Consider the following 72,089-nt stretch of genomic DNA (forward strand, 5'->3'; position numbering starts at 1 on the left):
GCAGTATGAGATAATGGGGAATAAATACGGCAGTGTATTTCCTGCTAACTGCAATGCAGGAGCGCGGTGAGGATGCTGAAGGGGACACGCATCACGAGTCCCCTCGTTGATCCTTTTCGCTCCCAATTTACGCCTATGTACCGAACATCTCCAAGTGCTAACGGAGCGCAGTGGACTCTCTGTGACAATAAAACCGCTTCGGCTGTAATTCCTGCGCAATGGGCATTCACTGAGTGTCCCTTCCCATAACAAACCGATCGCATCTCACCTCTTCCCTGGCAGTCCCGGCCAGAATGGGCTCCTCTCCGTCCGCCGTGTCCTGCATTATTCCCGCTCAGAGTTCCGGCTGTAGCGGAGCAGCCCGCTTCTGGAGCGCTCCGCTCCGGCCAGACTCACCCCATCCGCCGCCTCAGCATCCGCTTCAGCACCTGCGCAGCTGCGAGACAAACCGCACTAATCGCCAGGCTATTTTTAAATATACTGTCTTTCACACGATCTGTACATGCAACTTCTCGAATCGGACCATTTCACCCAGTCTCTAGCCTGCATCCCTTTAGTTTAACGGCGCGTAAGAACTAGGATGCGGATGTGAAGCTGTTTACGTCTGCTAAAGGGAGGCAAGGGGGGAGACTGGAGTAATTAATTAAATAAATTAATGTATTAATCTTCGAAATTAAAAGAAAAATAATAAATCCCAACGCAGACTGGCTATTGCATTTCTCAAATCGAATACGTTAAAATTAGTCTACAAAAGAGATAACGCGCTGTATTATTATTATTATTATTTTTCCTTTTGCTGTTCTTTTTTTTTTTGTATGATGCTGTTCTCCTTGAGCACGTCATCAGAGGTCTCCCTTCGCTCTCCTCCTGGCCTACAAAGGAACAATACATACACACGGGCTACGTCCAAAACCACACACTACCCTACTAAGGAGGGTATCGCCGGTAAGGTATTCTGACACACTAATTAATACAATAGTAGGCAGTTTGGGACGAAGCCATGGAGACTTCCCTATAAATCATATCCTTCTGACGTCATCTACCTGTCTAGCGTTTACTCACTACGACCATGATTTCCTTACAATGCACCTGCTCGGCTAATGTCAAAAGCTGTTTTTCATCCCCAACACGTTGTGCTTCAGTGAGTAACAGCATCTCCACTCAGCAAGTTTCTATGCAATGCCACGGGTAAACAAAAAAGTGCAAATATAATGAAAACTGTAAAACACTGAAGCAGCAAAATGAAGTCACCGTACTCCACATTAATTTAACCAAGCCATTTTCATCCCCAGTAATACAATGATATGTGTGAAATGCAAATCTTTATTCAACTCATATTTTACAAAATCTAAAAAAAAAAAAATAGGTTAAAGTGCAGCAGCCCGGCACAGTGCACTGCACTGCAGTTTGATGAAGAATGGTAATGTAAAACGGTGTGGTTATGACAGCGGTCCACCTGTACAGTAAAGCTGGTATACAGTCCGGCTAAGAGCTGGCCCAATGTTTCTGGGAAAAAAAAAGAGAAAAGAAAATCCATGAAGGGTCACATTATTTTACAACTGTGAAACCTACACACTTTACACATTAAAGCATAAAGGTAAAACCACACACAGAGTAAATATTAATATTATTATTAATATTATTAGTAAGGTGAAAACAAAGTCTCTAGAGTTATCCTTCAACTGAATACTGTTTAGAGTTTAATAACAGGAATCCAACTACAAAATCTGTAAACATGTAAAACCAGCAAAAGTATGTAGAAAGTGTTTAAGGCAGTGGTTCTCAAACTGGGGGACATATAGAAATTATTTTTTAAATTAATTTGACATCTACGCAAGTTGGGATTGTCACCCTGTGAACTATGATGTACGTATAAATTAGGAATATTAATAAATTAAATCAATTATACACACACACTAAGCTGAAACATCACCAAACCGAGACATCCGGTGATATAGAAGTGAACAGTACTGTTAGCCACATGCTGATAAAATTTAAGACTATTTAAAATGGATAGGTTTTTAGATAGACGACGCAGTCTCTTAGCTGAGAAAGTGAATACAGAAGAGCCTAGCATGAAAAAAACTAAATTGTGAAAATTTGACAACTCTGTGGGGCTGCAAAGGGATGCACCCTACACAAGGGGGGCCTCACGCTGAAAAAATTTGAGAATCACTGGTTTAAGGAATTTGTGGAATGCAGTGACATATGGAGTTGGTGGTAGACAAGTCTTACCCCGTCAGTGTAGGCCTATTCACTTACTGACTTGTCACTGTGTAAACTAAATCTACAGCAGACAGCTATCGTCAGCCTCGTTTCCTCGGTTTAACACAAACCCGTCTGGTGATCCAGTGTGTATGAGACACGATATATACAATCAGGTGCACAAATGCTTTTACATTGGACAGTTAGTTATTTTAGCGATCTACAAAAGTATAATGAAGTTGAAATTAAATAATGAATATGACCTCAAAGTGCAGACTTTTAGCTTTAATTTGAGGGTTGGAACCACTCATGATTCAAAACATACCACCTCTTCTTATGGTGTGGGCATGTATGGATGTACAGTTGCCAGTGGAACAGGTTCTCTTGTATTTATTCATAATGTGACCGCTGACAAAAGCAGGAGGATGAATTCTGAAGTGGATAGGGCTATATTGTATTATTTCCATAACAGGTAAAATAATAGCTAAGAGACAGATTTATTTCAGCTTTGATATACAATATCAGATTTTCAGTGGGTCAAAAGTTTACATACATTCTGTATTTATATTTGGTGGCATTGCCTAACTTGAATTTAATTGATTAAACTGGTGTTTAATTTGAATCAATTTGTTTGGGTAGTCTTCCATAAGCAAATTATTTGCTAGATTTTTTGCTCATTTCTCCTGACCGAACTGGTGTTCCTCAGCCAGGTTTGTGGACCTCCTTGTTCAGACATGCTTATTCAGCTCACTCCATAAATTTTCTCTGGGATTGAAGTTAGGGCGTTGTGATGTGCACTCCAAAACCTTCACTTTCTTGTCTTTAAGCCTTTTTGTTACAACTTAGGAGGTATGCTTAGGACCACTGTACTGTTGAACAGCTGAGATGGTGTTCTTTGAATTAAAAGCCTTACTCTTACATTTACATCCAGTTACATTTTTACTTCATCTGACCAGAGAACACTCCTCCAAAATGCTGGTGATCACTACCAAATTTCTGATGGGTTTCTTCCTTGCACGTCAGCCTTATAGGCCATGGTGAGGTAGGAATCTCTTAATGATGGATGTACATACATTGGTATCTGATGCCTCCAAATCCTTCACAGGTTCCTTTGCTGTTGTCTTGTGGTTCAGTTTCATAATTTCATATCAAAGTTTGTTTATCCTTGGGAGTTAATTTGTGCCTCTTTCCTGAACGATGCAGTGTTAACAAGAGTTTTTATATTTGCATACAATTGTTTGTACAGATGCTTGTGGTACCGGCAGTTGTTTGGAAAATGCTCCTAAGGAGGAACCGGAACTTTTGTCATGGTGTCAAGGACCTTTTACAGCCACAGGTGCACTCCTATTAACCCCTAATTATGACAAGTGGCCAATCAGGAGCTTCTAAAAGTCATTAAATCAATTTCTGCAATCTATCAGATTATTGCATAATAATAATAATAATAATAATAATAAAAATAATAATAATAATACTAATAATTACTTAGATTTATATAGCATTTGTCTAGGCACTCAAAGCACTTCACATTGTATGGGGTGGAAATCTCCTCAACCACCACCAGTGTGTAGCATCCACCTGGATGATGTGATGGCAGCCATAGTGCGGCAGAACTCCCAGCACACACCAGCTATTGGTGGAGAGGAGAGGAGAGTGATGTAGCCAATTCAGGGATGGAGATTATTAGCGGGCCATGATAGATAAGGGTCAATGGGGGATTTTTAATGACCACAGAGTCAGGACCTCGGTTTAACGTTTCATCTGAAAGACAGTGCTGTTTTTACAGTATAGTGTCACTATACTGGGGCATTAGGCCCCGAGGCCCCACACAGACCACTGGGTGAACACCTCCTGCTGGCCTCACTAATACCACTTCTAGCAGCAACCTTAGTATTCCCCAGTAGTTTTCTCTCATCCAGGTACTGGACAGGATCAACTCTGCTTAGGTTCAATGGGAAACCAGGCGAGAGCTGCAGGGTGATATGGCTCTGGCAAATGTATAGTGATTTAAAGCTCTAATAAATCTGTCTCTAATCAAGTGTTTCACCCCTTATATGAAAAAAGTAGATGCCCTAATTGACTTTGCAAAAGAAATGTATGGGAACATGAAATGTGTGGAGTTGTGGAAAAACTGAGATTGAAAATCTTTTGCCTCAATGTATATAAATTTCTAGCCTCAACTCGATGAGGTTGCACACATGTAAAATCTCTTCCTGAACCATTAACATGGAATATACATAAGTTTTTCCCTCCATTTGTATCTCAAATGCATAGAGATTGAAAATGATGTCATTCTGAGCTCTGACTCACCACTTTCAAGGCAAGTCGAATGCAGCATGAAGTGCAATTAGGATCATAACGAAGTTTCACGCCTGACTGAGCAATTTTTCCCCAACACAGTGGGGAACATGATGGAGGGAAAGAGAGCCCATAGATCACAGTTTCAGAATTGCAGTTTAGTTGATTCATGTAGAGCTCAAGTTTCAAGGTCAACTGTTAAATGCTACTTTAAACAAGCATTGGAAGCATTGCAAGTAGGAAGCCCTTCCTAAGAGCATCTCACAAAATGCAGAACCTGAACTTCAACAAGAGTCATTAGAACTACAATGGACATTGTGTTTAGTGTGCAGAACAGGATAAATATGTTGGTCAAACACCACCAGCAAAGGGGCCTGCATCCAAGGTAAAGCACCTCATACTGTATAATTTGGAGGTGCATCATTGATATTTGTGGCTGGTGGTTCTATTTCACCCCTCCTAACCACCAAAAGTCATTCTTTAAAGCTGGTGATAGACGCTAATCATCTATTATCATCAGCTTTTGATATGGCCACAAATATGACACCGAAATATCCATACTGTTATGGAATGTGAAAGGCAGTGAGTGGTAAGAGACTTTACAGACAACAGATATATAGTGAAATGAAGACTGAGGAAGAAATGCAAAAGACAAACCTTTTAAGTCTGCCATATTTGATGGATGAGAGGAGCTTTTCTCTCTCTGTGTCAGTGGAACACTGGTTGTATGCGTTCAATAAACTGTGAAAGGGAAGCAATGCTGTTATATCATATTGACAATATAAAATTAGGCAGTGAAATGCTTTCATTGGTTTATACTGCTCATACCTGCTTACTGTACTGTAGTGCTCCAATATGGCTGCTGCTTTGTCACCAGAGATTCCACTGATTTGCATCAGCTGTCGGGCAAAAACTTCTTTGACTGTCTGACACTGGAAGTGTGTGTACACGGAAAATTCAGCAAAGACCGGGTCAGTGTGATGGCAGAGGGTATAACAGATTCTATAAGTTCTATAAAACATGAATTCTACAGGTCACATTTTAACAGAATTGCATGCTACCTTGTTTTTCAAGGCTCCATAGTTGAATTCTGTGAAGGAGATAAGCGAGCAGCAGGGGTTTTCTCTTTCGCTGCCTCCATTCTCCACATCACACTCTCCATCTCCTTCCAGTTCTCTGGAGCGGTAGTATAATGTACAATTCTGGAAGAGAAACTATACAGTTAAGATAAATTATACCTGACAATAAAGCATCATGGCACTTCAACTGGGACTGACCTGATAAAGTTTCTGCAGGTATCTGGTCATGACTGTGAGGTAGGCAGCTGATTCCTTAATATCCTGAACTCTCTTCACAAAGAATTTATCTACCACCTGGAACATACCAACCTGATGTGAGGTATTCAAAAGTATACAGAAACAAGAATATGACATGCTGATGCTCAATTTAACCTTATTTATAATCATTATACTCACACACACACACACACACACACACACACACACACACACACACACTCTCTCTCTCTATAAATCAGCCACATACTTATAGTCACTTACACGTTCCCAATCCTATTCCTAAATTCACCCACTAGCTTATCATCAACTCTATACTCCCCCACTCAATAATATATCACACAGTCACCATCCACTTTAATAGGAACACTTGTACACCTGCACAGTTATCCAATCGGCCAATCATGTGGCGGAGGAAGCACAATGCATAAACTCATGTAGATACAGGTCAAGAGCTTCAGTTAATGGTCAAGTCAAACAGCAGAATGGGGGAAAAGTGTAATCTCTGTGACTTTAACCGTGGCATGGTGGTTGGTGCCAGATGGGCTGGTTTGGACAAACTGGTTGAAGACTGGAAAATGACCAGGTTATTTTTTTTTTCTTCTAATCTTCAACTGTGAAGACAACGGTGAATCTTCAACAGAAGACATGGTCTTCTGAGGTTTTAGCCCACTGAAAGGCTGGATGCTTTTCTGCTCACCACGGTTAGAAATATTGATTATATGAGTTACTATAACCCTTCCTAGCAGCTTGAACCAATCTGACCAACAAGGTGTTTCCACCCACAGAACTGTGCCTTGCTCAATGTTTTTTGTTTGTCACACCATTCTGCGTAAACTATAGAGGCTCGTGTGTGAAAATCCCAGAAGATCAGCATTTTCTGAAATACTCAAACCAGCCCATCTGGTACCATGGTATCCATGCCACAATCAAAAACACAGAGAACACGTTTTTATTCATTCTGATGTTTAATGTGAACATTAACTGAAGCTCTTGAGCATGTCATATGAAAAGCACTATGAAGAACTATGTTCATTAAACCAACAATTACAAATATGTTCAAGAATATATTTTGATAATACCTCTATATTCAAACTCCATGTTTGTATCCTATATCCGTTTTTATGTTTTACTATGATTTAATCAATATTTGTCATTATCAGAGTCTTGACGTGTGTGTGTGTGTGCACATACCTGTGTATTAACTATAGCTTGCTGCAAAGTGCTCTCTGGTAGACTGAGGTGTGCTGCTGCTGAACCACACTGCTCCACCAGGTAGATTGGCTTATTCAGACCACACCTCTTCAGACGGAACTGAGACAGAGAAATAAAACCAAATTAATAAAAAAAATCCGGTTGCTGCTGTATAAACTAGGCTATTTGAAGCGTTTGAATGTCATACCTTCTGTTCTCTGAAACGTCCATCCATTATACTTCCACACAGGTCATCTATCCGCTTCCTCTCAATGATGTAATCAAGGACCAGCTCTTTTGCCGCAGGTGGACGCAACTGACCTTAATTTAAAACCAGCCATGAATAAACTTATGTATAAAACCTATGCTGATGCCATACACGTGACTACATGGTCGATATATCAATACTATAAATGAGAAATTAAACAAACCATGAAAAATATTACATAATAAGTAATTAGGAATGTAAGCTTCCTACATATTTATAAATCCAGATTTTTAAAAGAAATCACTTGATTGACCCAGCCTATTTGTAGTAAATAGGTTTATTTTAATATAAATTTAAAGTACATTTATTTATTTACTGTATTTCGCAGTAACTGTTGTATATTGTTTTATTATAATGCTTTATCACAATAAGATATATAACGATTACTCTTATGGTTATAATATTAGCAGAGAAAGTAGCATTTAGTAAACTCAGGGACTAAAGTAGTAGATGCACTGACCCCCACAAAAATAATAGCGCCACCTGCTGAAACAATATATCTGCTTCAGTTGTGAGAAAAATAATTGTAGAACCTAAAGCTTTTAACTTTTTTGGAGTAAAAATGGTGATGACACCTACTTCAGTGACTCCACTTCCCTCTGAAGCTCTTGTTAAGCTGACCTAACTGCATTTCTCCAACGTTTTGTACTTCGACCTTCAGTAAGTATTAAAGAATATCTGAGAAAATGGCTAATGGGTCTGTCACTACAGCTCAAAGTTAATATGGTAGTTAGGGGAACAAAAAGGAAATATCCTTCAGGTTTTATATTTTTATACCTAGTAGTTAGTCCTGAACCTATAACCTACACAATAAAGAGACAGGAATTTTATTATATTTTTTTTAAAGTGTTCATATGTGTTTAAAATCGAGTGAGCATCAACGTGAGACACAAAGATAGCTAGTCAAGAGTGAGATTACCAGGCACAGGTGCCACTTTCTCACGAGCGACCCACAGGAAGTCTCCCACATTTAGTTTCCTGATGTCAAATGCCACACCGTTTCTCTGTAGCTCCTTGACCAATTCTTGTTTGCGTGCCGTGTTTCCTCTGCCGAGTTAAAACCACCTCATAAGCAATGAAATTAAACATATTCAAAACACTGATAGAAAACTGAACATCATGCACTCACCCAGTGGTCTCAATAAAGTCAACACACAGCACAATGTCATAGGCTCCCGGGAGAAGATATGCAGCTCTTCCTGTCTCTGAGCTGTGACACTTTTCTGAGAGATCAGAGTCAGGTGCAGCACTCCCTACATGTGTAACTGAGACAGCTGTGCTAGGCCCGCCTCTTGGGATGCTGAAATTGAATAAATTGGAATTTCTAAAGCTAATTTCAACTTTAAAACACTTGATACTAATACAAGAACTGTCACACTGATATAACAGTATGTCTTATTATAATGTTTTGCTGTGCAGTGAGTACCACATGAATACACTCTAAACCCTTTAAGCTTATTTCTTCAATTGATTAATTTCATTCTCACCAGCTGTCTTCATCTTCACGTTCTTCTTTGTCTTCATCCAGAGTCAGGTCTACAGTAACCAGTCCATCTCCTGAGTCTTCAGCCTCACTCTTCTTCGCTTCCTCCTCTTGTCTATCTTCTCCCCATCTCTCTCCAGACTCCAGTCTTTCTGCTAGAGCCAGACCAAGCTCTGTCAATGAGTACCTAACAAATGAAGGTGAGAAAACTCAAAAGGATTGAGTAGACAAGAGCAGCTAAACCAGCTTCTTAGCACAATAAGGAAAAGCTCCTTAACTACAGATAGATTGCTGCAGAGTATTGCTTTAAATTCAGTTTATAGCATATAAAAAGTGTGAGTGTGTGATCTGAATGAATCTCTTTAAAGTTTATACTTCACTCATACAAAAGAGGGGGGGAAAGCATAATATAAAAAGGAGCATTAAAACATTGCATACACAGATGTTCCTAATAAACAATGGTTAAAACAGTATTGTGTTTTGGGACAGTTCTAATATCATTCTGTGATTTTGTATATTACAAGAGCTTGCTCTGTATGTCTAAGACAGAAATTGAAATTTGACATTAGAATAAAATATGCACAATCCACAACATCAAGTGAGGGTTTACCTGGCAGGGTTGTGAGTCTTCAAAAGCAGGTTTTTCTGAATGAGGGTGCTTACTGAAGACCACGCTGTGTATTTACTACCTAGATCAGGCTGCACAAACACACATAGTAAAAATGGGCTGCACTAAAGAGCCACAGTAGACACGAGGCATTTCTATGACATTACATGAAACTTTACACATTTTCTAAGCTGGGCTTACTACAGTGAAGGATTTGTCACAAAGGGACTGTGCCTCGGTCTGCAGTTCATTTTTAAACATGAAACCTTTACTGCTAGGTATCTGAAAAACAAAGTAGACAACAATATTTTACTTGGGTAAAAACAGTCACATATCTATTTACTTCTACTCAATGTTAATTCGGTGAATTCATAGTTATATTTGTTGCTTGTGACATTCATAGAAAGCTGCACAATGTCCACAACAGTGTGTTATACCTGTGAATGTCTGTACAATGCAAGCAGAACAGCATAGCCTCCTGATCTCTTCTGAGGCACATACTCCCTTTTCTTCTTTCCACCTTTCTCATGTCCTACATCACCCTCAGGCTTGTTCTGCAATAATAATAAAAAAAATAACTAGAATGTTTATGAGACTATGACACACATGTTTAAGAGACACAATGAAAGAGGTATGGTGTGCATTTATGTGAAAGTCACCATTTTTCTTCCACCCTTTGCAGCAGGAAGGTTGGAGCAGTGCGATGATGGTTTGGTGGAAGGCAGGTTGTTGCCACAGGGTTCAGTACTATGTGGGAAGCAATGGACAGGAGCATTGGCACCTATGAAGAAAAAAAAAAAAGGAGAGGATGATCAAATTTCATTCTTTGCTTATGTTGCAAACCTTACTTGTTCATGCAGGTTTCACCTGTAGACCATCAGGAGGATTCAACCAGTTTTGTCAGAGGTAAATCGGGTGCTTGTCAGTTTCTCATAATCTGAAGATCGGACTATTGTGTCTTACTCCTGGCTGGGCTTTGTGCATGTACAAGTCTTTACATCTTATCCAGAATGCAGCATCCCAATTTGAACTCAACCTGACCACATTCAACCATCAATCCACTGCTGCTTTCTCAGCACTGTTTTTCATGAAGCTGCCAGCATGTAATTCATATAATGCTTGCTTACTATGTGACAGCAAGAGACAAATTCTACACTGGCTCCTACAATGTACCCCAAGCTCTTCAAGATACAAGCACAGCTTAGCTTGACCCATGCCATACAAAGAAGACAATCCGCAAGACTTCTCTCTACTGGAATGAAATTTGCCTTCTCTGTACAAACAGCTGACTTTAAATGTCCCTCGCTGTCTTCAAATGCAGAACGAAGACCCAACTCTTCTATACAGGTTATGAAAATCCAGCCGTGACTACTGCACCTCTACTTATTATATGTTTTAAGTCTATTCAGAATGCTGCTGCTCAACTGGTTTATAACCTCACAAAATTCTCTCATAAGACACCATTACTGAGGTCACTCCACTGACATCCTGTTATTGCAATAATTATATCTATATATACATAAAACTTGGATTTCAGGTGCTAAAGGGTTCTACACCATGTTATGTATGGCATTCTTCTCTAAAATTCAGGCACATTTCTAAGGCTTTCCTGTCCTGCCTAAAGATTTCAGGTGCTAAAGGGTTCTACACCATGTTATGTATGGCATTCTTCTCTAAAATTCAGGCACATTTCTAAGGCTTTCCTGTCCTGCCTAAAGATGTCTCCAAATGGCTACAGACACTCCTCTTCAGTTCGGATATTATCAAGTTTATAATTTTCAGGGTTTTTTCTGCACTTACCTTTTGTATTTGTTCTTTCTTTTTTTACTCCTTGGATTTGCAACCCTCTTTGTATTTATTGTTCTATTTCTCTCTCTTTGTATTTACACGTCTACTTCTCTCTTGCCTTAAGGTTCAAACTGTGCTTTTGGTTACAAACTAGGACAACGCCGCACTTTCAGATTATAAATCTTCTCCAAGAACTCTGTACTGCTGCATCTTTTATAAATTGTACTGGACAAGTACAATTGTGCACTGAAAACACAGTATGTAATAGCTACTAAATTATGATTTTTTTTAAATGTATCAGCACTGACTCCTGTTTTTGAGTCTCTTAAGCTTGTTGGTATCTACAGTATAGACCTGGTCCATCTGCACAACCATAAGGATTTATACTGTATTATTAATTTTGAAGTAGACAGCCAAGCACTTCTATAAGTCTCTCATCTGGATATGAAACTCTGTGAAATGTAAATGTAAACTTCAATGTAATGTTTGAGAAGAAGCATTAGGACACTTCCCCGTGTTCGTTGGATGCATTTTGGAAATACAAAAAGTGATCCTGTTCATTAATCAAATCATACTACGTTTGTGAAACAGCTTCTGGGTGGCGTTCACGTCATTCTTACCGTTTTCTCGGTAATGTTTCTCAAGCCTCTCGTCCAGGATCTTACAGATTCCGTCTCCAAAGTTCTGCAGGATTTTGGCCTCTTTACCGTTTCTCAGTGGCAGGGGATACTTTTTTAAAGAGTTTATGGCCTTCAAGGGAACACAACAGGACGCACTATATCACGACCAGCAACGATGAGTTTATTAATGAAATGCTAGGAACAAGACATTGCAGTTTACCTTCTGATAGACGTACTGGGTCTTGAGGCCTTTCTCTTTGGCGTGATCGCGCATCTCAGTGAGCCACTGGAGGAAGAGCGGGTTGGGGCAGGAGGGCACAGGCCGCTTCCTACCCAGACGCACTGCTTCCGATGGCATGTGGAGACACAGCGACTTCAGCTGTCGGCTAAAATCATCCAACCAAAAGACTCCTGCTGCTTCAAAGTTACACAAACTAACACTGTACCTGCCGTTAAATACGCCAGTAACGTTATCCGCAAGCTAATTCAGCTAGTAAGCAACAGACCGAGTGTTTCTTCATAACTTAAACAAGCTACCTAACTTTGTAGCTAAGAATATGAGGGTAACACTACAATTATTTCTCAACATTTGTGTGGTTTAGTTCGCGTTTTTTTCGGCGTAACTATATACATGTCTTTGTATTACGACACACAAATGTAATATATCTACAGCTACCCAGTACAATGGTTGTGTATGTCCTGAGCTCCGCGCCTGGGTTTTCGAAAACATTGTACGTATAAGGGTTGCCAGATCTGCACGACAAAACCATCATCACAACACCGAAACATTGCACTCAGCCCTTCACAAACCCGTTTCATTTCCAATATCATGATTGTCATGGCGAAATCTATTATAATATTAAATGCAACGTCATATAGTACGCTATAAACAAAGCATTATTCAATAGTACTATTTCCGTAACGGAAATAGTAATTGTGTAATTCATGCAGTAACATACATAGGTATTCTGAGAACGGGATCAAGAACGGGATTGTTACATATTTGGTCATATAACTAATCTAAACCATACGCGCTATGGCAGCCGGACAGAAATATGTATTTCCGCGATAAATCCGCGGACATGGCAAGTGACGCTTGGCGTAGTGACGTTTTTGTTTCGCGACGCGGTCCTGTGTTCAGTAAACAATAAACATAAAACACTGGATTTTGAATTAAAGAAAGTGGGCATTTCGTACAAACTTTCATGTTAATGAACTAAAAAATAGCACTAATCGTTCAACAATTACGAAATGTTGCTTATTGTACATGGATATATATATATATATATATATATATATATATATATATATATATATATATATATATATATATAATTTATATTAATATATATAACTATTTGTTTGTCATATTGTGGAAATTGTGTGCTTAGTTATACTTCTGTTAAACCTGTGATACTGTTGTTGTTTTGATAATATATTTCTTTATTTGTTTACCTTAACTATTAAAAAAAGTGCAGTAGCCTCTGCGCCCCCTAGAATAACACCATCTGTATAAAATGAGTTTGTGCAGAGGGGTGGAGCTCAGGTAAGTGTCTTCGTGATAAAGGAAGGAGGATAGCTCCTTGGCACTCAATATTAGCAACACCAAAGGAAGTGTGTTGTGGTACTGACAAGGCACACACACTTTTTAAAGCCTTTGTTACGTAATGGAGATGAAGTAGAGCAGGTTAGGTCCTTTAAATATCTTGAAACAGAGATTGACTCCAATTTTACCTTTGATAAACACTCAGACAGTATATTTTCTAAAGGCTTACCAACGCTTATGTTTATTGAGAAAATTGAGATGCTTTAATGGTGAAAAGGACATTTTAGGAGTTGTGTACATATCACTGATGGAATCTGCACATTGTGTCTTGGCTTATCTCTTTAACTGTCAAAAACAAGAACAAACTGTCAAGAGTTATAAAGCTAGCTGGTAATATTATTGGAAAGCAACAAATACCACTCTCTGATCTTTACATCATGACAGTTAAAAGGAAAGCTTCACCTATTACATTGGACATTTTCCACCCCCTTCATGACTCGTTTCAGGTACTTCCATCTGGCAGACGATATAAGGTACCTTTAGTGAAAAAGGCTAAATATAAGAAGACTTTTATCCCTACTGCTATTGAAATAGGATCTTAAGATAAATGTAATGCAAAAGGTCTCTTACAACAGCTGTGTTTTTATTTTATTTATATTGTTTTTGTTGTTTGTTTGAGCCTCTTTCTAAAGACAATTTTCTACCCCCCGGGGATGGACAATGAAGATTTTTGAATTTGAAGATTTAGTACTGCAGATCTACTGCAGATTACACAATCTACATTCTGTATTAAAATTAACCACTAAATATCTGTTTTGAGTGATATAATGGTTAAGCAACATAACGGGCACAACGACAGCACCCCTGAACCGTTAACACCTAGAAACTCAATAATAAGGCTGCTAGTGAATTCCAGCAACAAGACCAAACACAGACCTGGAATCTGTTGTATGCTCACACAGCATCCGCCCCCTGACACACACACACACACACACACACACACACACACACACACACACCCCTTTTCCTGTCCAAAACTAATTTCAGCCCAGGCATACACAGATTTCACTTGTTGTTCAGTATTTGTAACATAAAATAAAAGTTTATTGTTTATTTTATATAGAAAGCACATACACTTAAAAAAAAGTTATGTAGTAAAAGTCCATACAGTACTTCAGTGCCTCTAGTTAAACTATTAGGCCTGAAGACAAATCAGCATTGTTAATGTTAGGCTGTTAGACAGTAACAGCAGTGAACACATCTCATATGTTACTCTTGAGGATACTAATGAATATGAAAATCTGAATCTATGTTCATATTATGTACAAAGATTTATATGTTATTATAAATGTATAAAATCTGGAATAAGTGATAAACTCCACCAAAAGAACATTACACACTACCTTGATAAATACACATTTCTTCACACATTTGACAGTATAGAACATCAATAATTACTGACCAAACACCATTCCCTCTTCAATAATTCCTTGCAGCAAAATAAGACATAACAGTTTTTAATATAACAATATTTAGGAAAAAAAAAGGTTCTCCCCTGAGCAAAAATGGAGTACTATTTACATCAAATAGCATTTTCTTTTTAAAGTTTTCCAAAATCAGCTTTAACGTAAACTAAACTAGTGCATAATCATTATTTAGCTGTTTATTGATTTCAAAGCGAAGAACCAGCCCTCATCTATAGTGGATGTGTAAACTCAATCTATGATTACTGCTTGAAACTCATTCATCAGTTCATCTAGACTGTCAAAGTCACTGTATCGTTAAGCTTCCAGTTTTACTTTCTCACTTGTCTTAGTTTAAATAACATTGCATATGCTCCAATTGACATAATGTGATAGATGTGTATATTATAACAATATTATTTTATGTCTCAATCGATCTAAACTCTTTCTACCTTCCTCCTGATCCTGTTGTATCATCACTGTTCAGAGATAAAGGAGAGCCAGGCAGGGAGTTTTCCTCCCGTGCAATTACACCTGCTGCCCCCGAATGTCTACGTGCCCCCTTGGCCCGCAAGAAGGCACTGTTTGGATGTTGATTATGGATATGGCGCAGCAATGAATCCTGGGTTGAAGCAGTGTGGCCACAATCCTCGCAGACATAGAGCTTGGTGCGGCGTTCCTTGTAGGCATACTGCTGTGTCACACCATGAATCTTCTTCATGTGGGATTCCAGAGAGCAGCGCTGGGTAAAGGCCTTCTCACACAAATTACATTTATATGGACGAACACCTGGGACATAACAGATTAGAGGCATATATATTTAAGTGTCTGTGTGTAGTGTGTTGTCACAGAGTTTTGTCCTAAAGCCTCGCAGTAGGAGCGGAGGCAATTTGAAACTGGAACTGTATATTTATATACAATATTACACACCCAGGTAAATAAATCTGATACCCGTTTTGTCAACCTCTTTTCTCTGACAGTAAAAAAAGTAACTTGACTAACAAAATATTTTATGCTTACATACCTGTATGTGTGCGCACATGCCTCTTGAGATCGAAGGTGTCATTAAAGCCCTTGCCGCAGAAACTGCACAGATGCCGTTTCTGATCATTGTGACACTTTAGGTGTCTGTTGAGCATGCGTTGGTACTGAAACATTTTCTGGCACACCTGACATGCATAGGTTCCCCCTGCTGCAGGTGCAGATGATGTCCCACTGCTGGTTGTGGGACATGGGTTTGCCACAGTGACAGCAGGATCAGCAGTTGTGCTCAGAATGTTAAGTGGAGCTTCGACAGAGAGTTCGCCTGTAGTCACCTGTAAATATAAAACATAAAGGAAAATATATTGAAAAAGGTGGGACATCGTCACAATTTATTCAGCACAATTTGTTCTCAAGTCACCTAAATTCCAAGAAGATTCCTTGGGTTTCTCAGTTTCTCAGTTAAATAACAAATTAGCTTGCACATAAATGACTGGTATGATGCCACATACCACAGTTAATTCCTGAACCAAAATAGGTGGGTAACTAACACTGAAACCATACAAGCCAAACCTGTTTTTAGCCAGATACTAAAATAGAAACTTAATGAAAGGTACATTTCTGAGAGAACCCCACCTTGATCTTGGAGCGGACGTATGTGCTGCTCTGTGTACTTCGGATGCGCTCTGTTTCAGGACTGGGCTGCTGTCCCAGAGTGGTACAGGAAGGTAGTTCAGCTGTAGAAACCACTGTGTAGGGCTCTAGCATATAGTTCTGTGTACATCTGTTGCGTTCTTTATGAGTGGACAGGCATAGGGCCACTTCAGCTGTACTTGCTTCCGTCTCCTCACACAGAGCTGGAGGCGACACAAAGACTGGAGGGGAAATCATGGAGAAAATGTGAAATGAGTGTAAATAGTAGTAATATTACATTATATTGCCAAAAGTATGTGGACACCTGACCATCACACGAATCTGTGGTTCCCCAACTGTTGACACAAAATTGGAACCACACAATTGTATAGAATGTCTTCGTATGCTGTAGTATTATAATTTCCCTTCAGTAGAACTAATAGGCCTAAACCTGTTCCCCTGCTCCTGTACACAAATTGAGCTCCATGAAAACATGGTTTGCCAAGGCTGGGGTGGAAAAAATTGAGTGACCACTAATGCTCTTTTGGCTGAATGGGCAAATCCCCACAGCCATACTCCAAAATTTTGTGGAAATCCTTTCCAGAAGAGTGGTAGTTATTGTAACAGCAAAGGGGGACTAAATCTAGAATGGAATGTTCAAAAAGCACATATGGGTGTGATGGTCAGGTGTCCACAAACCTTTGGCCATATAGTTAGCCTGCAGTTTGAGTTTGTGTGTTTTAGAACTACAATATGTCTAAGATTATTTCTAAAATTCTGTCAACAAAACAAACTTCCCTAAAATGGTTCCAAATCACTCAAATATGCTCTAGGTTTTAATAACAAATCTTTAGATTATCTGAAACTGGATGTTGTGTGTGGCTCTCAAAAAACTGGGGACAGTTGTGCCTTTAGGGAAGGTGTGCATGTGTGTATTTGTGGTTGGGTGGGAGGCAGGTGTGTGTGCAACTGTATTGTCCTATGCTGAAGTCAGCCACTCCTGTTACGGCATTACCAGTCTGACTGGCCAAGCTAGAGACACAGGCTTATCATCTCACGTTATACAAACCTACATACAACACAATGCATAAGCAAAAACAGAACCCTAGTAATGTATCACATACTCATATTCTAACTATTAGTGGCACCATAAAAAAAATCTTGACATCGGTTTCAGCTAACTGGCATTACACTACCATTTTCATACATTAAGGAGATTAAGTAAAAATAAATAAATATAATGCAAATGTGTGTCATATGCACTGTAACTGTATAAGCAGAATGCAACAGTGTGATATAGCTCAATTAAGATCCTTCCTGGATTAAAAAAAAAAAAGTATTCTTTTTTTATATAAAATTATTTTGTCTATTTTTTCTACTGAGCTACAATTTGAATTAAATCTAAGAATCTGAATTAAAAATGTAATTGACAAATGCAAAAAGTGAATCAAAAACTCCTGAGAAAACAAGGCATTTCATTACACTTGGAGCACCGATTTTTTTTTTTTCCATTTACTGTACCACGTAGGATTTATCTCTCTTCAGGTGTATGCCAACCCCTCCCATCTCATATATGTATATATGTGTGTGTATATATGTGTGTGTGTGTGTGTGTGTGTGTGTGTGTGGGCGGACGGTGTGTGTGTGTGTTTGTAAACGTGGAACAACACAGGCAGTGAATATGAAAGTGTCCGTTTTATAGGCTATTATTAAAAGTACAATGTATGTGCTATCTGAGATAAAGTACGAAATGAACTTTATCAACTAAAACAGACCATGTTGTTGGGCCTTCATTTGCTAAATTGGGTGGCACAGACTGCATTATTAAAGTTTTTCAGGGATCCAGTTCACTTTCGATAATATTTGCCTTTCTTTTTCATTACAAGGCCGACTCCAAAACAGTAGACCTGCTCTGAAAAAAAAAAACGCACTGAAACCGATACGACTAAATAACAAAGCAAAACGGAGCATAATGACTCTGCACAACTCCTGGCCCGGTTTATTGTCCTGCTCTACGCACCAATCCAAATCCACTTTTCATGTCTTATCTCGCAACAGTGACACCGCACTGGTGACGTCACACCCCACGGGTTCAGACTCTCCTAGTGTAAAACGAGAGGGAAATCTGTGCAGTCGGATAGAAACATTCAAAATAAAACTGAATTAAGAGCTCAGTATCTACTGATTGTGCGTGCCGTGGGGGGTGGGGGTGGGGGGTGGGGGTGGGGGGGGGGGGTGTAATAGGACGACTATCAGTAGAGAAAGGTGGGAAAGGTGGAGAGTAGGCCTATCCCACTGGAGGTGAGTTTACTTTGGGCCATGTTTGCTAAGGGTGTATCGAGAAACAGCAGCGGCACCTCGGCCAGTCCGTTATTTCCTTCACTGTTCATTAACTCAGCTGTGCACAACAAAGCCACTGCAAGGATAAACAAGCCAGATCATTTTCTTACCGAACAAATAAATGATCAGGCTAATTAGAAACACTGTCTTTCCAAATTCAATATTATAAGAGAGAAAAAAAGATAAATTATATATTATATATTTATAGTAATTATATATCAGCTTTTTGGAAAGCGAGTGTTGAGAAATTAGGATGAATTTATCTTCAATTATCAGCACTGGTTTCTGACACATTTCCAGTAACTTCATTTCTCTACGTACAGGCCTTGGCTGTTAAACTTGAAATGAAACTACACAATTGTCTGTTATGGCAATTAGGCCCATCATAAGAACGAGTCTAACAGCATTAACAACATACCACGTTATGCTGTTAAGAGCTACAGTAAATCAGTTCAAACTTTTTCTTCAACATCAACTCCAAATGTTTTGAGCAAATAATGTAAAATAAAAAGAGAAATAACGTATACATTATTAAAAAAAACAAAAAACAACATTAAATTACGAGCCTAATTCACAATAATTAATTCACAAGATGATATATATATATATATATATATATATATATATATATATATATATATATATATATATATATATATATATTTCAGTCTAAAGTAAAGGAGAGAGAAAAAAATATCCTATCAGAAATTACACCCCTATACATCCTGTTCGGAAATGATCTTCTAAAAGCGAGTGTAAATCCATCAGCATTTGGTAAATTATTAGCCTAATAGTTTATTCTGATGTAAGAAATGAGCATGGGGAAGGGGCTCACAAAGAGAGGATTGTATTTCTCGTATTCCGTTAGGTGAATCAGCAAGTCATCTGATACTCAAAACCTCTGCCTGCTTTTTTCTAAAACGTTGTCAAGATCACACATGAATCTGTTGGTTATGGCCACGCGTGGGTAAAACGCCGTTTCCTTAAATCCACTCCACCCCTGCTACCACTGAATTACCTCCTAAATTAAAGTGGATTTAAAAGCTTTTCCAAATGTTATGTTCTGGTTTATAGGCGAGACGGAACTGTGCGCAATGCAGTGTGTTGCAATGGATTTTTCGTCGTCTACAAGGAAGGCAGCTGGGGCTGAAGGTCAGCTAAACGGGCTGGAAAGGCTCCTTGATTGTTTTAGCACACACACAATTTCAAATCAGCAAAAAGTGTCAAATTCGATGTCCCCAAACTGTAATTTAATTGGGTACAAATGGGAATTACATGTTTTGAAATATAATCTGAGGTGTATGATAAACCGTCTAAGAACTGAACCTGTTTGAGGTTTTGTATTATTATTATTATTATTATTATTATTATTATTATTAATAAGATATATATATATATATATATATATATATATATATATATATATATATATATATATATATATAAAGGCCTATATAGGCTATAATTGAAAGTAACGAATAGCTTTGTAAATGCTTGTTAACAAAACAATACAATGTTGTAGTCATGCCCAAAAGAGTGAACATGAGAAATTGTGTAGTTCCCGTTTACCGTTATTCGGCCTGTGTTTTTTAGGCTCTGTTAGGTTAAATGCGATGTAATTTAATGTAATGAGTGTGTGCCCCTCACCTGGTATGTAGATGTCCCCTCGTTCATGGTCAGGTAGATCACTCCAGCTCCTCTTGCCGGGTGAAACACTGGGCTTTTTCACCAGGAATGCTCGTGGCATGCTGAGTTCTCCAGGTGGCTCTCCGCTATCTCTCTCTACGACACCCTGTTGTAGTTACTACAGCGCTGTAGTCTCTACTCTACTAAAATGAACCACACAGGTGATACAACTAATACAATATTTACTAGTAGGACGATGACCGGTGTGTAGCCGATTTTAATGGAGACTCGGACGATTTTGTTTCGTTCTCCTCCCTCCTCACTGCCTCTACAAACTTTTGTACCTATAGGCTACAGGTTCCTGTGGCGTCTCCCACCATTTGTCCACTTTTGCGCGCCCTGCCTTCTCTTCCGTAATTTCCACGCTCGTCCAGAGCTTGTTCCTTTAACAAAATGTGCGTATATAGGCCGTCCAAGCGCCAGCCAATGCAGAAAACGATGGAGGAACTGTTTCGATCCGCTCACTCGAGTCACAGCACAACGAATTTCAAAGGTTGATTGAAGCGCAGGTACACATTCATGAGGAAACAGGTGGCAGCGCGCATGCGCCTGGAAATAACGGTGACAACAAACCCGACCCAACCTCTACGCTCTACCTGTTCAACCGGTTTCTTCCCCCACCACACACACACACACACACACGCGCGCGCACACACTCTCCAGTCACCATTCCGCTTCAAGGCGGGAGCGACTAAATGCAGTAGGCCAAGAAGCAGGACTACAGCGATGGATAGTGAAAGCTAAACGTTCAGGCATTTAACGTTTATAACTTTTAAACGTAGGTCTACAAGCACACTGGTCATTTATTTATTTACTATGGTTACAGCTGGTTACAACTTTATGACGATGATCATTATCATGATAGTTTTCGTGGTGAACAGTCAGATCATCATTATCATCACACAAAATTCTCATATTTACACTATCTTAGTGGTTGTCGTTGCCTAGGCCTATAGAAATGACATTGCCCATTACTAATTCAGTCTCTGAATAAAACAGTGTATAATAATCTAAGATTATGGATGGCTTCACCATGCACACCCCATTTATCAGTAGGCTAGTACCCCTCCTTACTCCTCTGATTGCTCCGAACAAAAACCCTATATGCATTAAAATCACCCCAAAACCTCCCCTTTCTTCCATTCACACCTTTCCTGGAATCATTACCAATAGTTAGTCAAGACTGTCTAACCTGTTCTATACATTTTTTTATTTGTTGATTTTCTACATGATTATGATTCATTATCAATGATAAGGTCATATATAATAATTAAAATGTGGGTCAGTGAATATTAAAATATAGTGAGTAAGTAAGTAAGTGAGTAAGGATTGTAATGAGAAGAACAAGAGAGATGGAGATAAATGAAGAAAGAGGGAGAGTGTAGGTGTGTAGAATGAGTGGTATGTTGCCCGGGCTGTCCAAGCGGTTGAGGCAGAACATTTACCCCATTTTCTTCCTGCTCATCCCCTTCCCCTTGTTGCCTTTATTATAACACATTGCACCTGTTATTTCTTCTTGTTACTGATAACTCGGTCTTTTTAAATAAAACATCTCACTAATTATTCTTGTCTACCTCTATCTCAGCATCTATTTAAGAAGGTAAATGCTCAAATTACTGACTTACAGGTGGCAATTTGGGCATTTGTGAAGCTTTTGTTTTGGTGTGGATATATACTTTTGAATTGATTGTTGCATTGCATCTATATTATTGTATATTGTATAAGCATAAGGAGAGTGTTTAAAGTTATATTAACAGGTTTAAAGTTATATTGTGCTGTGACATAAAATGTAAAACAACAAAAAAAAAGTGCATTATTCTGTACAGATGTGGTGATTTGCTCGAGCATGAACAGCATCCTCCATCCCTCTTTGGAAGCCATTATGAGAAAACAAATGGCATACAGTTCAGTGTCATTTATTTCTTGTGCATCTGTCATGTCCAGACAGAGGATAAATTAAACCCAAGTCCCCCAGAGCCCTGCTTTCTATTACACAGGAATTAACTGCATCCTTTAATATTGAAATTTATCCACCAAGATTGCAAACACTCACATATACAAGCACATAGGCTGCTTAATGTACACATCTTTAAACTCTACATTCTGCCTTTCTTTAATGCTTTTTCTTTTTTACTTTCTATAATGTGGGATGTTAAACTGATACTTGTGGTTTAGAACAATGCTATATGATCTGACAAAAAATAAATGTCAGTCTGATCAAGCATAACCTGATTGGTGACCTGTTGCCCCTTTTCTTTCTAACATTACCTTCCATCCCCCAAGGCCTGCTTTACTCCATTTTTCTTTCAGCAATGAAAACAAACCAAAGACTTTCCATCACTGTAAAGAGTCATACAAGGCGGTGCCATTCTACATCACTTTTCTACTGTCTCTTATTGACATGGAAATCTGCCACCTGTGATGACTGAAGTGTCATTATATTTTTCGATGACTGCCCACATTCTTAACTGTATTAGAAGGCAAAGGAATGCAGCGTGTCTGCATCTGCCACTGTTCATGCATTTCTCATACACGGTATGATTTTACTGTACAGAGATGCATGGTTCATTCCTGCTTGGTGCCACACCTTTCATGCATTATCTAAAGGAATTTTGACTAACCATCTAATTACGGTTGTTGTTAAAATACATTTTGATACTGAGATTATAACAGTGCCAATGTAAATGAAGCTGGATGGTCTCTCTCCTCTTTAGTCCTCTTTATTTTAGAGGACGCGGTGTCCATGGTTTCCAAAAAGAATTTAAAATTTCGATTCGTCTGACCACAGAACAGTTTTCCACTTTGCCTCAGTCCATTTTAAATGAGATTTGGCCCAGAGAAGACAGCAGAGTTTCACATATGGCTTCTTCTTTGCATGATAGAGCTTTAACCAGCATTTGTGGATGGCACGGCAAACTGTGTTCACAGACAATGAGTTCTGAGGGTGTTTCTGAGCTGATGCAGTGTTTTACATTACAGAATCATGCCTGTTTTTAATGCAGTGCTGCCTGAGGGCCTGAAGATCACGGGCATGTAATATTGATTTTCACCCTTGTCCCTTGCACACAGAGATTTCTCCAGATTCTCAGAATCATTTGATGATATTATATACTGTAGATGACTAGATATTCATAGTTTTTGCAATTTTATGTTGAGGAACATTATTCTGAAATTGTTCCACAAATTGTAGATGCACTTTTTCGATGGATTGGTGAACCTCTGCCAATTTTTACTTCTGAAAGACTCTACCTCTCTAAGATACTCTTTTTATACTCAATCATGTTGCTGACCTGTTGCCAATTAACCTCCAGCTGTTTCTTTTTAGTAACACTGACTTTTCCAGCCTTTTGTTGCCCCCGTCCCAACTTTTCTGAGATGTGTTGTGACCAATTCAAAATGACCTTATTTTATTTCTTAAAATGTTACATTTACCCAATTTAAACATTTGATATGTTTTCTATGTTCTATTTTGAATGACATATGGGTTTATGAGATTTGAAAATCATTGCATTCTGGTTTTATTTACATTTTACACAGCATCCCAACTTTTTGGGGTTGAATTGGGGTTGTCTATTTTATATTTGGTGTGATAGTTAGATTGTTTTCCATTACATGCAGAAAGATAGTAGGCAGGCAGGTGCACACAGAATGACTGTAGGGTATTATTTTGTATAGGCCTATTAACATGTAATTTGCAAATCTTTATTTTGAAAACACCACTGACAATATGAATGACTCTTAACTTTTTTTAAAACATGATTTAATTAATGAGTTAACATGAGTTTTTAAAGCGTGAGACAGGGGCTCTGATAACAGCTCTGTGTCTTCTCCTATAATGCCTGATGAGGTTGGAGAATACATGGCAAGGGATCTGAGACCATTCCTCCATGCAGAATCGCTCCAGATCCTTCAAATTTCGAGGTCCACGCTGGTGGACTCTCCTCTTCAGTTCACCCCACAGGTTTTCTATGGGTTTCAAGTCAGGGGACTGGAAGGGCTGCCATGTATCCTAACAAAATGTCCAGGTCTTCTGGCAGAAAAACAGCCCCAATACATTAAAGAGCCGCCACCATATTTAACTGTGGGCATGAGGTACTTTTCCATATGGCTACCTCTCTGTGTGCGCCAAAACCAGCTCTGGTCTTTATTGCCAAAAAGCTCTATTTTGGTTTCATCTGACCATAGAACCGATCCCATTTGAAGTTCCAGTAGTGTCTGGCAAACTGAAGACGCTTGAGTTTGTTTTTGGATGAGAGTAGAGGGTTTTTTTCTTGAAACCCTTCCAAACAACTTGTGGTGATGTAGGTGACTTCGGATTGTAGTTTTGGAGACTTTCTGACCACAAGACGTAACCAACTTCTGCAATTCTCCAGCTGTGATCCTTGGAGATTTTTTGGCCACTTGAACCATCCTCTTCACAGTGTGTTGACAATATAGACACACGTCCAATTCCAGGTTGATTCATAACATTTCCAGTTGACTGGAACTTCTTAATTATTGCCCTGATGGTGGAAATGGGCATTTTCAATGGGTCTTAACCATTGTTATGAATGACTAAGGGAATTTGGCCTGTGTTACCTAATTTGTATATCCATGTAAAACATGAAGTCATGGGTGAACAATTTCCTGTTTCTAGTCACCCAGGTGTACTAAAAAAATTTAAAATATCAATGGGGATACACTTCAAATATATTTTTCTCATATGAATTCATAGGGGTGCCAATAATTGCACACCTATATTTAACAAAGATTGTTTTTGATAAACCTGTATTTTGTTTGCAATTGTTTGATATCCATGAGAGCAAAGTAGTTTTGGGGGATTTTTTTTTTTAACAAAAGATCAAAAGATTAAACAATAATGACAATTTTTCACAGCCTTCTTTGCTCATATTTGCCAAGGGTGCGAATATTAGTGGAGGGCACTGTATGTATGTATATGTATGTATGTATGGATTAAAAACATGAATTTATATGCTTGACACCAACAGGAAAGAGAAGAGTGTATGAAGATTTGCCACCGTGTGGCCGAGTAAGTTACAGTCTCTGCAGTGTTTTATCACCCCGGGGCCTGTCTGACTGTTACTTACGACATGCTTCAACAAGCCTGGCGTGCAAAGTGAAAAATACCGTTAGGATTTGCTTTGGGAGGGACAGCTGTGAAAAGAGCGGTCTACCAAACCCCGAAACATATAAGCAGCATGTCTAATAGCCTATTGTACTATTATTGTGTACTACAATCTCCTGCACTAATCAAATATGGCAAAACATTCCTAAGAGCAAAGATAATTAAAAATAGTTCTTTAAATGTGGTTTTGTGCTAGGCTTGACTTTTTTTTTTTAATCAGTCAGTAGTTTGATTTCTATTCTAACCTATCATAATTAAAAAGTTTTGGGTTGATCTGGGATCTGTAACGAAAACAAACAAACAAATAAATAAATAAACTGGACCTCAGAGTGCACCTTTTTCAGTATCCTTCTGAGGTTTCCATTAACTTGTGTTTTACTGTAACTAAATAATGCCAGGCCTTAATAATCCTGCTAAAAAGAAAATCCAGCTTAGTGTGACTAACTACTATCTGCACAACACAAGCAAAGCCAGTCAAACTGGTAGACCATCTTTTTCAACTGGTTATTTTCCAGCTTTTTTTGTTGAGATTTGTGATTTTCTAACTACCTGTGTTGTATTTTTCCCCTTTAAAACAACCTGTTTACAATGTAGCATTAATAGCGGTAAACATTCTAATTTAGTCTTCACATACCTGTATGGTCCTGTATTTTCTTTATCTCTGCAAACAGTGAAATTTAAATGGTGTTAAAATGAATTAAATTCAAATGTTAAATACAAATTAACAGTGAAAAAGGTTGCAACTGCAAACAAAACACAGGTAAATCAGAAATGGTTTTCTTTCTAGCATCATTTACTTGGCAAAAATGATTTATCAGCTCAGCCTGTTTTGGCATTGGGTATAGCTGCTCAGGCTAAGTTGCTTTTTTCACCAGAGAACCATTACTTTAACTTCAGTATATGTCATTCTGGCTCTGCTTTCACAAGTAAAATGATCAGTTAAGCTGCAGCCAACCCTTATAGCTGGTTAAAAAAAACATTAGTAGAACTAGTATAATACAACTAGTGTTGTCAGCTGGAACCTACATCTTGGGCCCTGTGAAAGCCACATTTTTAGTCTGGGCCCCTTAGGCACCCTCCACTCAGGAGCTCTGAGTAGTCAGTTCCACTATTCCCTCCATAGTGTCACCCCTGAGCAGGGGCTTTCAGTATGAATTGTACTTGTTGGTTTAGTATAATAGTATAAAACTGGAACAGTATAAATGAAACCTTCATTGGAAAAGCAGGGACTTTTAAAAGATTACCTTCATAGTATAGAAATTACATTACAACATTGCTGTTATAAAGATTTTTTTTTTTTTTGTATAAAGATAGAACTATATTGCACAGAAAATAAGATATAGAACCTACTATAAATCATGTAAATATCCTTTTGGTAAGTTAAATCCTGTACTGAAGAAAACTGTACAAGTTTTTTTGTTGATGACATCATGTTTAAACTCAAATGCCTCACTACATTTTTTTTTATTTACAGTGCTTGTTCAAAACAGTTTTCAGCCACCATATCTGTCAGACAGGAAGCAAAACAGGTATAATGATGAGAGCTACATTGCCCAACTTGTTAGTGCAGGGGTTAGTGAAGAACAAGTAGTCCCAATCCTGGTCTGTCTTGCCTACCACCTCCATTTCCCTCAGTGCCGACCATGGGTGGAGGCCTCTCAGCCCAGCACACACACCATACAATCAAAGTGCTCTGGGTTGTTGGGAAGAGTTTGTACCTGTCACCACACCTCACCTTCTTTCTGTCTTGTGACAGGATGAGACGAGGATGGGCTGTACTGGGATCCAAGATCACGTCCACTGATTGGAAGGATTGGAAAGTAATAAAATAGTATTCGAATAACATAAATATGTGGCTTGATCTTCGGTACAAGATTAAGATGATTATTCTTTGCCTTCAGTGGCTGTAATTTGACTAAAGATTAATCATTACTTTAACCTAATAATATTTTCAAAGACAAGATAAAAACTGAAAAATACCACACTTTTAAAGTACACTCAGTAAGATCACTAAACAAAGTTGTTTTCATAAATACCACAGTTTTATGGTGATTGTAGATTATCTAGTTGCTAGTATGTCAAAAGTTATATAAAAGCTCAGTTTATGTTTTTATTGCACTAGAGGCACTACTTCTAATTTAGTCTTCACATACCTGCATATGCCTGTATTTTCTTTATCTCTGCAAACAGTGCAATTGAAAGGGTGTTAAAATGAATTAAATTCAAATATTAAATATAAATTAACATTGAAAAGGGTGGCATTTTGCTAACTTTTCTGATGCATACTTGGCTGTGCATTCAGCGATGAGAGATCAGTTAATGCTTAAGGCCTGGTGTCTGCTGGTCTAACAGTTTATGTTTTGCAACATTTTTTATGGATGCAGTGGTTTAGTTCTTTAATGACAATTCTGGTTACCAATCTTAAAAACGTATGTACATTTCCTGGAGTGAAATGTCTTAACTGCATGAATAAAAGTGTAACAGTTACTTCACTCGTTCACTAGATGGCAGTGACATCCCTTCAATGCCTTTCCCTGCCTGAAAGACAACTAAATAAACCCCCAAATGTAAAATGCCCATGTGCTGCATTCCAATCAAGCAAAAATTTACAAAGTGCACACAGTGAACTTTAGACTGTCTTTACTCCAAGGTCAAAGATCACTGACACTCCAGCCCACTCTTTGACTGGCATGAGAGTGTTGAGATGAATTGTAGCTCTTTGGACAGAATGACACAGATTAAATGAATTTGAAGCTAGATTGCCCCTCACAATCATTACAATTAAAGACTGAATTAGTCAAACTCTGATTACTGAGTGGGATTGTAAAGCGTTAGTCTCACATACAGATGGGTGACATATTAAAGGAAAACAACATTGTTATTGTCATTGCTCCTTGGTATGAATATCTTTTATTCCAAAAGGTATTCCTTCAGTTGGTGTTTAGATGATGGTGCTGTAGAGACTGTCTAACACATCACTCTGGTGGTGATCTGGTGACCATGAAGACCACAGCATGTGATTTATATCATTTTTATTTTCCTGAAGCCATTCAGTGAGCCCTGTGGGACATCCTGGTAGAGACTATTCCCATCAGGAAAGAAATGTTTCATCATAAGATAAAGGTGGTCATTCAGGTTGCCTATATAATTTTAAATCAAATATATACCTGCCAGCTTGAAAAAGATTTTTTCTACTTTTAATGGAATTCTATGCTTAGTGTAATTCTACACTTTACACTACTAGTGAGCAAAATTAGGGCAATAAACATGATTGCAAAAGTTTGCATCAGTCATCATTCATAGGTGAAAAAAAAGAAATACGCTTCTTTCCTACAAAAAAAAAACTTTTTACTTGTAACTTGTTACTTGTAAAACCTAAATGTTCACTAAATATCTTAGGTAAATATTTATTTATTTATTTATTGGGGACATACCAAGCTGGGACTATTCAAAGCATGGGTGCTTGGTAAGGCATGGCACTTGCCCATTTTAGGAGAGACCACTTTGCGCTGCCTTAATCAAACACCAAATTTATTTATTTACTTATTTATTTTTAAAAAACATGCACACACTTTTGATAGCCTAGTGCTCAGCTTTATACAGATAAAAAAAAAGAAAAAATGAACAAAAGAGTGCTTACTTTTATTTCCTCCAGTGATAATTAAATCTCCTCTGCTTTCCTCTGCCTTTGTCCAATCATTTCCTGTATTTTTGTTTCTGTGATGTTAATCTGAGTCTGCATTGAATTTGGCTCACAAAACATGAAAAATAACAGAACAGGAAAGACAACAGTCCACACCACATTTGTTATGCATGGAAGGTTGTTCAGCACAGCGTAAGCATAGTTCTTCACATAATTACATTGTTATTTGTAATTATTCATTTGATAATCTTTGGATACATGATTTCCAGAGTTTAAAAAGAATCACATGATAATATTTCCATTGCAAAACCAATATTTAGAAAGAATCACTAACGTATTTACACTGAAAAACCTCACATCATTGTGTGGTGAAAGCTTTCTATACCTTGCTTGTCAGCCACTCCTTTTCTGTAGAGATGTTGTTACGTGATTGGTGATCTAAATCCCACACTCAGAACAGATATACTCACCATCAGATTTGCAGAAGAGATCCAGTTCATGGTGGTGCTTTGCACACCATGACACTTTCCTGCTGTTTACATGCTATCAGAATCATTTCTTTCCATCACCAGTGGTTGCAACCCTGGTGACTGACTGTCATGAGTTTCAGTAGGAGGAGAGGGCTTGGGAAACCTATGCTTAAAGAGACCCGCAGGCAGTTGGCCTCGTTTAGAGCTCTTTTCTCTGTCCCTCTTCCTTGTAATTCTCCTCTCCCAAGCCCACCACATGCCCCAGCTTCCCCATTCATCTTCTTGAACTGCTCTGTGATCTCATGAAGAGTGTGGTTGATGTGGAGCTCAGGTTTCTTTTTAAAGCTTTCCTTGCACAATGGGCACTGATAGAGTTTGACTCCATTCCAGTACTGATTTATACAGTTCATGCAATAACTACAGTATGACTGCATGGGGTGAAGACTGGATTGTCAAAGACGTCTAAGCAGATGGAGCACTGAAACTGCTTCTCATAGAGGAAGCTACCTGGGCATAGCATGACTCTGCATAAATTTAGAAAGCAGAGTGAGGTGGATGAAGGGAAAGAATATAAGAGTGGAGGCAAACAAAGATAGGTGAGTGGGTTGGTGGAGAGAGGAGCATAGGCAAGAGTAATACATAAGAAAAAGTTGAGAGGTCAGAATATCTATTAACTGTTAACAAAAGCACAGAGCTTGGATGGAATTTTTGTAAGGTTTCTTTGGAAGTATTTTCTAACAATTGAGACTTTCAAAAAGGAATGAAACTCTGGCTGAAGTACATCTGCTTTATCTAAGAGATCACCAGTGTGCACTTAATGATCTTAAGTCTATTTATTCATATACATCTCATCCTATAAATCTAATTTCCTAGACATTCTGGTTCTAGTTGTTCTATGTACAGTTTTGCATACTGTTATTTCAAGTTTTTACTATGAGTCTAATATTGCCAAAGCACTTGCCATGCAAGACATTTTATTACAATAATAAAAATCATCACAATAAAACAACAAAAAAATTATTTCAGAACTTCATATGCTAAAAATCCATTAAACAATTAACTACAATAACTACTCTCTAGAGTGATTACTTTAAATTTTCCCCCTGTGACTGTCAGCTGAGATCAAGACTATTCAGTATTCACATCCACCAGTCTTACCTCCACTAAATGCAGGGATTAATCTTTTAAGGCTTAGGGTTAGGACTTCATTTGGACGTTATCAGTTCCAGGTTCTTCCCTTTGGACTTTATGTGGCTCCAGCAACGTTTCAAAGAATGAAGGACCAGATCCTCTGGGGGACAGAGACATTTGCTGCTGCTTACCTGGGACACCTTAAGGAGGTGTTTCATTGTCTTAAGACTGCTGGTCTGACAATCCGCCCTGATAAATGTGCACTGGCCAAGCGGGAAACCCACTACCTGGGGTTTGTGCTGGGACATGGGGTAGTCAGGCCACAAGTCGGAAAGGTTGAGTCCATTAAGAATGCAGAGAACCCCATGACGAAAAAACAAGTCCGTTCTCTCTTGGGATTAATAGGCTGGTACCGGCGTTTTATACCAAACTTCTTGAAGGACTTGACTAAAAAGTGCCAGCATATCAAAGTAAATTGGACAACAAACAGCAGAAAGCACCTTCCAGGACTTGAAAGATTTGTTGTGCAAAAAGCCAGTACTTCAGAGCCCTGACTTTGGACACACAAACACACCCATACTCACACACTCAGGTTTGGAATATGTTTTTTCTTTTTTTTTTCTTTTTATTGCAGAGTACACTATGGCCAAAGTTTTGTGGACACCTGACCATCACACCCATATGTGCTTTTTGAAAGATCTTATTCCAAGTTTAGACCTTGCTTTGTGCTCAGAGGTAAATGTCTGAGCCCCTAAGTTCCAGTGATGGGAAATCTTAAAGCTGCATCATACAAAGACATTCTATACAATTGCGTGCTTCCAACTTGTGGTAACAGAAGGGGAGGCTCACTTATGGATATGATGGTCAGGTGTCCACATACTTTTGGCCATATTAGTATGTAAAAGACACAGGGAGAAGATGAATAACTCTACACAGACAGTAACCTCAGGATCAAACTCTGGAGCTGTGAGGTGCCAACAATACCCACTGAGCCACCATGTTGTCCATTCAGGTCATCTAAATACTTACAAAAGAACCTGTGGGCTGCAGAAAAATCCAGGTCAGTCAGTGAATTAGGATTTATTGAAATATGACTTCATGAAAAAATAAATGAAAAGTTCTTACTGAAATACTGATTGCTTCAGAAAGCCACCATTATACTAAACCAAAACAATTTTGCCCAAACTTGGACTATCTGATAGACCTTTAAACGATCTTACTAATAAGAGCATATGACATAATGAGGACGTGTCTGCATTATGTCCTTGTCCAGATACTGTAATGAGAAAAACATTGCATTTTATTAGAACCTTTAGATAAATACAGTTGCCTTTAGTCTCCATAATTTAGTTACTGGTGTTAACAGGGATTACCACCCACTGACCAGCAGCATATGAGATAAAATATTCCATTACTGATGCACAGTTTAGACTGTTTTGTGGTCTGCTGTTAGTCATGTTAGTCACAACTGTTCTGACAATAAGTCCACCTTCTGCTCAACTTTCTAGTATAGCTGCTTTCTCCTCCCTCTGGCCCACACTTGTCACCCTCTTCATCTGGTACACCACTTTTGCTGCCTCATCTGACAAACCCTGAAAGAAAGAAAATCTGCTGAGTCAAACAGCAGTGGATGTGAAAGACAGAATGAAAAAGACAGATACAGACAGTAGTATTTAACCTTCCAGAACGTACTGTGGAAAGTGTTTGTCCTTTGCAAACGGTGGTGCTGCCTGTGTTGCCCTGAAGAAAGTCAAATAGAGGAAGGCTCACAAATACTGCTTCCATGACCTGAGAGCAATGCATCACAGATTTCCATCGCATGTGCATGAGCAAATAGTCACAGACAAATGCTACTTAGGCCTTGGGAACATTTGTGTATAGCTAGGTGTATGCGGGGTACGCGTTTACGTATACAATAAGATGTATGTGATAAACACCTGTAGCAGTGGAAATCTGTGCAATGACACAAGATTTTTTTTCATTTATTGGAAATTCAGTAATAAAATAATGTTTGATATATACTCAGCAAAAAATGAAATGTCCCTATTTCAGGAGACTGTATTTGAAAGATAATTTTGTAAAATCTAAATAAGCTTTACAGATCTTTATTGGAAAGGGTTTAAACAATGTTTTTCATGCTTGTTCAACGAACCATAAACAATTATTGCACATGTACCTGTGGGACAGTCCTTAAAACACAAATAGTTTACAGGTGGTAGGCAAGTAAGGTCACAGTTACAATAATTTAGGATACTAAAGAGACCTTTCTACTGACTCTGAAAAACACCAGAAGAAAGATGCCTAGGGTTCCTGCTCACCTGCGTGAACATGCTATAGGCCTGCTGGATGAGGCAACTTGTGAAGCTCTGGTGAACTCCATGCCCAAGAGGGTTAAGGCAGTGCTGGAAAATAATGGTGGCCACACAAAATATTGACGCTTTGGGCCCAATTTGGACATTTTCACTTAGGGGTGTACTCACTTTTGTTGCCAGCGGTTTAGACATTAATGGCTGTGTATTGAGTTATTTTGAGGGGACAGCAAATTTGCACTGTTATACAAGCTGTACACTCACTACTTTACATTGTAGCAAAGTGTCATTTCTTCAGTGTTGTCACATTAAAATATATAATCAAATATTTACAAAAATGTGAGGGGTGTACTCACTTTTGTGAGATACTGTACATTGGTAGAAGAGTGGGGTAACATCTCACAGCAAGAACTGACAAATCTGGTGCAGTCCATGAGGATGAGGTGCACTATAGTACTTAAAGCAGCTGGAGGACACCAGATATTGACTGCTACTTTTAATATTCACCCCCCTTTGTTCAGGGACTCATTATTCCATTTCTGTTCGTCAAATGTCTGTGCAACTTGTTCAGTTTATGTCTCAGTTGTTGAATCATTTTATGTTAATACAAATATTTAAGAAATTTGCTGGAAATAAAAGCAGTTGAATGTGAGAGGACATTTCTTTTTTTTGCTGAGTATATATTACAGTTCATGTTTTGTGTATTTATTGTCCTATATATTTATTGTTCTGCACATATTGTTCTGTGTATTTATTGTCTTGCACTCGTCTCACACTGTTGTGTATTTGCACTTTTTTTGCATGTAGTCTTGTGTACTGTTATGTGTTACACCAAGGTCCTGGTACAATAATTCCAAAGTATACAAGATATATAGGAATGACTATAAAAATCCATTTGACTTGACTTATAAAGTGCAATTGGTTAAGAGGGCCTGTGTTCTGACCTGTGTAGCTGGGTTCAGGTCCTCACAGATCATACTCATGGTACTGATCCAGTTTCCATAGATACTCTCTTCTTTAGGACTTGGCTTCTGTTCACTGTTCAACACATTGAATGAGTGTTTCAAAATGTATACTCAAGTTAAACACACAATCTTATATATAAAGTGCCCTCCACTAATATTGGCACCCTTGGTAAATATGAGCAAAGAAGTCTGTGAAAAATTGTCTTTATTGTTTAATCTTTTGATCTCCAAAACTACAATCCGAAGTCATTTACATCACCACAAGTTGTTTGGAAGGGTTTCAAGAAAAAAGCCTCTACTCTCATCCAAAAACAAACTCAAGCATCTTCAGTTTACCAGACACTACTGTAACTTCAAATGGGATCGGGTTCTATGGCCAGATGAAACCAAAATAGAGCTTTTTGGCAATAAACACCAGAAGTGGTTTTGGCACACACAGAGAGGTAGCCATATGGAAAAGTACCTCATACCCACGGTTAAATATGGTGATGGCTCTTTAATGTTTTGGGGCTGTTTTTCTGCCAGAAGACCTGGACATTTTGTTAGGATACATGACATCATGGACTCTATAAAATATCAACAGATATTAAATGAAAACCTGACTGCCTCTGCCAGAAAACTTGAAATGGGCCATGGTTGGATCTTCCAGCAGGAAAATGATCCAAAACATACATCAAAATCAACACAATTTTTTTTTTACTAACCACAAAATCAAGGTCATGCCAAGGCCATCCCAGTCCCCTGACTAGAAACCCATAGAAAACCTGTGTGGTGAACTGAAGAGGAGAGTCCACCAGTGTGGACCTTGAAATTTGAAGGATTTGGAAAGATTCTGTACCAAGGAATGGTCTCAGATCCCTTGCTATGTATTCTCCAAACTCATCAGGCATTATTGGAGAAGACTCAGAGCTGTTATCTTGGCAAAGGAAGGTAGAACAAAGTGTTAACTAAAAGGGTGCCAATAATTGTTGCACACCTCTATTTAACAAAGATTTTTTTTGGATAAACCTGTGTTTTGTTTGCAATCATTTGATATCCATGAGAGCAAAGTATTTTGTGAATTTTTTTTAACAAAAGATCAAAAGGTTAAACAATAAAGACACATTTTCACAGCCTTCTTTTCTCAAATTTATCAAGGATACCAATATTAGTTGAGGGCACTGTACATACAATGACACACTTTCAGCACAGCCCCCCCCACAAACATACCTGATGTCTTTGAGGAGGTGCTGCTGTGCTTTGAGTTGACGTTGAGCCTCCTGGACCCTGCCCTCCATGGTGAGTCTGGCACATAGCTGGGCACAGTGAACGCCCAGCACAGCCATGTTCAGGCTCCCTGCCCACACCCAACTATAGACAGAGCAACTGTGAGTATTCTGCCTTAACTAACTGGATTAATTTCTTACAATGTTTGTGTATTTCTGTGTGCAGTGGTACCTGCTGGTGGTCACACGTTTCTGCTGAGTGATGACTCTAGTTACTTTCTTCAAATCTCGAGTTTTGAATGACAGTTGCAGCTGGAAGGGAACTCTGTCTCTTCTCTGAAAACCTGTGCAAAATATGACAATCTGATATTTTAGCACTATGTATGCATTAACTACTTATTTCATACTTATATTCTTTAATAAATTGTAATGAGTGTAAAAAAATAAAGCTGCTAGGCTGCTGTAATAAAATAAAATAAATATATACAGCTAAATAAAATTAAAGACACTGGTTTACAGAATGGCAATCAAACTTTTTAAGAATTCTGTGAACCTAATCTGTTTACACTCGAAAGAAGATTTTCTCTTCACTTACTCTCAGCTCTGTCTGGTTTGACAGCAAACTGGAACGTGATCTCCATTCCACTTGTTACATTTCCAATCTCTCTAATCAGCCTGTGGTTGTCCTCCTCAAAAGGGTAATACCTGCACCAACAAAATGCCTAAACCCATTAGTTTAGGTGGAAGCACTTCACAGAATCATAGTGTACAGAAACAGAAAGAATACAAGATTGAAAACTCTACTGAATTTTTTTTTTTTTTTAAAAAGCATCCTGTTGAAAGCAATTTAGTTTTAGTTTCAATTCCTCACTTTCTATCAACTGTTCATTTAATAACAAAACACAAATACTGTTTATGATCCAACCTACAAATAAAGTATTATTAACTTTTAAGTTACAATGAGAAGCTTCTTCTGGGAGTATCTGATACTCACACGCCATTAGGTGCAAGCAGGGTTGCCTCAACATTAGTTGCTAAGATATTGTCAGCCAGTGCAGTCTGAATTTCTGATCCAACTGTGCAAATGTTGACCCTATTGATCTAGAAAGAGAGAAGAGTGCACATATGCAACCATATCACTGTTCTGATTTATATCATGTTTGAGTGGGTAGAAGAGCATGAAGAATAATAATCAAATTCAAGAAGTTTATACCTAATGAAGTTACAGTTTAAAGGACCAGTCATCAAATATTAAAATAAAGAGCAGACAATAGTACAAGTATATAGAGTGCCCTCCACTAATATTGCCACCCTTGGTAAAAATGAGCAAAGAAGGCTGTGAAAAATTGTCTTTATTGTTTAAACTTTTGATCTTTTGTTCAAAAAAGTCACAAAAATACTCTGCTGTCATGGATATCAAACAAATGCAAACACAACACAGGTTTATCCAAATAAAATATCTTTGTTAAATATGGGTGTGCAACAATTACTGGCACCCTTTTAGTCAATACTTTGTGCTATCTCCCTTTGCCAAGATAACAGCTCTGAGTCAACCTCGTGTGTATCAGTGATGGAGACAAGTGGAAGATTGCTTTTATGTCAGTGTCTGATTAATGATGTGCTACAGATGTTGGGGAGTATGTCATAGCCTACATCAGTGATATATTGACATACTCCCCAGACAAGACCAGTCACATCCAGCATGTCTAGAGGGTACTGTTGCAACTCCTCAAATGCCAGTTCTATGTAAAAGGACAAAGGTGTGAGTTACATGTGCACAAGGTGGCTTTCCTAGGCTACATTATACAACCAGAGGGGGTGCTTATAGACCATGACAAGATCTGAGCAGTAACAAACTGTCCAGTACCCACCACAGTTAAAGAGTTACAAAGTTTTTTGGGCTTCATATGAGGCTTCAGCAGTATAGTGCCATCAGAAACTGGTGTCAGGGCCATCCTCTCACAGTGGTCAGAATAAAAGCCCAAGCTCCACCTGTGAAACTTGCCCTTGCAGAATCATGTCACTGGCTGGAGGGGGCACTCTATCCATTCACAATTTACACAGATCACAAGAACTTAGAATATATCAAGTCAGCCAGGCACTCTGGGCATTGTTTTTTGCCCACTTCGATTTCACCTTCTCCTATCGACCAGGATAAAAGAACACCAAAGTAGGCTCCCTCTCCTACATGTATCCAGTGCCTCCTCGAGAAGATTCTGAGGAGTGCATCTTACCAGAATTATGTTTTATAGGAACATTCACCTGGGGCATTGACAAAGAGATGGAAGGTGTTCCAGAAGTGAGGATCCCCACTCAGTGCCTAGTGGGGGAAAAATTTGTGCCCTCTTTGGCCATGGGACACCCTAGCACTCACGAAACACACCAATTACTGCAAGGCAAATAGTGGTAGATACAGATGTTCCAAGATATTCACCGATTCATCTCATCCTGCTCTATCTGTATAAAAGCCAAAGTATCATGCACACTATCAGCAAGAAAGCTCCTCCTGCTACATACAACCCAAGACCATGGTCACACCTAGCCATAGACTTCATAACCGACCTTCCCCCATCACAGAACAAAACAGTTATCATGGTGATCGTGGACCGGTTTTCCAAGTCCCTATGTCTAATTCCTCTCCCCAAGGATGTCACTTACAAGCTGGAGCTACCACACAACAGCCACCTAACTCCCTCACTTCTCCTGCCTTAAACCAGTCACTCCCGGTCCGCTTGCAGAAGGCATTTCCCCCTCCATCCCCCCAGCACCCCTGGACATTGAAGGTGAGCCAGGTTACACCGTAAAGCAGATCCTTGACTTACTGAGCCAAGATGTTAAGCTGCAGTACCTGATAGAATTGGAGGGCTATGGTCTTGAGGAAAGGTGCTGGGTACCAGCCTATGATGTGCTTGATCCCCTACTGTGTCAAGAATTTCATGCATGCCACCCTAATTGTCCAGGAAGGGCAATTCAGAGGGGGGTCCTGTCCTGTCTACACTGGACTCATTATCCAACTACAGTTCCCAGAATATTGTTGTTTGCAACATTTAATAAAACATTGAACACCTGCACTTGCATCCGTACCTGCATTGTGACATACATGCATAGTCCACTTATTGCTTAGACATAGTTCACTCACCTTTTTTTAGGTTGACACTAGTTTCAGAGTCAGAGACAGAGGCTAGCTATAGAAGGCCTGACAGTAATATACTGAGTTATAATATAGTGTGTTAAACTTACCCTGCCTCCAGTGTGGTCAGCTAGTTTTCCCACCTCTGCCAAGCTGCAGTCCTCACCCTCAAATGTCATCACTGACACAATCACTCTGCACACAGCCCAATGGCATTTTGTTACTACTATAACTATTTAGCATTTACAAAACTGTTCTCCAAAGTAACTGGCTGGGCCCATTGGAGAACAATTACATTCAGAGTTGTAAATAATAATTGAAAATTTTGATTACAGAAGAGGTTTGTGGCTTACCCTTTTTCTGCTGCATGACTTGCTAACTGGTTGTAGAAATATACTGAAGCTGCAGACTCCTGTTCTAACTGGCCCAGGCCTATGTTGGCCTGTCCGTCTGTACAAATTATGACCTACAAGCAAAAATATAGAGCAGAACAGGACTTAAAGAAAGAAAACAAGCTTAAAGAAAGCTAAGCTAGAAATGAAATGAAGTTTTTCCTTTACCAAACATGTATAGACAAAGAGCCAAGAAATGTTTAAAGTTACATGTGCTTGTGTGACAATGCTAATGTTACTGACAAGAATGGAAGCTTTTTAAATCAGTTTAGCATTAGGCAAATTTCACACTTAATTCATCACATTCCTGAGCAGATATCTTTTGTTTCAGTAAGATAATTTGTAGACAAATAGATTCAATAAAAACATGTATAAATTACAGTGCTGTGAAAAAGTATTTGAAGTATCTGATTTAATCTGTTTTTGTGTGTATCTCATACTAAATAGTTTTTTTTACGTCTTCAAATGAAATACAACATAAAACAAAGGCAACATGTACAAACCCACAATACAGTTTTTATTAATTAATTTTTTTATTGAAGCAAAAAAAAAAATAAAGGTATTCAACCCCAATAAGTCATGTGAAAAAGTAATTGCCCCCTTAAACTTAAAATCTGGTTGTGCCACCTTTAGCAGCAATAACTGCAACCAAATACTTCCGATAACTGGAGATCACTTACTTTCACTTCCTTTTCAACTGTCTTTCACGTACTTCTAGGACTAGGATTTACTCCTATGCTTTGGATCATTGTCCTGCTGCATAATCCAGCTGCGTTTGAGTTTCAACTTATGTACTGAAAACCAGACATTCTCCTTTAGGATTTTGCTACAGCATTCAGTCCACAGACATTCTCCCAAAAGATTTGAGGATCATCAAGGTGCGTTTTGGCAAAATTCAGATGAGTCTTAATGTTCTTCTGGGTTAGAAATGGTTTTCGCCTCACCACTCTTCCATGGATGCTATTTTTGCCCAATGTCTTTCTGATAGCAGAGTCATGAACAATGACTTTTATTGATGCAAGAGAGGCCTGTAGGTCCTTTGATGTTGTCCATGGGTCTTTATTGATTTCCTGGATGAGTAGTTGCTGTGCTCTTGTAGGTATTTTGGAAGGTCAGAAGGTTGGCTGTCACTGTGGTCCTTTGGAGTCCCAGAGCCTTTGAAATAGCTTTGTAACCCTTCCGAGACTGATGTATTTCAATCACCTTCTTCTTCATCATTTCTGGATTTTGTTTTAAATTTTGGCATAGTGTGTTACTGGGTAAGACCTTTAAACCAACTTCATGCTGTTGATAAATAACTATCATTTAAAAACTGTATTGTGTGTTTAATCAAGTTGCCTTTGTTTTATCTTGTATTTTATTCGAAAATCTAAACCTATTTAGTATGAGATATACACAAAACAGAAGAAATCAGATACTTTTTGACAGCACTGTATAAGTTAAGCAACTTTCTCTAATATAGAAAATTCTACCTCACCTCCTACCTGAGTCTTTCTTTTGTCAGGGTGATACAAAAGAGAGCAACCTTCACTAACTACGTGTGACATAAGTGTATTATTGGTTGTCTTTTTCTTTCAATATGGCAAAATTATTGGCAATATTAATACAGACTGAAAGCTCACCTTTGAACCTGCAAACTGAGAGGCCATAGCAACAGAGATAAGTGCTGCAGGACCTAGTGCTGTGGCTCCATGCTCTCTTAATCTGGAATAACATAAATAAAGATAGAGATTTTTTTTTTTTATAGATGTTGTAAAGATGTGTACAGAGAATTAGACACAGTGAGCTTGTCACTAACAATGTGAATCTCAAAATTACTAAACCTGTTACAATGTTGCTATTCAGGAAACATCCAATCACCCTTCATTCTTTCAGTTAAAGACACTGCTGTTGGCTGTACATGCATTTATGCAAAGTTGTTTATTTATTAATAATATCAAGGACATTTGTATGCACACTGAAATGCTTGTGGGGACGCTCAGGCAAATTGCCAACATGTAACATTACAAGGCACAAAATGTACAAAACTCAAGAGCAGAAAATATCAAATACTATCTGATAAACAAACATTATAAAATAAAGTACAGTACATTCTAAAATACAAATACAGTATTGGATGCAGAAGACGTTAGAATGGGTGGAGTAACAAATTTTATAGTATTAAGGGACTAAGGGATTTATAGTAACTGTAGTAGTGCAAAAAGAAACGGAAACTATGTTTCTGTCCAACCAACTTCCTCCCTTACAAACTGCAGTCTAGCTGAAAAATTGGGGAACTTGTGGAAATTAGAAAAAAAATGTTCATGTCACATCATGAAAGGGTTCTAGTTTATCATTTTCAGGCACTCAGAATAGTTTATATGTAGAACCTTATAACAAATTATTTCTAGTAGACCTATCTTAGAAAACTAGAAAAACTAACTATCCAAATCATTTATGAGGACTTATTTTTCAAGAGAGTACTTCTTAAAACGAAGTATTGCTGTACAGAAATGTCAAACACTATGTCACAATATACATTTCTCAAATTATCATCCCTGAGCATGCAGCAGCCATTAAGACAATTTAAAAATAAAACTAAGACATTCTATATCCACAGACAATTTATACAAAGGCATGATTCATTGTGTAAAACCATATCACATAAAGCCGAGATTCTCAAACGAAGTGAAAGCACTCTCTACGATGAAATCTATGATCAAAGGAAGTAACCAAAACTGCAGCAAGACAGCAGGTAGCATCCAAATGCAATGCCAACAGAGCCGCAACCACCACAAGTATCCTTGACGCTAACCCTTACAGTTAAGTAGCATGGCAAGATATTTGGCTACTTGATAAAATGTTAAAAATGATCAGAACATCTACTCATGCCAACTGATTAAAAGCCTGTCGTAGTGTTTTTCTTCTCACTACTGTAGACTGAGCACAGCTAACTCTCCCTCTCTCTCTCTCTCTCTCTCTCTCTCACACACACTCACACACACACACACACACACACACACAGTGTTCACTAGGTTGGCTTTCTTCTTTCCCTAGTAATGGTAGGCACTCAGCATTATTCAATTATTCTCCTAACATATTCTTGCACATGAAACAGCAAAGCACTTCGTGTGCCTAGTACTGTAATTCTCTGTGAATAACAGGGTTTTTTTTTGCCCACTTTTGACTTGCAATAGAAAATAACATCATTCTGACTCTGATGGGCTGATAGAAACAGATGTAGAAAGAATAAGAAGGTGAATGAGTAAAATTCTATGAAAAATGTATAGACATCTACTCACTCTTTGACTCTTTGGGTGAGGCACTGGAAGGTCTCAGCAATGCAATGTGGCGTGGTGTACTTCTCTCCCTGCTCTCTTACATGATCATAGTCTACCAGAGCCCAGTCTCGCAGACTCAGAGGAACGCCTGTACCGTCGCCGTACACTGTCACCTAACAACACAAATCCACACAGTATTGACTTATCATTCATAAACATTTGCAGGGATTTCAATGGCAATGGTATCAATATTGATGACACTGATCTGAGGACAGCTCTGCCTTGGGTGGAAGAAATAGGATATGCTGGAGTAAATATCAGAGTAGATATTAAATGATGTGCTATGGAATGAGTTTAGGGGGTTAGGAATAGTCTAGATGAGGAATGACAAATATATTATTGTATTTAATTATTATAATGATGGATGATAATGTTATTAATTTTATTGCTTTTGTAATTAACAAACATGTTGCAACACAAAGTGAAATTCCCATGCCTATCTGATGTAAAATAGTCAAAATGTTTCTTTCCTTCTGACAGATGTGTGCAGTCCAGCTGCATGATAACGAAATTTCAGTAATTTTTTTTTTTAATTGCATCCTACATTCCTACAAAGCATCTTATGTGCCCCTCCCTTACACCAATCATGTGTGTATAGAGGCCTGTTGCTTACACAGCTAACCAAACATTGTTTTAATAGAAGAATAGTGTATTGTGCTGACTTTATCTCTCTCTCTCTCTCTCTCTCTCTCTCTCTCTTGTTTCTTTACCTCATCATTAAAAGTGACCAGTGCTACTCGACGGTGTGGTGATGATTTTAGCAGTGAGGACAGTGCCAACTGTAGGGCCTCTTGGACACCCTATAAACAAAACAAAGAAATGGTCAAATATCCATCTGCATGTAATATACAAAAAGAATTACAGGAGCACTGATATTCAGCAAATGGCAACAACAATTAACTTCATTAATTCTTTCAACTTCAGTAACCTGGTCAGGGTCACGGTGGATCTAGAGCGCAAGGTGCAAGGCATGAGTACAACATGGAGAGGATTCTAATCGATGACAGGTCATTATACTCACATTCAAACAACTAGGGGCAATTTAGAGTAGCCCAAACACCTAATGGTATGTTTTTCATAGGTGCTTGGAAACCAGACAAGCCAGTGGGAACCCACAAGGACATAGGGAGAACATGTGAAACTCAACACATACAGTGTCACCCAAACTTTAACAACTCCAGGGTGAAAACTAGACTGGAGAATACAGATATCGGCTTCACTTCTCCAATCCACTGACATACTCTGGAGACATTTCATATCGGGATATACTGGTAGTCAGTGGTAATATTGACAGTTTTGTTTGGAAAATGTGCCTATAGAGTTACTATTCACCTGTAATCGTGATATATAGGTGGGTGATCTCATGCTGTTACCAGGAGACACCTGGGAGAGTGACAGATTGAGAAATAGAGATGTAAAAGAGGTAAAAATGTTGAGCCAATGTATAAAGAGATAAAAACAAAATCAGTTTCCTAGAAAGAGAAGGCACAATAAACACTGGATGGACGTAGGGGAAAGCTTTTAGACTAGAAGAAGAGTAACCTCTGATGTGACGCTCATGCTACCGGAAATGTCGACACAGAAGACCACCAGCATGTCCTCTAGGTTCACATAGTCTGTGTCTATCTCCTCATCTACATAGAGCACATCTCTGCCTGGCGGTGTCCACAGCGGAGAACGGCCCATTTTTAACTCATTCTGAGAGAGGACATTCTGATTACCGCAAAACTCACAAGACCATGTCTATAGAGAGAGTCAGAGAGAGTCAAAGGGAGTCAGAGGGAGAGTGGGAGAGAGAGAGAGAGAGAGAGAGAGAGAGAGAGTATTATACCGAGAATTATTTAAACTTCAAACAATACACACAATAAATCTTCAAAATGTTGATTTGGTAGCTACTTACTGATGTATTTGGGCTGGTTTGTGAGTTGCTCACAGAGGACATGATGGCTCTACATTTCCCACAGTGCACTGGTTTCTGAATGCTCTGTATACTGGATGCTGAGCAAATGTCACTAATATTAGTTAATTAAGTAGAAAATGCTGCTCATTTATTAACGGTTTTCTGGGTACAAATGCACATTGATAGTGCATATTAGTCCAAGACTAAGTATATTCTAAGCCTAACACACAGCTGCACATGTATAACCATTAAGCACTCACCTTTGTTTATGTCCACAAGACTCCCTACCTTGAGTAACACCACATTGACATTGGCTTTAATACTGGCCTGTCCTTTACCCTCCAATCCTTAGAGTGAAATAGAAGATCCACATATACATTACTTATAAAAAACTTATAGCAAGTAACTGCTTAACCCACAATATTAATTACCAAATAATATATGTTGCATGTATCAAAACTGTGAAATGTGTGTGGGGGTGTTTCCTCACCCCGAGGTGGTATTGGAGGTGGCATTGAAATGGGTCGTGTCTGTTTCTTTGTTGAGCGACGAGGAGGTACAGGTGGTGGTGTTAAAGGAGGGTCTGTAGACAAAACAGACATTTTAAAACCTAAAATCCCTTAAAAATACTCTCAACATTAACACATAATTAGAAAATGTCATGTTTCCGCTAACTGGATATTTTCTTCTCTGATCACCCACTTTCTGGAAAGTCTTTCATTACATCTTGTTCCTACACCCACAACAGGAAGTGAAAGTTTTTTTTTATACTTGAACTTATCAAATTTGCAATGAAAGCATTTTTAACATGACATTTAAAAAAAACACTGCAGAGGACTGAGCAGAGTGGGGATGGTGAAATTACTGACAAAGTAATAAAGGTGCAGGTAGCAAATAAGAACATAAGCACATATGTGATCAAAAAACATTTCTATAAAAAAATATTTATTTTTTCCCCTAATATGTTACATTTCTACTACTACTAAAACTAGTAGAAAGTAAAACTTGAGAAAACATTGCACGCATTTCTTACTATTTTCTTTTTAATACACCACCCGACAGAAATAACGACACAAAAAGGGCAAAGAAAAAAGTCCATATGTAGCACTGAAGATGCCAGTAACTCACTAGGTTTTGGAATGACAGCAATGCGGTTATCATAAGGATGCTCTGATTCTTTTCTGGACAATCCACAGGGCAGCGTGGTGAAAAGACCTGAGAGACACAGTGAGACAATGAAAGATCAGGAAAAAATAGATTAGACATATTGGGCACAATAAATGTTTGATTTGTTAATTATTTCCTTTCACAGAGCAAATGTTCATTTCAATTATGACTATAACTGATACAACTGAATATTTACTTTTTCAGTGACTGTCATTTATGCATTTAAGCAATATTTTGCTACAAAATAACACCTATTCATTGGAATGTAAAAAAAAAAAAAAGATTTACAACATGATCTAATTTAGTGTTGAATAGTATTCCAAGGTCTTACCTTCTGCTAGACTCTCAGGCCTCCAGTTACAGACAACATGACTACAGGCAAACTCCATCTGAAAGGAAAAGCAGAGGAACAGGGAGATCAATAATGTTCCAGTATTGTTCTAGTATTTCCCCAGACTTATCATACCTGGATGGAACAGTGTATGTATCCTCTTTTATTTTTATATTTCTATGTTGCATGTCTTATCACACACTTAGCTTCTGGTCTGTGATTCAGATTTAGGAAAAGAAAGGCAACGATGTCTCTGCATATCGAGAGTAGCAGTTTAGTTGACTTTCATCTGTAGGCATGCTCTCATTTCCTGCTTGGTTCTGCAGCACTACTCTCATAAGCTATCTTTTGAATTTCCTTTACATAGTAATCTGTTAACGTTTAAGTAACTAGACTTTCCCGATGATATGAATGTGAACTATTACCTTCTTGGATAGCTTTAAAAACTAGTCAGCATTTTTTTTACACTTTAAATAAAAATATTTAAAACATAATCAGGAAACCTAGAACTAGATGCAAACAGCCATTAAGCAGACTCTCCCATTTGTTTTTGTATTTTTACACAAATTTATACACGAATCTACAAAAATGAAGCATGTTGGGCAAAAATATTTATCTAATCATAGACAAAAATTATAAGTATATACATCACAAAAATACATCAAGCATATATTTGTCTGATATACAGCTCTCTGTAAATATACATTTATATACAAGTCTGTATTTTACTTTCCTGAGAGCCATTATATGATCTTAAATGAGATCAAAGTGCACCCAATCATATCAAACCCAACACGAGCCATCAATAACAAAAGGTTTCACCAATCATGATCTTCATGAGATAATAAGTAATGCTGCAATGTATAGATTAAAAGGCTGTTAAAGAATGTACCTTTATGCTGGTAGTTTTCAGGTCGGTATGTTACTCAGCATGTGCCACTCCTCACACTGCCTCCTCTGTGTGTGTGTGTGTGTGTGTGTGTGTGTGTACAAAGAAGCAGGAAGTAAGAAAATGATAAACAGAGTGAGAAAGTGCAAGAACCTGAGAAAGGCAAACATTTAAGTTAAAATTGAAACAGTATTTCTGATTCAAGGTCCCAGTAATCTGTATTCCATCTGTGAGCTTCACTTCCTGACTCTATATTTAAACTCACACTGAAGAACTGCACACACAGGTGTGAGAGTGTCTACAGCACTTCTTTCCCTTTGCGATCTCGAAGTGTCAACAGCTATGATATGATTGATTTGTTATGAAATCTTTATTTGTGCTACCAAATTTTATTTCATAACAGAATCCACAGTCTGAAAGACCTCCAGTGATGTCAGATATTCTTAGAAAATATATAATATTCATGTAATAACATTAAAAAAACTTTTTAATAAATTTAAATTTATTTCATGTTATTGTTATACATTATTACATATACAATGTTTGCAATGTTAAATGATTTTTAAAAAAAAAAAAACGATGAAGAAAAAAAAATACAATCACTTTTGAGTGGCAAATTAATCCTTCTATGTGATTTCTTTTCCAGGAAAGGAACAAAATTTAACAGTTAAAGTGCATTCAACTCCAGTAAAGAATATGGAGATTTACTAAGTAATTTCACTGCAACTTCCTTGAATGTAAGACTGATTTAGAATGACTTAAGCAAAGATGATTAAATGATTATTGCAATGATGTTTTCAAAATGATGCTCATTAATTGATTATTGCATTTAACTCTAATAATAAGAATAAGTCAACTCTGCCAGTAAGAAACCATTCTGCTCTACCATTGCATCATCCTGTTTTAGTCATTAATAGGCTTCTTAATCCATGATAAAAGAAGAATGGGTACATAATCTATCATGCATGGAACTCCAACAAATGAACACCACTCAAATACTGTTCTTTCAGTGCAATTAGTCACAAAATTATCTATGATTATTTTGGAATGTTCTCTGTTATAGCTGATTTATTGTACTTGTGTATATTAGTTGGCATTCCCCCAACAATGCAGAGTGTCCTCTCTGATCCATGTTTTATGCCATGACACCTGTGTAGATCACTGGTCTGTCCCTTTCACAGTATCAAACACTGCTCGGAGAATGGCAGCTACAGCCACAGCACCAGGGTCAGGCTGAGTCAGCCGTTTAGATGCAATGTAACTTGCTCGACCTGCTTTGGCAGTGAGGTCACAGGTAGACTGTGCACCCAACTCTGCTTTCTGTTTAGGAGAAAACAAATATTAATGTCAAGCTCTGGGCTGAATAAGTGAACAAGCAAGAACCAATGATAATCATGTAACTGAAATATAAATGAATATATAGCATAGACAATTGGAAAAAGGAAACAGAGGAAGCATGGCTTGAATGCTAGTGTACTGTACCTCCACCGCTGCCTGTAGTACTGCAATATGGCCACCAGGAGAAGCTGTGGATAATTTCATCAACTCATCCACTGCAGGGCACAGTGCATCCAGCTGAAAGGGAAAGAAAGACGTGCTCCTGGATGTCAATATTCAGATGCTTTTCGCATCCCTGATTTACCCGGTAAGAGGACAAATATGGGCAAAATAAGTAAGACTGTAGTCTTACCATTGTTCTGTCACCAGGCCCAGCACCTCCATACCTATCAGAAAATAGGTTCTAATAATTAAGGTGGAGACTCCATCTAATTTCATTCTTCATTCAGTTTCATTCTTATCCCTCAATACTCAAAACATGCTAGTCAAATTGTTTTGTATAGTCAATGAAAAAACATTACTATAGAAATGTTAAATTTGTGCAATTGATATTTCAAGATAGTGAAATGATCTTAATAGCTACCTTTTCATAGCTTCAGCTCCAGCCTGTATAGCTTTAGCCCAGTGTTTTCCATCACAACTTTCCCTTAGGTGGGGTGCAGCTGCTGTCAGGAACAGACTATACAGCTGTTGGAGGACAGTAACAACAGACCTCAATATTAGATAATGTTGATCACAGCACAGTTGTTTGTGTAAAAGCTATTTTAGACATTTATTTCCATACTGCTCCTGAAGATCCACCCATTTTCTCCTCCACCAACCCAGCAAGGGCTGTCAGGAGTAGACACGGACGTCCTGGGATGGTAGTGGTCTGCATCCACTCTTCGATGGCTTTGGTAGATAATGCATCAGTAGAACATTTTTTAAAAAGAGTCATGCAAAATAACAAACTCAATAAATAAATACTAAACAAATTATTTGTGTATGAATTTGTAAACTCATCTGCACACCAGTAGCAGCAAGAGCATGTGTGCTCCCACAATCTCCATCTCCTGCTGCACGATCCAGGGCATTGAGCTCCTCTTTCTGTTGTAAGAGCGATTTGCAAATGGATTCCAAAGCTAGACGTCCCACAGAAGAAAATGGACCTGATGGCAAATGGAAAATTTCATTAACACTTTCATTTTAAATGTCTTCACGTCTTTTAAATGTAATACACACAGCATCAATACATAGTGTAAGTTAATAATTAATAAATAGTAATTCTGTATATAGTAGTATATACAGTTGTGTAAAAAAATAAGTACAACCCATGGAATTTTTTTTTTTTTTTTTTTTTTTTTTTACATATTTGGACAAGCAAACATTTGATCTTCTTTGAAACAGTGCCTATTAATAAAGGTGATCTATCAAATGACATAAAATTGATTTTTTGTAGTAATTTTCACAATTTAAATTAAATACAAAAAACAGACTGTCACATGGAAAAAGTAAGTACACCCCTACATTTATCACACCTTCAAATCCATAAATTTAGAGTCAGGTGTTCAAGATTGGGTGCCAGTGATTAGAACCTGCTTAGGGAGTGCAGGTGGAACCTGTCTTTATACCCCTCTCATATCTAGTGTCTGGTGTTCCCTTTGCTATTGAGGTGTGTGGTGTCATCATGCCAACATCTAAAGAGTTCTGTAAGGCCTTCAGAAAAAAGGTTGTGCATGCCTGCAAGTCTGGCAAGGAATTTAAAAAGATCTCCAAATTATCTGAAATACATCATTCCACTGTAAGGAAAATCTTCTACAAATGGCGCAGATTTCAAACGACTGCCAATTTGTCCAGGACTGGCCATCCTAGCAAATTCAGCCCAAGAGCAGACCATCTGATGCAAAAAGAAGTCTCTAAGAACCTCGAAATTTTATCACAGGATCTGCTAGTAAGTCTTCCAACCGATGCTATCAAAGTGCACTCTTCTACAATCAGAAAGAGACTGCATAAATTTTACATGCATGGGAGGCGTGCCAGGAAAAAGCCTTTGCAAGACTACAGTTTGCCAGTGAGCATATAGCCAAAGACCAGGCCTTTTGGAATAATGTGCTACGGTTACAGAAGACATGTTTGATGGACACCAAAGACAGCTTTTCAGGAGAAGCACCTCATACCAACTGTGAAGCACAGGTGGAAATGTTATGGTTTGGGGTTGCTTCAGGGACTGGACAGCTTGCATCCATTGATTCAACTATGAATTCTGCATCATATCAAAGTGTGCTTGAAGATAATTAGAGGCCATCTGTCCAAAAGTTGAAGTTGAAGTGGACCTTTCAGCAGGATAATGATCCTAAGCACACTAACAAATCCACTGCAAATGGCTCAAAGAGAAGAAATGGAGGGTTATGGAATGGCCTAGTCAAAGCCCGGATTTGAATCTCATTGAAATGTTGTGTGGGGATTTGAAACAAGCAGTACATGTAAGAAAACCCTCAAACATCTTGCAACTATAAGAATATTGCATGGAAGAGTGGTCAAAAATTCCAGCAAGCCAGTGTCAGGGACTGGTGAACAATTATGCAAAACGCATGAAAGAAGTTATTTCTGTAATACTAGCTTCTGAGGCCAAGGGTGTACTTACTTTTTCCACAGAAGAATATCACATCTATTGATCTTTCTGTTGAATAAATGATTGGAAAAGCTAATTTTCCTTGTGGTTTTGTGCAAGTTTATCAACTTTATTAATAGGCACTGTTTCAAAGATGAGCAACTGGTTGCTTGTCCAAATATGTCAAGAAAGCCAATAATTTCTATGGGGTGTACTTATTTTTCCACACAATTGTAAGCTCATAGCAAGCACGCATTTTGTGCTTTGTCATTAAACCCTGGCTGTGAGATACAACCCCAATTCCAAAAAAGTTGGGACACAAAAAAGTTGAGTAAAATGTAAATAAATGTAAATAAAACAGAATGCAATGATTTGCAAATCTCATAAACCTATATGTTATTCACAACAGAACATAAAAAACATATCAAATGTTTAAACTGAGTAAATGTACCATTTTACGGGAAAAAAAAAGTAATTTGGAATTTCATGGCCGCAACACGTCTCAAAAAAGTTGGGACAGGGCAACAACAGGCTGGAAAAGTAAGTGTTACTAAAAAGAAACAGCTGGAGGTTAATTGGCAACAGGTCAGTAACATGATTGGGTATAAAAAGAGTACCTTTTAGAGGCAGAGTCTTTCAGAAGAAGCAGAAATTCACCAATCTGCATCTATAATTTTACACAGCGTCCCAACTTTTTTGGAATTGGGGTTGTAAATAAGATGAGATTGACAAGAGACAAATAAAATAAAAAAGTATAAACAGAAAAAAGATGATGCTTGGAGGAGGCCCACATTTAATTGTTTAAACCTCCACCTTGTTCAGGTTTTGTCTCAGCGGAAGCTGGTCTCGCTGTGGGTTCCACATACAGGTTCCTCCCACTTAAACTCTCACTGCTGAGGTTGGGCCAGGCAGGCGCTGAGGTTTTAGCATCTGCAGAAGTTAAGGGCCATAAGCATTTAAATAAAATAAAAATAAAACATCAAAATATATTCTTTATAGATCTACTTAAACTGACTTACTGAGTAGAGTCTATGGTCAGAATTTGTAACAATACTGTGTTATGCTCCTTATGGAGTTGGCCATTACTGAAATATTTGGAACTAATCCACTTCTAACACAAAATTCATTGCTTCTAGTAGTGAAAATAAGTTAAAGTTTGGCCATCCTCCATAAACTACGGCATGCCTGGAATTGATTAATAAAACCAATATGTAGTCTTGATGTTTTTAAGATTTTCAGAAATTCCACTGTTATATCATCTATAGGAACCGGAATGAACATATGAATGATGGGCATCTGGAAACTGAAATTTTTGGTTCTGAATGTACATTTTATTTAAGTATATATGCAATGTAACAAACAACAAAAACCCAACCAAAATCGTCATTATTTCCTGCAGTGTCTTGCCTTAAGAATTCAGTCTCACTTTAGATGTTTATAGATCTTCTCGGCTGCTGGAAATATAATAACACGATAATATCTGCTATAATATCTGTGAGTTTAGATGAACTGAACTCACCAAACAGTCGGAGTATCTCCTCATCCACTCTCATGAGAGACAAAGACATCCCTGCCATCTCCAGTGATGTCATGAATGTGCCAGACATCACCCGTGCAACCTGCACTCCTTGTCCCACTACAGATAGCCACAGATACATTAAACATTACATGTTGATGCAAGTTTTTATTTAAACTTGGACATAAGTGGTATATAAAAATAATACCTGATAATGTGGATATAGTTTGATTTAAACAAAAATAGCTCTTGTAACTTGATACTTACTGATATGTTTGTGTCAAGAACATAAAACTTGAGGTAATGGAAACCTCCACACTGCTCCTCATTGTACACCACAATTTCAGTTTCAAGTCTCAGGACTTCCAGAGACCTACTACTGGACCCTTGAGCATGACCCTCAACTGTTTGCACTGTATCTTCTTTCAAATTTCATTTTAGATAAAGTGGTGTGCCAAATATGTAAACATAAAATGTATTCTCACTTAAATAGTTGATGGCAGCTCTGGTGACAACAGCCATCTCCAAACAGGATAGAGCACCAAGATTATTCACACAGAGGACCACACAATCACCTGTAACAGAAAACCACACAGCTTCACACATGACACATGGAAGAAAGTGCTCTTACACCAAAACTCCTGTAACTTACAGCCTACCTGATTTCAGAGGCAAATGTGATTGGCTGGAAGGGTCAGTCATATGATCAATCATAGTCTTCACAACCTCATCAGCAGAGGCCATCTGAACATAAAGCAACCCATCCACATATGGTAAAGACAAGAGAATACTATCAAGCTCTATTTTAGAAGGATCTAATTTTTCTAATATAATGTCTAATATACACAGAGTACTCACATTATTAGGAACACTATACTAATACTGGCTAGGGCCTCCATTTGCTCTCAAAACAGCTTCAATTCTTTGTGGCATGGATTCCACAAGATGATTCTGGTCCATGTTGACATGATTGCATCACACAATTCCTGCAGATTTTTCAGGTGCACGCTGAATGCATGCTGCGAATCTCTCGTTCTACCGCATCCCAAACATGCTCTACTGAATTCATATCCGGTGACTGGGAAGGCCACTGAAGAAGACTGAGCTCACTGTCATGTTTATGAAACCAGTTTGAGACAACTTTTGCTTTGAGACATGGTGCATTATCATGCTGGAAGTAGCCATTAGAAGATGGTAAATTGTGGCCATGAAGGGAGGCACATGGTCAGCAACAATACTCAAATAGGCTGTGGCATTCAAGCGATGATTGGTATTAATGTGCACAAAGTGTGCCAAGAAAACATTCCCCACACCATTACACCACCTCCACCAGCCTGGACTGTTGACACAAGGCAGATTGGGTCCATGGATTCATGCTGTGGTAACACATTCTGACCCTACCATCTGTGTTCCTCAGCAGAAATCAAGATTTCAAGAAATCGAGACCAGGTTACATTTTTGCAGTCTTCAACTGCCCAATTTGGGCGAGTCTGTGCCCACTGCAGCCTCAGATTTCTGTTCTTGGCTGACAGAAGTGGAACCTGGAGAGGTCTTCTGCTATTGTAGCCCATCCGCCTCAATATCTGATGTATCGTGCATTCTGAGATGCTTTTCTGCTCACCACAATTGTACAGAGTGGTTATCTGAGCTACTGTAGCCTTTCTTTCAGCTCAAACCAGTCTGGCCATTCTCCACAGACCTGTCTCATCAACAAGGCATTTCCATCCACAGGACTGCTGCTCACTGGATGTTTTTTTTTTTACTGCACCTCTAGAGACTGTTGCCTAGAGAATCATGCCTAAGTCATAATCACTGTGATCACATTTTCCCCATTCTGATGGTTGATGTGAACAATACCCAGCGCTGCTACCTGGAATCTGCATGATTTTATGTATTGTACTGCTGCCACATGATTGACTGAATAGCTAATGAATGAGTAGGTGTACAGCTGTTCCTAATAAAGTGCTCATTGAGTGTAATGTTTATGTGTTACTTTGGATGGTTAATGGGCAGTGTGTGTTATCACCTCCTCCTTCTTTATCAATACAGCTAATCTCAAAATATGCTATATTTGTTATGTTTGTAATGTACAATATATGCTTGTATGCTGTAATGATTCTTTGCTTACCACATTTATATGGGTGACTAAAAAAATTTAATATTCATTAAAAGCATTTGAATTTAAATCAGACTGAATTGAATTGAATCACTATGAGACTCCTATAAATGAAACGTTAGGATACTAATCAACTTCAATAAAAAAACACAAATAGTACCTTGGACTTTTTAATGCCCGGCTCTCCATGAATTCCTGCAGAGACGCAGAGAGAGGCATGCTCTATTCCATAATTTATTAACCCACTAAAACAATTTGTTAATCATTCAACACAATAAGACCATAAATATGGACTTCTCTCAATCTCTTCCATATTATTTTTACCCAGTCCTAGCTCCATTTCTCCTGGCAGAAGCTGAAAGGTGGGTAGGCATCCTGGCACACTGCATGCAGACAGACTGAGACCCAGAGTCCCTACCACAGTGAAAGAGCACATCTTTGATTATGCTTAGTTCCCTGGTAAAAATGAATTTCATGTGCTTGCTAATTACTCTCACCAATGTTTTTTACTGCCTTTGACACTTTAGAAACAATCACATCTAGTGGACAGCCCTCCTCAGCCAGTGCTCCAGCCAGCTACAGATTTAACACACAAACAAAAAGTGAATAATTAACAGGAAAGAGTCTAACCCTAACCGTAATGTTTCAAACTTTTGTGTGTGCAGATATGAGAACAGCTCTTACACTCTCTAAACTAAGCAAATATTATCAGATGACTTTAAATGGGTGTAAAGCAGCACTGTTGGTGTACCACATCCTCTCCATTACACATATCTGATAAATCAGTTGAGTTCTGTACCTTATGAATAAACACAGTTCCACAGAGTCCTCTCCTGCCTGCTTTGCTGAGCTGAGTAGTAAAAGCACAGTCATCAGCCACAACCACCATGTCCACGGGGACTCCTTGTGCCCGTGCTTTTTCCACAGCTAGGCCAAAGTTCAGACGGTCACCTGTGTAGTTCTTAACCAGCAGCAGGACTCCTGAAGTACCACTCTGCCAGAGGGTCATGATGGCTGCCAGAATACTTCCAGGAGGAGGGGAGGAAAACACTGCTCCTGCTACAGCAGCTGATAGCATCCCTCTTCCAATGTAGCCTGAAAGGAATATCTCAGTGTTAACATCATCCCAGAGTTCCACTGAACATTTCAATATCATAATGATAATTCCCCCCAAATACTAATATACTATTTGGTTTTGAGTTACAGATGGACCAAAAATTAGGGACGTCTATACATTTTTTATTTATTAAAGAACAACACAACATATTTGTCTGTTTATAGTTACACGTCATGTTCTTCAATATCCACAAAACAAACTTAAATTATAGCAGCTATAAACCGTCATTTTGCCACTTTCACTTTCAGTTAATAACACAGATTAAAAATGCTTTACCTCTGACTGACTTACACTGGAGTCTCCTTCTAAATCAGCATTTATTGATTGGGTTTATAGAGTTTTTAATCCTTTTACTATTAGGCTTAGTTATCTGCCATACTGTAAATGAATTGTTACTACAGAAACGATAATGTATTAGAATAAGCACATTAAAATAAACAGGTGATTTGCATTATAACTGACAGAACTGCTGTTCTAGAAAATTAATCAACACCTCCTGATTATTAAACAGCTCTGTGATAAAAATAAATAAATAATTAATTAATATGTCAAACACTTTTTCAGTGTTGAAGATCTAAAATTATGTGTTTTTGTCAAATACTTGGTTTTAGAGGTGGTTTCACAAAGTTTGTTTTTGATCTTGGTATTTCTGGTAGAAGCCTACAGGAAGTAATATTGGTACAATTTCTAAACCCAAGCACACTTTAAACACTAAGTAAAAGATCATCATCAGAAAAAAAAAATCTCTCCACTCAGGGTAAGCAGGACATTAAGAACTCAACGTTTACCTGCATGTGCAGGTTCATGTCCTGAGCCACCTCCAGAGATCAGTGCCACTTTGCCCTTCAGGTTGTGGAGGTCAGAGCGCAGTGCCACCCTTTGACCCCTTAGGAGCATCAGTCCTCCATTGCTGCTCACTATGCCCTCCAGGGCCTCATCCACACACCGCTCCACAGAGTTCAGCAACTTCCTGTGTACCTGTCCAACCCACAGGGATTTCAGATACTTTAGAGCAACACCACTGACATTGCTTTTTCTCACATTGTGTGCACGGACTATAACACACACACGACCAAAATACATGCATAAATAATAGAGCAGAACGCCTGCAGCTTGCATTAACTCTGTAGTCAGCATGAAAATTGTTGCAAGAAGGCAAATGAAAATACTAGATTGTGCTAGATTTCCTTTAAAAAAATAGGGAAGATTAAATCACTACACTACAGTGTTGTGTTTTTGTTATATAAGCATTGTCCAGGTGATTGCACTGTGGTTCTACAGTGTCTCACAAAAGTGAGTACACCCCTCACATTTTTGTAAATATTTGATTATATCTTTTCATGTGACAAAACTGAAGAAATGACACTTTGCTACAATGTAAAGTAGTGAGTGTACAGCTTGTGTAACAGTGTAAATTTGCTATACCCTCAAAATAACTCAACATACAGCCATTGATGTATAAACCGCTTGCAACAAAAGTGAGTACACCCCTAAGTGAAAATGTCCAAATTGGGCCCAATTAACCATTTTCCCTCCCCGGTGTCATGTGACTTGTTAGTGTTACAAGGTCTCAGGTGTGAATGGGGAGCAGGTGTGTTAAATTTGGTGTCATCGCTCTCACACTCCCTCATACTGCTCACTGGAAGTTCAACATGGCACCTCATGGCAAAGAACTCTCTGAGGATCTGAACAAAAGAATTGTTGCTCTACATAAAGATGGCCTAGGCTATAAAAAGATTGCCAAGACCCTGACACTGAGCTGCAGCATGGTGGCCAAGACCATACAGCGGTTTAACAGGACAGGTTCCACTCAGAATAGGCCTCGCCATGGTCGACCAAAGAAGTTGAGTGCACGTGCTCAGCGTCATATCCAGAGGTTGTCTTTGGGAAATAGACGTATGAGTGCTACCAGCATTGCTGCAGAGGTTGAAGGGGTGGGGGGTCGGCCTGTCAGTGCTCATACCATATGCCGCACACTGCATCAAATTGATCTGCATGGCTGTCATCCCAGAAGGAAGAGTCTCCTAAAGATGATGCACAAGAAAGCCCGCAAACAGTTTGCTGAAGATAAGCAGACTAAGGACATGGATTACTGGAACCATGTCCTGTGGTCTGATGAGACCAAGATAAACTTATTTGGTTCAGATGGTGTCAAGCGTGTGTGGTGGCAACCAGGTGAGGAGTACATAGAAATGTCTTGCCTACAGTCAAGTGGGAGTGTCATGGTCTGGGGCTGCATGAGTGCTGCCGGCACTGGCGAGCTACAGTTCATTGAGGGAACCATGAAATGCCAACATGTACTGTGAAATACTGAAGCAGAGCATGAGCCCAGCATGTATTCCAGCATGATAACGACCCCAAACACACCTCCAAGACGACCACTGCCTTGCTAAAGAAGCTGAGGGTGAAGGTGATGGAATGGCCAAGCATGTCTCCAGACCTAAACCCTATTGAGCATCTGTGGGGCACCCTCAAACGGAAGGTGGAGGAGCACAAGGTCTCTAACATCCACCAGCTCCGTGTCGTCATGGAGGAGTGGATGAGGACTCCAGTGGCAACCTGTGAAGCTCTGGTGAACTCCATGACCGAGAGGGTTAAGGCAGTGCTGGAAAATAATGGTGGCTACACAAAATATTGACACTTTGGGCCCAATTTGGACATTTTAACTTAATTATTACCGCTGTTAATTATTTTAACAGCGGTTTAGACATTAATGGCTGTGTGTTGAGTTATTTTGAGGGGACAGCAAATTTACACTGTTATACAAGCTGTACACTCACTACTTTACATTGTAGCAAAGTGTCATTTCTTCAGTGTTGTCACATGAAAAGATATAATCAAATATTTACAAAAATGTGAGGGGTGTACTCACTTTTGTGAGATACTGTATATACAGTAGGCTTGTACCTATAAAAGGCAAAGAACAAGAGACACTTCTGCTGCTGCTGCTATAGTCCCTTTTCACAATGACATCAGAAAGCTTCCGCCTTTCCGCAAAGAAGTGTATATGTACTTCCGTTTTACCTTGTCCCCTTGACTAGTTATTAAAAACTAATCTGAAACTTACAAGTGAGTCACAAGTGGATGATATCATTCTCTGGGGTTGTACACAAGGTGAACATGATCATATGCTCAAGGCTGTTATTCAATGCATTCAGTATGCAGGCCTAAAACTAAACAGTTCAAAGTGTCACTTTAACAAAACCAGTTTGCGCTTTCTGGGTCATACAGTGTCTGCGCAAGGTGTTTACCAAGATGAAGACCATCTTAGTGTAAGTCTTCATACTCCAGTCACAAAAGATACACACCAGCTCCGTTCCCTTCTTGGATTGTTATCCTGGTATAATAAATTCATCCCAAATTTTGCTACAGTAGTAGAGCCTGGTCTACTGTCAGATAAGGCTCAGCAAAGCTTTGATACTGTGAAACAGCTATTAGGTAAAAGTCCTGCCTTTGCATTATTTAATCCTAAATTGCCTACTGTGGTTTCAATTGATGCATCCGACTATAGATTAGGTGCTGTGCTTGTGCAAATCCAAAGCAAAAGATAATACAGAATGCGGTGTTGCGTTTGCTAGAAGGATGCTTTCATCTACTGAATGTAAATACTCAAAAGTGGAAAAAGAAGCCTTAGCATGCATCTGGGCTGTCGAAAAATGGAGAACTTATCTCTGGGGTTGTATATTTCTCCTGCGTACTGATCATCAGGCCTTAACAGTACTTCTCTCTTCCAAAGGCATGGACCGTGCTGGAATGCGAATAATGTGTTGGGCTACAAGATTACTATGTTTTAATTATGATGTGGCTTAGTGCTCTGGTTCACCAAACCATACGGCAGATTGTCTTTCTCATCTAGCTTTGCCAGCTTCTGACAAGGATTACTCTGATGCTGAACCTGAGTTCGTTCCATTGTTGTTTTCAGAAATATCCACTGTGTCTCCAGCTGAATTTGCTTCTGCCTCTGCATTATGTTCAGAAGTGATAGCACAGGTTGCTCATGGATGGCCTCCTTCATCAGCTGCTGTGGAAACTGCTTTGAGTCCAAAGAACAAATTAATAAATGTCACATTTGCCTGTCTTCCGATAAGACTGCTACTACCTCTGCTGCACCACTGCAAGTTGTACCTTGTCAGTATGTGTCATGGGAAAAATTGTCTATTGATACTGTAGGCCCATTTGAAACTGCTGTGTGGGACTGTCACTACATGTTGACACTGACACCGTTTCTTCAAGTTTACAGTGCTACTCCGCATTCTACTACAGGACCGTCTCCCTTTGAGTTACCTTGTGGCAAGAAAATGCGCACTCGTCTTGATGCTCTTCCTCTTCCTGTTGCTCGCAAGGATGCGCGTGTGCCAAGTCAGAAAGTATCATAGTCACAAAGGGAGACATATATACGGACTCTAGACAAAGAGCTCGTGCTCCTGACTTCAAACAGGGAGATTGGGTGCGTATATGCATATTCCTACACATGTTCCAAAAGCACGCCCAAGATGATTTTCAAAACATATGCACATTACACGTAAACTTGGCTCGTGTACTTACCAGTTGTCGGATGGACAAAAACGGCATGCTTCTCGTCTTTCTCCAGCTGTTTCACCTGTCGTGGATGTAACTAAAACTGAACTTGTGGCTTTGCCCTTCATCTGCTTCGAAGGTGTTGCCTAAAATGTTTTTTTGTTTGTTTTTTTGATCTGGTAAAGTCTAACAGATTTTTGTGTGTAGTTTAAATACTATTCTGTTTTTGTTATACAAGTATTGTCCGGGTGATGGCGCTGTGGCTCTTTATAAGCTTGTACCGATAGAAGAAGAACAGGAGACACTTGTTCTGCTGCTGCTATTGTCTGTAATGTGATATGTTATTACTGTGGCTTGTCCTCCTTGACTAGTTATTATTATTAAAAACTAATCTCTGAAATTTACGATTCTCCATACTTACCAGGATTTAAGTATGAACCCTCCACAACATACAGCAATTCAGCTTACCTCCATTTGCCTCCGGAGTATGTGTCCAAATAAAAAAAAAAAAAAAAAAAAGGAAATGGGCAAAGGTGTGTGCTAGTGCACCAAATAGTAGCCTACAGTAATTTGCATTGGTATCGTACTACTTTGTCATACTAGTATGGTAGTATGCGGTTTTGATTTTTGCTCAGTACGTCCGCCCACAGTGATGATGCAGCCGTTCATGCGCGGTTCGCGCGCACCACAGAGAGGAAGCGCTGTTTTTCCTTGTTAAAACAATCACGTCAACGGCGTCGCCATCTTGCTGAAGCCAACTTTGCAGAACTTTGCACTGTGACTCCATGTTCAGTTTTTTGATTGACTTTTTTATGTAATGTTTGCATGAAACTCTGTGACATCTTAAAACAAATGAACAAAGAATCCCATTTGAAAGCTCTGACAATAAAGTTGTTTAACTTTTATGAGGAACTATATCAAGTAGTTTGATAGAGTTTTTGCTGCTGACTAGGCTATTTTAGAGCTCCGTTATTACTTTTTACTTCTAAATAAATACCTTTTAAATAACGTTCTTAATATCCGATGTGTGCGGGATCTGAGTAGAGTTAGGTCAGGTTTTTGTCATTTTAGTTTTTTTTTTTAAATTTAATTTGGAATTTAGGACACTGACAGTAGCCCAAGCTCAGGATTAATCTGAGAGGCAGCAATGCTACCCACATGAAAATTCTATATAATCCATTATGGAATAATCTGAAGCTGATGTAAGGCAAACATGACTGGGAAGTCGAGGGTGATTTAATTGGATTTTATATGAATTATGATAAAAAGGCTGTCTCTGGTTTATTAGTTAAACTGGTTTCTCTGTAATGGAATAGTTAGGAATGATATTAGCTGCTGACGTGAGTTTACTGGAATTAAATTGTGAAAGTGCTTCTTAATATATATAATAATTATTTTTGTGAATACTTTTGTTCACTTCCAACATACTTTCAACGTGATAAATGCGCATATTTAATCTGAGCCTGAAGGTGGTCTATTAATATGAGTCATTTCTCATGCTTTTCTTCTGCTCCAGAATGGCCCACACTGGCATTGACTATTTATTTATTTATTTATTTATTTTATAAAGATTTCTTAACCATTACTGCTCATGTTTTTCTTGTACATGGCCTCATTTGTATCAATTCTCAATATCAGACTAGTATACTTAGAATAACCACATTTCCATTTCCTTGATACTATCTCTTTCACAGATTTCCTAGTTACTCTGTATATGTCTGTTGTTGAGCTCTGCTGCTGATGATAATTTCTGCCTGTCTTGCTTGCATTCCATAGAAAAGCCCTTATGAACTTATTATGGAATAATGGAATAATGTAATAATCATGTGTCCTACCATATCATCCTACAACTAACTATTGTATAATACACAGGCTCAGGCTCATAAATGTTTTACTGTTTCTCCCATCAGTCCCCTCTTCAGGAGGTGAAATGCTGCTCATTTGGGTTAAAGTCTGGTGATTGAATTGGCCAGTCTAAAACCTTCTACTTGTTGCCACTGATAAAGTTCTTTGTTGTGTTCGCAGTGTGTTTTGGATCATTAACTTGCTGCATGATAAAGTTCCTCCCAATTAATTTGGATGTATTTATCTGTAAATTGGCAGACAAAATATAGGTTACCATTTACCATACCATTGGTTTCATTTTGCATTAAATCTAAAATAATCGTTCTTAAATTTAAATCACTTCACGGTTTGGCACCTTTCTATCTTAGTGAACTGCTTCTCCCCTACAACCCAACCCGGTCTCTCAGGTCCTCTGGGCTCGGACTCCTCTCTGTCCCTAGATCTCATCTCTCTACTATTGGTGGCAGGTCTTTCAGTGTTGCTGAACCCAAAATCTGGAGTCCACACCCTCTGACTCTTCGCAGCATCACATCCATCTCCGAGTTCAAGTCCCCATTAAAAATATATGTTTTTTTCAATGTAATCTGTCCTAATCTGTTGCTATGCATTTTTTGTCAGTGACTGTACTATCTGTACCGTGTATGTCATTTTCTGTGTTTGCTTGCTCATTGTTTTTCACATTTTGTGTCCATGATTGTTCATTGTTTATGTATCATTGTATTACTATTATAAAGCATCCTTGAGCTCTGGAAAGACACTATATAAATTAAACTTGTTATTATTATTATTATTATTATTATTATTATTATTATTATTACCTACAGAATGTGCTATGTTCTATGTCGTTTAACACATCTACATATAAATACCAGGAAATAAAAGCTGAAATTCTAAACTCTCTTCTCATATTCATCTTTTGATCTCAAACCCAAATGTCTTCAGTCTACAGCAAAAATAAAATGAATTGGCTTTGCTGTTCCGTAGTTTTTGGTATGACTGTATGTCTAAAAGATAGTATGTTGGGCAGATAAAGCAAAAACAACCACTATAAAATCTGTTATGCCACCTTTAAGTCGCCAGGTACAAGCTGGTTCAAAAGGACAACAGTTTCAAAGCATAGATTTATTTGTTGTTAATTTCAAGCTTAAAATGGCCACACATTTACAATTGAAAATATAATGTACAATTTATTTTCATGAGTAGATTAGTAGTTTGAGTAGTTTAAGCACTGCTATTTGTCCATTGTGTAGAGTAGAAAGACTTTAGCTTTAGTGCCTGAACTATACCAAATGTATACCAAATGAAGGAAATATTTTGCATAAATAAATCTAATATAATAAAATAAAAACAACATAAGTGACAAAAACAACAATATCAACATTAAAAGTAATGTTGAAGTCTCTTTAGCACAGCTGACCTATTCTGGGCCACAGTGTTTGATTTATTGTTCACCTACTAAATTGATAACATAGATATTAGAAAGACATGCTGTATTTTTCATCCAGTGCATCATTTATCATAATGTTCTATAAATATATTTGACCAATTTGCATGTTTACAAACCCAAGTTTTGTTTCTTACAGTAATCTCTTTAATAGTTATTTTGTAAACACTTTTTATATTGAATGTGATAGCTAGTTGTGTTGGCATACAACTCATGACTGTGAATGTTTAAGACACAAATTACTTTTGTTTTTACTGTCTTCTGATGATTTTTCATCTGAACAGATAATTGTGTCTTAATGAGGCACAGAAGCAGAGCACTAGTTCATAGATTTGTTCATTATGGTAAATGGTCTGCACTTATATAGTGCTTTTTTTAATCTTCGCAGTTCCAAAGCGCTTTACACTGTGTCTCATTCACCCATTCACACACACACTCACACACCAATGGTAGCAGAGCTGCCATGCAAGGCACTAACTTACCATTGGGAGCAACTTGGGGTTCAGTGTCTTGCCAAGGACACTTTGGTATGTGGAGTCATGTGGGCCAGGAATCGAACAGCCAACCCTACGATTAGTGGACAACCCGCTCTACCACCTGAACCACAGCCGCCCACAATTAATGTGCCATGCTGCACAGTCTTGGATTACATTCACTTTACAAAGTAGACTTGCACATTATATAGCTTAAATGGATGAGCACAGTGATTCGGTTATATTTACATGACATGCACACTCAAAGCTTTTTAAATATAGAGCAGGGTTTCTAGACTCTGCCATACCATTCCTTTTTTAGTATGTAGATGTTCTTATGTAATAATTTTCCCTTATGTTCTGAAGGGGCGTAAAATGTAGACTACTGACTGAAACACAACTCCAGGCAAAAGGAAAGCAGACACAATAGATCGGGCTATACACAATACTTTAGGATGTAGATGTTCCCATAGTATTGTTAAACATATGTATGGAAAGTAACTAATAAGTAACACCATCAGGCTCAATGTAATGTTTCTAAAAGCTGTAATTTTCTGATGGTGCATTTTTCTCCTCTCTCCCTCACCTGGATTAGGTTTCTTTAGCTTTGCTAAAGTAACCACACCACAGAACAATATTAATACAATCAACCCAGAAAAAGGTATAATAAATAAAATTCTAGCAATTTCTTTTTGAATAAACACATACAGTCCTCCAAAAGCATGGGATGTAACCCAAGTGAAACTCACCCACACTATTTTGTACTGGAATTGTTTCAGCTTCAAGTAGAAGATGGGGTGAACTACAGCCATATACTGTTCCACACAGATCCAGGTGTGGAATTGAGCTTGTGCCATTAAGCTAAGTGTCCAAATGTAAGCTTTGATAGAATATAAATAGGAGTTTGGTATGTAAATTATGTATAGGCTATTAAGAAACATTCCTATGCAAAAAATAACAGATGTGAAGATCAAGTTAAAATGCAACAGGTCAGAGAATGCAGTGCCTCTCTGTGTGGTTGTTGCCTTCTTGATTAGCCAAAGAGACCAAATGTTGATGGGGAGGATGATAATGACTATCACCACCATCATAATGTGGGTGCCATAAAAGCACAGAGGGTCATAGTATGCAGTTTTCATTAAAGTGTTATTGGAACAGTTGGTTGAGATGGAGGTGCAGGTGTCTACACTGAGTGCCATGATAATTCTAGGAGTCTTTTTTCCTGTAGATGGAAAATAGTGAGAATATATATATATATATATATATATATATATATATATATATATATATATATATATATGTGTGTGTGTGTGTGTGTGTGTGTGTGTAAAATTGGGTGATCTGCATCAAAAGGTGCCATGTTCTAAGTTGTTTAACACATCTAGATGTAAATATCAGGAAATAAATGCTGAAATTTTGATCTATCATCTTATATTTATCTTTTGATCTCAAAACCAAATGTCTTCAGTGTACAGCAAAAACAAACAACTGGTCTTGCCGTTACAATACTTTCAGAGGGGACTATATAAAGAATCATATTTGTGTTATGGTAATTGGCATTTCTAAAACATGTTTAATGCATATAAGCATATAATGCACACAGCTAACCCACATTTTAATGCAGTTTGTGATACAATTTCTTGTTTCTCTTGAATTTTTCATAGATCTAGGACCTGTACCATGAAGCCAGTTTAGGTGGCTAGCCAGGTAAGTTTCATTATAGTTTGTGCCAACTCTGGGTTTTAGGTACCATGAAAGTGGCTCGACTTTTACCGGTGTTCATCACCATAGTAACTACGCTCCATGGCTGACCTGCTCCGAGGCAGGTTATGTTCTGGGTAAGAGAACTCAAACCCAACTTGGACCAAATGGCTGTGAGCAATGTGACATAAGTGACGCAATTAGTTCATATTCCCAGTGCAAACTGTAAGAAGAGCACGTCGCAGAGAAACATTTATTTAAAACAATTTACATTTATATTAAATGAAATGATATGAGGTGCACAGTGGCTTAGTGGTTATCACATTCACCTCCCACCTCCAGGGTTGGGGGTTTGATTCCCGCCATGGCCCTGTGTGTGCGGAGTTTGCATGTTCTCCCCGTGCTGCGGGGGTTTCCTCCGGGTACTCCGGTTTCCTCCCCCAGTCCAAAGACATTCATGGTAGGCTGATTGGCATGTCCAAAGTGTCTGTAGTGTATGAATGGGTGAGTGAATGTGAATGTGTATGTGAGTGTGCCCTGCGATGGATTGGCACCCTGTCCAGGGTGTACCCCGCCTTGTGCTCGATGCTCCCTGGGATAGGCTCCAGGTTTCCCCGTGACCCTGAAGGAAGGATAAGCGGTATAGTAGATGGATGGATGGATGGATGGATGAAATGACATGAGAGAAATTGTGGTTATAAGTTTTCAATCCGTTTATTCTCATTGTGAGGCTATAAAAGTAAACTTATGCATTTACACAATCAGCAATTTTCCCGAAATTTGGCAGCTACAACGGTGTTGCTTTTTGCGGTTAGTGTTGGTTTAAATTCCTCATATTTCTGTAAAACAACTGTTTGGTTTTCAACTGGAAGTATGCACACCTGCTTTTTCCCCATGTTGAACACTATTGGCTGTTCGGTGCCGATATCACGCATTTATATGCACACACTCATGGACTAATCATAGCTTAAGGATCAAAGCCTGAGTTGACAGAGTATGTTGATAACCAGCATCAAGGTACCAATAAAGCCTGATTGGATTGGTTTGGTTTTGTCAACTCAAAACTAATCCCGTAACCCTGAGTTTGTTCAACTACCTTCATGGTACAGGACCTTGATGTTCACTTTTGTAAAGAAAAAAAAAAACCTACACCAGTGAAAAAACTCATCATGATATGATGAACGACTTCAAAAAATCAGTAAGGAAAACCATTAATTAGCTCAGTTCTATGTATCATTCTTAAAACTGAAAATTAATAAATTAAGAAAATTTACAACATTACAACAAGTCTCACTTTCACCCATCAGTGTTTTCTTGTAATAAAAAAAAATCTGTACTACTGTAAAGTATGTGAATAATGAATAAAGTCAACGGTAAGTTCACTATACCTGAAGTTCGATCCTTTTCTGGGAATCACAATACAACCATTGTGACTGGTCCTTTGGCATAGAAACAAAATTCAGACCAGTCATCTATAAGATTTGTGTATACCTACAATGTAAGTAGTAAACAAAGTTCACATTAGGTCTAAATATTTAGAGAAAAATAATAAAAAGATTACACACCGTCGAGTTACCCCACATTTAACTTCAGCTTATTTATTGAAGAAGCATGAGGAAAGGCAAGCCACTAATGCAAATTAGTGAAAATCATTGCTGTCTTTTTATACAAAGCTGCCAGGCATTTTTCTCAGAGCGGGTGATTAGTTGACTAGTGATATGGATAGATCAGCATTGACCACTGAATGACAAAACACTCAATGATTCAAATAAAACCTAACCTCATGCACATTTGTCATAACTGTTTTTTTTTCTTCTTGTCTATAGTTTATTTCTGTTGTTTTTTTTACTAGTCCTCTCCATTACTGCAATCACAAACACCCACCATGTTTTGATGGATTAATGTTTCTGAACAGTTTTAGATTTGTCATGGCATTTGGAAAATATTAAAGATTTTATAAACCCTTTTATTACTGTTATTGCTGTAAGAAATTAATTATAGAATGTTACTTTTGCCAACACCTTAATATGTGTTCAAGTCCTGTTATTGAAGTTGATTTATTGATGCCATAAATAGGTATGCTACAAATACCTGTAGCACAAGTGCAGCATATCATCCAAGATGAAAGTAGAGGCATGAAAACATGTGTCCCAAATTACCAAACATGTCACTAAAATGGTTTTCACTCAGTCTTTACAAAAGGGTAAGCCATGATTCCTTAGAATTTGAAATTATTCTATATGAATTTTTTTTTCACATGTAGATATTCAACATATTGAGCATTTCAGAAATGTATTATGTGTTGGGAATTTTGTTTTATTAATGGAAAGAAACCTTAGGAAAAACCTGGAAATTAAAAACCTATCCCAAAATATATATTTTTTATGCTTACAGTATCTCACAAAAGTGAGTACACCCCTCACATTTTTGTAAATATTTGATTATATCTTTTCATGTGACAACACAGAAGAAATGACACTTTGCTACAATGTAAAGTAGTGAGTGTACAGCTTGTATAACAGTGTAAATTTGGTGTCCCCTCAAAATAACTCAACACACAGCCATTAATGTCTAAACCACTGGCAACAAAAGTGCAATCTATCATTCTAAAAAGTGGAAATGAAAAAAATGAGGAAAATTTTTCAGGTTTCCAGAATTGCAGGTTCACTTTCACCCATCAGTGTTTCCACACATTCCAAAAAAAAAAAACATTGAATACAATGGTTGCGGTAAAGTTAGTGATACAAGGCTGCTCTAAAGTAGGTAAATGATGAATATAAAGTCACAGGTAAATTCACTATGCATAAGTCCCATCCTTTTTCTGAGAATAAGGTATGAGAACATAATGACTGCTCCTTTAGTCATAGAGACCAAATTCAGACCAAACATCTATAAGATTTGTGTATACCTACTATGTTCACATTTAGAACATTTTAAAGATCTTATCCAGTTATTCCACAACTAAGTTAAGGTTTATCCTTAACTTAGAAGCATGAGTAATTTCTGCACTGTTCCAAGTAGTGTTCCTTTAATATAGACCATGGCCTGAGAAAGACTGCAAAGAGAACAAAAGTCTAAAATAAATAATGAGATATTTATATCCCCATTATTATGCCTGGTCCATGTTGTTGATAAGGAAATAGTCTATGGAAAAACCTTTAGCTGATTGCTATGATCCCAGTGGTTTCTTAAATAAATACTGCTTATAAGTAAAAATGCTGATGCAAATCAGTGCAGGTCATTGTTGTCTTTTTATACAAAGCTTTCAAGAAAACATTTTTCTCAGAGCAGGTGGTCATTTGACTAATGATATGGTATCGTTTGACTAAATGATATGCCTAAATGGATTTGACTAAATTGACTAATTGACTAAATTGACATTTGACTAAATGGATCAGCACTGACCACAGAATAACTAAACATTCACTGATTCAAATCAAACCCAAGCTCAAGCAAAGGCATATTTGATAATAAATAAATAAATAAATAAATAAATAAACAAGAAGAAGGAGGAGAAGAAGAAGAATACAGCCATATTGATATTTTGTTGTTGTTGTTGTTGTTTTTACTAGCCCTGTATATGATTTCAGCAATGGAGGGGAGTCCTCTCTCCATTACTGAAATCAAACACACACATATTACAAATTTATAATAATAATAATAATAATAATAATAATAATAATAATAATAATCTATATATGAATATAAATAAAATCCTTCAGTGAGTATCTTGTACCTCTAGTGTGTATCTTTTATCTGGGAAAATAATTTAAGGTACCTGAAAAAAATTATTTATTTGGACCATAAGGACCAGTAGTTTAAAAAAATAATTAAAGGTACATCATATACACTTTCCTAAATAGAAGATTTTTTTTTAAAGGTACAAACCATGCATACGCTTAATGGTACCACCCCAGCGACAAGTAAAAGTACATATTGATACTTGCTGTTTTCTCAGGCCCTACAGGAGTCCATAACTATATAGTACAAATAATAGAGAAAATCATTTTTTTAAATGTATAAAATACAGCTAATTATATCGAAAACTCTTACAGATCCCGCCAGATGGCGCTGTCCGACCAAACGTTGAGAGCACTATAGCTTCTGTTAGGCTTTTTAATTTTAAATGAGAAATAGTAGAGTAATCTGTTATAATTTTGGATGATGTGAAGTAGGGTGAGTTCAGGTATACTGGAACATCAGGTAAACTGGAACAGTTTACTTATTTATCTTTCTGCAGCAATAAGTGAAAGTGAAAACTTACTAAACCCTTGCAGTAGCTGACAAATAACATGACTTAATTCATGTGACAACATTTAAAAGGTGTGGTCAGCATCAAACCTGATATACATACAGTGCCTCCAGAAAGTATTCACTCCCATTAATTAGTTCTCTTTTTGCTATATTGCAACATCAAATTTAAGCACATCAGAATGGGATTTCTTTCTGCTCCTTTTGAAGTTACTCAGAAATAAAATTAAATAAAGAATTTAGATTTATTCAGAATTATTTGAAGATAAAATAAAATCGAAAAACTGCTAAGTATTCACCCCTTCAGTGTGAATTGTCCTTTTGCAGCAATTACAGATTTGAGTTGTTGAGTTGCTTCTATGACCCTATTGAACATTTCCATTTCGGAATTTTTGTATATTCCTCAAAGCAATTTTTCTCCAATGCTGCCAATTAAATGGAAATGCTGGTGGGCAGGAACATTTAGGTCATGCCAGCTATAGGGGGCAGTGGTGGCTTGGTGGTTAAGGCTCTGGGTTACTGATCAGAAGGTCAGAGGTTCAAGCCTCAGCATTGCCAAGCTGCCATTGTTGGGTCCTTGAGCAAGGCCCTCTCTGCTCCAGGGGTGCTGCATCATGGCTGACCCTGTGCTCTGACCCCAGCCTCCTGACATGCAAAGAAAAGAAAAGAATTTCACTGTGCTTATAAAGACTCATTATCATGCCACATTGGATTTAAGTCTGGGCTTTGACTCAGCCATTCCAAAACATAAACCTTCTTTTTTCCTCAAGCCATTTGTAGTTTTTGCCCTGTGCATTGGCTCATTGTCCTGTTGAGACATATAGTTTTGCAGATAAATGCATATGTCTGGCTTATATTTGGCTCCATACATTTTACCTCTTATGGCAACAATTAAGCTTTCCAACTGAAAAGCAACCCAAGAGCATGATGGATGCTCAAACACCAACGTGCTTGATCACTGGAATGGTGTTATCTGGATGTTGGCTGTATTTGTCTGCTTTGGCTTTAGACCAAATGGCTCAACTTGAATCTCATCAGACCACAAAATCTGTTTTCTAACATTTCTAACATGACCTTTTACAGAAGTGGCTTCCTTTTGGCAAGTCTGCCATAAGGGCTGGATCTGTGTAGCGCTGATGTGAGGAGCTCTGAAAATTGCCCAAAGGATACATATTTGAACATCGATAAATTTATTGTATGTTTTTAGCTATCTATCACAGTATATTGGAGTTGTCATTAAATAATGAATATGAGGTCAAAGTACCGACTTTCAGCTTTAATTCAAGGGTATTTATGAAAAACTGCTGGAAAACTGGTGAAAGTGACACAAGCAGTTGCAGCTATGAAAAATCCATGGCAATACTGCTGTATGCGCAGTATATACAAGGATGACATTTTTAACACAGCCAGTAAACAGCTTTTGTTACATAGTTATAAAGAGCCAACAAAACCAGCAAAATATAATATGGTGCAAGTTTGAATGAAAAATATATACGTGAATTGAGATTAATCTCCTAAGGTAAAGGTCGCATGGCTCAGCCCTGTGAATTAAAGCGATGCCAGCCCATCGTGTCTCTTAGCTCAAGCATAATGATAACTGCAGTTAGTGCTCTCCTCCAAGCACATTTAGCATTCTTATGATGCTTCAGTGGCAGTCCTGTAAGAGACAGAGGCCTCCCATATTGGTAGCTGCTGTGCGAAAGGAAGGGGGATAAATAATGAGGTAGAAATTGACAGCAACTAAATTAAAGTGTGCAACCTGGAGGGGCATGGGACAAATGTTAAACTATATTAGTTGGGAATTTAGTAGACTCAGGGAACCCAAGCACTTATGACATATGTCATAAGATATATCAGTCTTTAATATATAAAAAAATTCTGTGGTATTAGAGGAGTAAAACATTTAGTGGCATGCTGTTGTAGACAACTGATTTTCATGGTTGTGTCATGCTGCATCACACCATCCCTCTGTTGATTTTTTACCCAATCCAATTTACACCCTTCATATTTAATTCCATACACATACAACATTGATCGAGGTTAATAAAGATAAGCGCAGCACCAAGAAGCAGTGAAAGACATAGCTAATGTAGAGAATGGGGATTAGCCTGTGGAAAAACTTGTCAGTGGGTTTGTCTCAGTGGTGGTCATTGTGCTGGTGGGACAACGATAATCTTTTGCATCCCCAGTGACAGCTGGGTGGGATTTTACAGGCTTTATCATTGTACACACTGGGCATGAGTCCAAATGAGTTAAAATTCAACTAGACCAAATATTTACTGAGAGAATGCCCAGAAGGATTAACTCAGATGAATAGTATAAAGCTAAGCCAAGGTAGAGGAAAAATATAGGGACCCAAGAAAGTGTACCATGTTTGACTCTTTAAATGGTCTATTACTGCTAAAGAACCCAGTCCTCTATAACTCTGACATAAATAAAAGATCTGAAGGAGAATGTGAAGTAGAGTACAGTAACCTTTTTTCCAGTATTTTCCTTCATAATATTTCATGCTTATTTCAACTTACATTCCATGTGTACTAGCCTTTGAACCCCCTCTCTATTTCTCTCTCTCCTTCCCCCTCTCTCTTTCCTGCCCTTCACTCTACAGGCATTTAGCATGTGACACCCAGCTCCAGCTGAATACTCTGGGTGTCTGGGGTAGCGAATGCTTGAAATGCTCTCATGGCTCTCACTCAGACTAAGTATGAAAAATCCTAGATAATGTACATGAAATGCTACGCAAACTCTTGTTGGATCAATTTGAATTTATTTTGTTCATCATGTAACTTATACTGC

At 38.1% G+C, this 72,089-nt stretch overlaps 5 protein-coding genes across 7 annotated transcripts in view; all 5 read right to left on the reverse strand.

Moving 5' to 3' along the window:
* The window catches only part of LOC128610103 (transmembrane protein 151A), a 9,191-nt gene extending 8,525 nt beyond the window's left edge, over positions 1-666 (reverse strand). The window contains exon 1 of the mRNA XM_053629190.1: positions 269-666. Within this exon, the coding sequence (XP_053485165.1) occupies positions 269-325 (57 nt within the window). The 5' untranslated portion in view covers positions 326-666. The remainder of the gene's footprint in view (positions 1-268) is intronic.
* Positions 667-1,305: 639 nt separating this feature from the next.
* mus81 (MUS81 structure-specific endonuclease subunit) lies at positions 1,306-12,580 on the reverse strand. Of its 2 annotated transcripts, XM_053629187.1 has the most exons (16): positions 11,979-12,580; positions 11,759-11,888; positions 10,010-10,131; positions 9,788-9,904; positions 9,552-9,632; positions 9,354-9,442; positions 8,748-8,930; positions 8,390-8,560; positions 8,180-8,307; positions 7,201-7,313; positions 6,993-7,112; positions 5,781-5,876; positions 5,565-5,705; positions 5,332-5,435; positions 5,161-5,244; positions 1,306-1,506 (listed from the first exon to the last, which is right to left on the reverse strand). In XM_053629187.1, the coding sequence occupies exons 1-16, from the start codon at positions 12,114-12,116 to the stop codon at positions 1,440-1,442; spliced, it is 1,884 nt and encodes a 627-aa protein (XP_053485162.1). In that variant the 5' UTR covers positions 12,117-12,580; the 3' UTR covers positions 1,306-1,439. The 2 variants fall into 2 exon arrangements, with proteins under 2 accessions (XP_053485162.1, XP_053485163.1); XM_053629188.1 differs by lacking the exon at positions 9,552-9,632.
* A 1,812-nt stretch (positions 12,581-14,392) lies between these two features.
* Positions 14,393-20,996, reverse strand: ovol1a (ovo-like zinc finger 1a). Its single transcript, XM_053629192.1, has 4 exons — positions 20,369-20,996; positions 16,385-16,623; positions 15,792-16,083; positions 14,393-15,556 (listed from the first exon to the last, which is right to left on the reverse strand). The coding sequence occupies exons 1-4, from the start codon at positions 20,466-20,468 to the stop codon at positions 15,216-15,218; spliced, it is 972 nt and encodes a 323-aa protein (XP_053485167.1). The 5' UTR covers positions 20,469-20,996; the 3' UTR covers positions 14,393-15,215.
* Positions 20,997-31,840: 10,844 nt separating this feature from the next.
* Positions 31,841-46,764, reverse strand: si:dkey-9k7.3 (circularly permutated Ras protein 1). Its single transcript, XM_053629193.1, has 20 exons — positions 46,388-46,764; positions 45,496-45,553; positions 45,126-45,212; positions 44,488-44,580; positions 44,258-44,344; positions 43,998-44,095; positions 43,640-43,840; positions 43,430-43,480; positions 42,808-42,897; positions 42,059-42,210; positions 40,400-40,481; positions 38,739-38,851; positions 38,496-38,580; positions 36,250-36,356; positions 35,851-35,960; positions 35,488-35,599; positions 35,260-35,400; positions 34,030-34,123; positions 32,469-32,516; positions 31,841-32,368 (listed from the first exon to the last, which is right to left on the reverse strand). The coding sequence occupies exons 2-20, from the start codon at positions 45,551-45,553 to the stop codon at positions 32,273-32,275; spliced, it is 1,905 nt and encodes a 634-aa protein (XP_053485168.1). The 5' UTR covers positions 46,388-46,764; the 3' UTR covers positions 31,841-32,272.
* A 101-nt stretch (positions 46,765-46,865) lies between these two features.
* On the reverse strand, positions 46,866-60,228 carry tkfc (triokinase/FMN cyclase). 2 transcript variants are annotated; one of them, XM_053629196.1, is made up of 16 exons: positions 60,048-60,228; positions 55,850-56,039; positions 54,744-55,039; positions 54,442-54,520; positions 54,269-54,358; positions 54,105-54,139; positions 52,488-52,572; positions 52,314-52,403; positions 51,832-51,948; positions 51,126-51,242; positions 48,733-48,870; positions 48,507-48,613; positions 48,306-48,409; positions 48,075-48,108; positions 47,867-47,959; positions 46,866-47,704 (listed from the first exon to the last, which is right to left on the reverse strand). In XM_053629196.1, the coding sequence occupies exons 1-16, from the start codon at positions 60,051-60,053 to the stop codon at positions 47,543-47,545; spliced, it is 1,743 nt and encodes a 580-aa protein (XP_053485171.1). In that variant the 5' UTR covers positions 60,054-60,228; the 3' UTR covers positions 46,866-47,542. The 2 variants fall into 2 exon arrangements, with proteins under 2 accessions (XP_053485171.1, XP_053485169.1); XM_053629194.1 differs by lacking the exon at positions 60,048-60,228 and adding an exon at positions 59,607-60,030.
* Between the last annotated feature and the right edge of the window lie 11,861 nt (positions 60,229-72,089).

Source organism: Ictalurus furcatus, chromosome 7 (assembly GCF_023375685.1).
Source record: "Ictalurus furcatus strain D&B chromosome 7, Billie_1.0, whole genome shotgun sequence".
In the NCBI taxonomy this organism is placed as follows: Eukaryota; Metazoa; Chordata; class Actinopteri; order Siluriformes; family Ictaluridae; genus Ictalurus; species Ictalurus furcatus.

Bases quoted from the DNA above. Each gene is read 5' to 3' on its own strand.
- ovol1a (XM_053629192.1), bottom strand. From the start codon at position 20,468: ATGCCACGAGCATTCCTGGTGAAAAAGCCCAGTGTTTCACCCGGCAAG. The intron at 16,624-20,368 runs GTGAGGGGCACA...TTTCCCCTCCAG, and splicing joins AGGGGACATCTACATACCAG to TCTTTGTGTCGCCTCCAGCT. The intron at 16,084-16,384 runs GTGGGGTTCTCT...TTATATTTACAG, and splicing joins ACGTCCGCTCCAAGATCAAG to GTGACTACAGGCGAACTCTC.
- si:dkey-9k7.3 (XM_053629193.1), bottom strand. From the start codon at position 45,553: ATGGAGTTTGCCTGTAGTCATGTTGTCTGTAACTGGAGGCCTGAGAGT. The intron at 44,096-44,257 runs GTGAGTGCTTAA...ACATTTGCTCAG, and splicing joins TCTTGTGGACATAAACAAAG to CATCCAGTATACAGAGCATT. The intron at 35,401-35,487 runs GTACCACTGCAC...CTCTGTCTATAG, and splicing joins AAACGTGTGACCACCAGCAG to TTGGGTGTGGGCAGGGAGCC.
- mus81 (XM_053629187.1), bottom strand. From the start codon at position 12,116: ATGCCATCGGAAGCAGTGCGTCTGGGTAGGAAGCGGCCTGTGCCCTCC. The intron at 9,633-9,787 runs GTATAACACACT...TTTGTTTTTCAG, and splicing joins CATTGTACAGACATTCACAG to ATACCTAGCAGTAAAGGTTT. The intron at 5,436-5,564 runs GTAGCATGCAAT...ACACACTTCCAG, and splicing joins ATGGAGCCTTGAAAAACAAG to TGTCAGACAGTCAAAGAAGT.
- tkfc (XM_053629194.1), bottom strand. From the start codon at position 59,633: ATGCCGTTTTTGTCCATCCGACAACTG. The intron at 54,521-54,743 runs GTACAGAACTCA...TTAAATCTGTAG, and splicing joins GAACTGTGTTTATTCATAAG to CTGGCTGGAGCACTGGCTGA. The intron at 48,614-48,732 runs GTGTGCAGATGA...TATCTACCAAAG, and splicing joins ACATGCTCTTGCTGCTACTG to CCATCGAAGAGTGGATGCAG.